This window comes from Capra hircus, chromosome 29 (genome assembly GCF_001704415.2).
Source record: "Capra hircus breed San Clemente chromosome 29, ASM170441v1, whole genome shotgun sequence".
Classification (NCBI taxonomy): Eukaryota; Metazoa; Chordata; class Mammalia; order Artiodactyla; family Bovidae; genus Capra; species Capra hircus.
The window spans coordinates 28564279-28635414 of NC_030836.1; the positions used below are offsets into that span (position 1 = coordinate 28564279).

A 71136-nucleotide genomic window follows, 5' to 3' on the forward strand; every position below is an offset into this window, starting at 1 on the left:
CTGTTCCTAGGTCTTTTCCATAGTGAGAGAACAAACGTGTATACACACACACACAAGCACACACTTCCATCTGCAATTCATTCTAGTACTACCTCTTTCTGTATTTATAAGTCCTTCAACATTAAGAATCTACAGTAATGAGGAGACATCATCTTCAATACATTATTTTGTCAGTCTCCACTGCACAAAGCCAGACTCCCACTGCTGCCACCTTACCCTACTTGGGCTGCCACACTCCGCTTCTGACCACTGCCATTGCTAGCCCTGTGCAGACACCCTCTTCACCTCTCAGTCTCTGAATCCTTTTCTGGGGCTTTCCTCATAGCTCAGTCAGTAAAGGATCTGCCTGCAATGCAGGGGACCCAGGTTTGATTCCTGGGTTGAGAAGATTCCCTGGAAAAAGAAATGGACACCCACTCCAGTGTTCTTGCCTGGAGAACTCCATGGACCGAGAAACCTTGCAGGCTACAGTCCATGAGGTTGCAAGAGTTGGACGCAACTTAGTGACTAGACCACCATCACCACCACTCATTCACTTGAACTCTAATACTCTTCACTAGGCTGCCACTGATCTCTACATAAGTCGCCCTTCTCACGTGGTGTGGACTCTAACAACCAACACTAGACCCAGTCTACTCAGTCACCAACTACCCTTGCTCACATACTTGCACTACTACTCTGCTCTGCGTGGACGCCATCCGCACCGAAGTCAGACTCTGGCAATCTATACCAAGATGCGCGGATGTTACCCTCACCCAGTTTGGGCTTCCAGTACCCTATGCTGGGCCTAATCTCCTTCATGGAGACTTACCTTAATAAGCCCAAGTGGCTTTTAGACCAAATTCTCAGAAAAGAAGCGATTCAATCCTTTTTGATTTATGATTTTTCAGAATTTCTATCATTTCTTTCACCTTAGTTCACTTTTCTATCATTTCCCTCATTTCTTTCAGTTAGTTTACTTTGAAATGTCGCATTGAGTTTCCGTTTTGGGGCTGTGTTTTTCTGGTATTGTTTTCTATATGCATGGGATTTGTTTCATTTTTTTTCTAATATATACATGGGGTTCATTTGCAGTCCTTTTATGTCAAGTATATTTTTGTATTTTTTCCATAGGGAGAATTTTAAGTTGGAGATTGCAAAGGACCAGGTGACATTTCGTAGGTTCATCTTTTTTTCTCAACTGAACTATAGTTGATTTACAATGTTTTGGGTGTACAGAAAAATGATTCAGTCATATATCTATATATATTACATATATAATATATAAATCCTTTTTCAGATTCTTTTCCATTATAAGTTATTATAAGATATTGAATATGTTCCCCTGCCACATACAGCAGCTTCTTGTTGTTTATTTATTTTATATATAGCAGCATATATCTATTAATCCCAAATTAATCTCTCCCCATCCTTTCCCCATTGGTAACCATAAGTTTGTTTTCTATACCTGTGAGTCTATTGCTGTTTTGTAAATAAATTCATTTGTACCATTTTTTTACTTTTACATATAAGTTATGTCATATATTTGTCTTTCTCTGACTTAATTTCACATAGTATGAAAATCTCTAGATCCATCCATGAGAGTGCAAATGGCAATATTTCATTTTATATGGCAGAGTAATACTCCAGTGTGTATCTATGTGTTTGTGTGTGTGTGTGTGTGTGTGTGTGTGTATCAATTTATCCACTCATCTGTTGGTGGACATTAAGGTTGCTTCCATGTCTTGGCCACTATAGTGTTGCTATGAACTAGCTTCATCTCTTGAATGCACTGAAAGCAAAGCAAACTTTGTTTTTGTCTTTATAAAGCAATCTCTATAATAATATCCAAGATTTGCTATCTCTTGTTTCCTCCCCTTCCAATATTTGAACTTTTGTCGATTTCTTAATCTTTTCCCCCTGCTCAATTTCATTTCTACTGACAGTTCCTTTCTTCCTCAGAAGGAATTTTTTCAGAAAGAATGTGAGTGGCAGAATTCTATATTTCTCAGATCTTTGAAGGCTTACACTACTCTAGTAGACTCTGATTTTTTAGATGGGAATTTTCTTTTTACTATCCTACTTGTTGTGGAGATTTATAAACCACATTCTAGCCTCCAAGATGTCCCAAATGGAAGCCATAATCCTGCCTAGACTGTCCTAAGCAAAGTTTTGCAATCAACCCAGTAACTCCACAGTAAACACCTCAGCCTCCTGACTCACAGCCTCTTCCCAGCTCCAGCTAGCTCATAGCATCCTTCCTTGTGGCCATTAGTTTGCCTAAGAGCCAGTGGGCAGGTTTCCCTGCCCCAGTGAATCCCTGACAGAACAAATAAATACCCACGTGGTTGAAAGATTGAGTACAAATCATTTTTTGTTTTTCCAGTTTTTCTTTGTCCCCATTAGCAATACCTTACCAGCATAAATCAAGAAATCCACACATATTTGTGTATCAAATACTCATGAGGCATATTTTGAAATTCAGCAGTTGTTTTAGAGCCCAGTCCATGAAAACATGAGGTCAGATTGGAAGCCTCCATCATATAATGTCTCTTAACAGTGTCTATTGAGGTTTTAGACCCAGGTTCCTGGATTCCAATACAATTATGGCTTGTATAAAGTTTGCAAACAAAAGTTGTGAGATATGACTTTCTGACAATTTTCAATAATGAACACCTTTCTTTTGGAAATCTATGATTTGACACACATTTATATGAAAGAAACCCTGTTTCTCCTAATATTACCAAACCCTTCAGCTTGAAAGTTCCATACAATTGGTTTGTCTTATTTGATCCCTTTTGCCAGCTGAGGTTCACCGCCCACCAAGGCACCATTGGCTGGAACAAAACACTGGGCCGGAATCTAGAGTAGCTGCACTTGCTCAGGGACGGGCCTCCCTCCCTGCTCCCTCTACTTCCCATTTGTTTCTGTAAAATGTAAGGAGTGAAGCGGCACCACAACTGGACCCAGAAAATCAGGGGGTGATGGGGGCCGTAACATGGGGCAGTGTGGGAGTCAGATCTCATGGAAACCCGAGACAGGAAGCAGACAGGACAGACTCGGGGAGCCTGGACCTGGAGTCTCCCGGATGCGGATGCGATGAGGAAGCTCGAGGGGCGTCGCCACGGCGCTCCCTGGAATCCTTGCTTCCGCCTTGCTGTCGCCCTGGCGCCAGTCTCCAGCTTGTCACCCAGCGTGTGCCTGCTGCCCTCCCTGCGCCAGCTACTGTCCTCTCACTGCACCTCGACTTTAATGTGCAGCTGCCTCTTGGACCATTCTAGAAACTAATCACACATCACAGTGAGTCCTCCGTGAATCATTTCATATTTGGAACCTGCTGCTACTCTCTCCATTCTACATAAACCAATTAAACGACCCTGAATGGAAAGCTCTACCACATTTTCTACTTTGCAAGATGTTAAAGTAGAATATTCATGCTAATATGATACAGTTTGAGGGAAATTCCAGCATAAATTGAAAGTATTTAGTTTGTATAATAAAATATTTGTATAATAAAATATTAAAAATATATTCTTCTATTTATGAAAATAGAATATGGAAGAACTAATAACCAATCATAAGCCCAATTATCAAGAGGAATATTACAAAGCATGACATATTTTACATATATATACATACACGTGTATAATTATACACCTAAAAAATAGTAGTGTCTATAGATTCTAGCACACAAAAAAGTTAATATGGTAAAAAAGAATTTTTTTTAACCAAAAGTGAGTAAGTAATAACTTGGGAATTATTTTCATTTCACAGCTAATTATCTTCTAATAAAAACTGTGGTGAAGATCTGAAACCTTTATCTCTCTTTGACATCTTCTGTTGCAGGACTGTACCAGTAGATGAAAGACATTCAGTTTTCTATCTATGAGCACACTGGATGTAAGAAAATATTTAAATATTTTTGAGGACTAGGTGGTCGAGTACTGCTCACATGCCAGGAGACAGGGTAGCTGACCACCACTCAGCCAAGTGCCCATCCTGATATACTTGGCTTTGAACACGAAAATAAGATAACATGATTAGAAACAAACAAAAATCCTGATTCTCGAGTGCAGTATACTGACTATTCCTTTCACGGAAGTTGGTGTTTTCTAATTTCACAGTCACTTTCACGAGCCCCTGTTGAATACCAGCCATTTCTGGCTGCCACCAAATACCTCTTCTACTCTCTTCCCAAATATTCCCACAATCTCTTGTGATTTCTTGTCACTATTTTAATACCCTCTGCTTTCTCCTGACTTTCTCTCAGACCATTAGAAAAATACTCTGCTCCCTTTACCAAAACTTTAGAACTCTGAATTTAGCATCAGACCTAAGAGCAAGTAAAGCTTGCCTGGAGATATCAGGTAGTTAATAGGTGAGAACCATCCAGAAGGCAGAGTTGGCTTTGGGGGGGCCTATGGCTTTGCACTTTGCTGTTAATGGAAGCAATATCAGAAGAAAGAGCATCCATAGTAGATCTACTGGAATACAGTAGCGGGGTCTGGATTCTGAGAAAATGTGAGATGATGTGGCCAGGGGGTAAGGAAAAGGAAAAAATAACTAGGAGATGGTTTTTTAAAATCATAATTATTTTATTTGTTGTTTTATGAATATGACACTACTACCATGGAATGTTCAGATTTTTTTCCACAGTATTACATTTGTCTTCAGTGCAGCAAAATGTTTCTCTATATAAGTCATGAAATACCAAGAATGATCCCTCTTCACAAGCCCTACAAGACAGCACTGAGTATCTGTAGTGATATCTATCTAAAGAGAATGGAAAAGTAAATGTGATCACCTTGCTTGATCTCACCATCTTCCTAGCAATGACATCTCCCAGAACCTCAAAAATCTCCTAACACAGGAAACTTGCCCCAAAGCTATATCTGCATTTCATCTATGTCTCTCTAAACAGGACCAGGCAAAAGATATCTGTCTCCCAGACAGCCTCCATCCCAGGTGTGTGTACGGAGAATCCCACTTTCCCACTCAGCAATGGTCCCAGTCTCCCTCCACGTGTTGAGTCCAGGGATCACGGCCACCACTGATAGTATCTTTTGTCTCTTTCTAACCCCACTTACCTGCAATACGATCATAATAGTAAAAGTTGTCTGTGACACAAGCTCTCTTCAGGCCAGCCACTTTAAATTTCCAGCAAGTTTTCATCCCTTGGAAGCAACTGAATCCATCGTGGAAATCACATCGAAAGCACAACTGAATATCTAAAGGAAGAGAGGAAGACTTTGATGCAGAATTCTAGGGACAGGGATTCTGTTCAGAAGCCCACCCCCACCTGGAAACCTTTACACTTGAGTGGTGTAACACACAGGAGGGATGAGGACACCCTCCCAGCTTCTGTCAGGGGGCCGTCACTCCCCTCAGGAAGTTAAAAACCTCCCCCTCCCACCCAAGGCTGGGGGCTTAAAGAAGACACTAGAACAGTCAGTGGGGAAAGGGGAGTGTAGCCAGGGAGGGTAGAGAGATACTATGAAAAGAACTCAAACATGTCCCTCCCTTCACGGCGTTATTTATCCGAGAACCGGAAATGAACTGCACCGTACATTTTTTCGTACTCAGGACTCTGTCTCCTGCGAAGAGAAGAAGAAAAATTCTCCTTGAACCACTTCACACCAGTCAAGTCACCAAGTCCCTCTCCTCCTGCCCATACAGTCTCTGCCCACCCATTTGCCCACCAAGTACCGCCCTCCAGGCTTACTCTCATTCATGAAGAGCACCGTGAACACACTCATCAGAAGCAACCGGAACATCCGGGGACCCATTCCTGCAGAGGTCCCAGTAGGAGGCCCCAGCCTCTTTTATCCCCACCACCTGCCCTCAGGCATCCCACTAGAATCGCAAAGTCATAAATTTCAGGTCAGTCTACTTGAATCCTCTCTCTCCAGTGTTCCCAGGAGACAGTACATCCTGTCTATTTCCACCTACTTAGAACTCAGGCCAAGCAGATGTCCTGTTTCATTTGATTAGATCCATCATAAAATACTAATCAATGCTGGTATCCAATCTCTCTCCCTAGTACCTCTTCACATGATGGTATTTCTGCCTGTTGGTCTACACAACAGGTGTATATCCACACCCACATGATGTCCACTCAGCTACAACAAAGCTGGGGCCACTGAGCATCTGGGAGTGAGTTTCTCAGGTCCCTGAAGGTACCACAATCCTCCCGGACGCTCACCTCAGCCGATTCCCCAGATACGGTCTGGTGCCCGGTGGAGCATCCCTCTCTGAGATGGATGGGACAGCCCAGGAAAACAGGCGACGAGGTGAAAGTGATCCTCACTTTCCTCCAGCTTTATTCATTAAAATTTTGAGTGGGGACAAAGACCAAGAATGATTACAATTGAGAGACAAACGCTAGAGAGATACTATGAAACAGTGATGGGGAGAAAGAGGAAGAAATGCTTCGATCACTCGCTCGAAAGGGATGTGGTGGGATTAGAAAGTGGGAGCTAAGGATACGCATGTGTACATGCGCATACCCCAAACTCCCTGACCACAGTTCCCAGCCCCCTTTCCTGTTGGGCATCTTCTCCAGAGTACTTAACCCACTCTGTCCTTCTCTAGCCTCTCCTTCCTTATGGCTATTGTGTCTCTCTCGCCTCACAAGAGCAGAAGTTGCACAAACACAAGGGTTTCGTGTGCTGCGCTGCTTTCTTCTCAGCAGCTGGAATGATGCCTTGCACAGATCAGATAGGCAGAGACGCCCGATGAGAAACTGGATGGGACGATGAGTGTGGTTCACCTGAGAGGCACAGGGAATGGGGCCTCTGCGGTGACAGCCTGATTTCAAGTTCCTGGCCTTCACCTTGCGGTTAGGAGTCACAACACAGAAGACAGGCGGTGGTGATGGCAGGTCGCCCTTTTGGGGGAGGGAGGGAGTGTGGGGGCTGATTACCTGAACAGGCTCGTCCCCAGAGCCACACACACAATCTACCCAGGTGAGATCCCTCATGTAATCTTCATCCCGAGAGGACCCCAGGCACACCTGGGATGGGAGCCCAAGAGTGTTGCCTGTCTGCTGTGTGACCTCAGTTACTGAACGTCTCTGTGCCCTGTGACTGCATAGGTGAGACAGGACCTCTCAGAGCTATATCTGATACCTTTGTTCGGACTTAATAGACTCACTCCTGGGTAATGGCAAAGGGGAGGGGCCAAACACAAAGACGTCTCGAACAGTCTTTGGGCATGAGACCCACTTCATCTTTTGAATTCTCTGAACAACTTCGTAGGTTGGGAATAATTGACCCACTTCATCCTTTGAATTCTCTGAACAACTTCGTAGGTTGGGAATAATTGACTCCAGCTCACTGCTGACCCAGGAGCACTGAGAGCGGCAGCATCTCCCTCCAGATGTCACAAGGCGCACACCTGTCTGATTTAGTGGGCTGTTATCCATCCATTCCACTGTGCTGTCTCCTTTTCTCTAGAATCCGGAGAACGGCTCCCAGGGCTCGAGGTCTAGAGGGACCTGCACCCTGAATCATCACATGGCAGGGAGAGATGGGGAGAATGGCTAAGGAAGACACCGTCTCATAAAAATACAAAATCTCTCTCTTGCTCACAGAGAAAACACTATTCATGGGCAAACTTCCACTGAAACTCGGGCTCCCAGAAGCCTGGCTGGGATTTAAGACTTACCGGCCATTGTCAAGGAAGTAATTCACATAGGGACCACCTTTGCATGTCTTGCATTTGGAACATGTGAGACCCATGCAGAAATTCATGGCCAGAACTCCTTGGGAGTTTACACGTTTCTTGCTGTACTTCACTTCCCCTCTTAGACATGAGGCCCAGCATGGCAGGAGATTTTCTAACTTTGTGGGAGAACCGTTTCAAAAGGTTGCTGCTGCTGCTGCTGCTGCTAAGTCACTTCAGTCGTGCCCGACTCTGTGTGACCCCATAGATGGCAGCCCACCAGGCTCCCCCATCCCTGGGATTCTCCAGGCAAGAACACTGGAGTGGGTTGCCATTTCCTTCTCCAATGCATGAAAGTGAAAAGTGAACGTGAAGTCACTCAGTTGTGAATGACTCTTAGCAACCCTATGGACTGCGGCCCACCAGGCTCCTCCGTCCATGGGATTTTCCAGGCAAGAGTGCTGGAGTGGGGTGCCATTGCCTTTATTTTGTTATAAAGCTGTACAGCGGAAATGTGGTAGCCCTACCACTGTGCAACATGACTCTATGGGATTCACTATTTCTATTTCCCCAGGCAAAAGTGAACTGAACGTGCTCCCCGATGCCAAGGCATAGGACATAACAGAGCTAAGAGTTTCGGCAGATGTTGGCATTTGGGAACTTCAGGAGCCATACAGTCCCACCAGCTGGAGTAGTATTGAGGCGTCAGTCAGCACAGAGTACCCTGAGAGGTCACCAGTCCAAAGACAGCCATGGTCTGCCACTGAGTTCTGGCTTGTCAAGGAGAAGCGCCCAACGGTGGGGCTGGTGAGAGGAAACACATGCTAAAGGTTAGCTCTTAGTAGGTGGGTGCATGTCTTGTGTGTTGGAGTGGGTGGGAAGATCAAGAACAGGTTCTTTCAGAACAGTCTTTGAAGTCAGGGACTCAGGTTCAGCACAGACTGGTTTCTCTCAGATGAGTGAGCTCCAAGGAAATTAACTAAGCTGTCATTCACCGAAACAGGGTGGCATCAGGAGTGCTACTCCTCAGAATACTCAAAGACTGCAGAAATACCCAAAAGATTTTTTATTTCTAAAAGGCACTCAGCTCAAGTGTCCTGGGAATCATTCCCTTGTATCTTTTCCCCCACCTCCAGACTTCCTTTCTCATCAGGATTTTCGGGGAGTCCCCAAGAGCCTTTCTAGATGCCAAACTCCTAGCTACAAGTAGCTTTTCTCCAGGAGGAGGCAGAAGGGAGTTGGTTCAGGATCATTAGAAAAGACTCTATTCCCAGACCTAGTGCAAAGTCAGGCACAATTTCCCGAGTCCTGAATGCTGAGTTGACTCTCCTCTTCCCTATTTGCCTTCCCAAAGACCTGACCTGGAGTTCATTCATTTCCCCCTACCTTGGGAAAAATTAAAACCCCAACTCTTCAACACTATCCGCAATCCGTGACTGAAAGACAGCCACAAAGTTAGAGAATGATCACAGAGCCACAACTCTTCAATGCTGTGACTACAGCATCTGTAACTGTACCCTGTGAAGTGCTCACTCTCTCAGGCCTCACTTTGTGATACTATTGCAATCTTTGTCTCTTTGCCTATATTTTCTTGAACTTTCTTTCTTCATAGCGCCCTTTATCTCTCATTAATAACGTGCTTCTTCCCACTGAAGCTAGGATGCCACAAGGGTGAGGTTAATGCCGACTTTTTTTCTCCTTTGTTTACCTGGCAGGCAAGGGGAAGGACCACAAATTGTTCCTGTCATTACACACAACAGGTTATATCTTAGGTCATACAGGTAATTTAAGATTCAAACTGTGTACTTTTTAGACAGCCAAATTCTATAAATGTAAAGCAATTGTCTTGGAAGGTTTTGGTTGCATAAGAAAGGTGGGATGGTCTGAAAACCACTGTGCTATAAGTCACAATTTTTTATGTACCCAGAGGAACAGCTCCCATATCTGCTTTTTGATTTGTAATGTGAGAATAACGAAACATCTTGCTGCCTCCTTCCCTCAAAGAGAATAGTGAACAACAGTCAGCCTTAAAGTATGGTTCAAAAACAGCAGTTTCAGAATTTCAGCCAAGTCTTTGTGCAACCGTTGGTTGGCAATCAGGCACCAAAGAGTCTATTGCTTATAAAAACGGGATCCAACATGTGGTTGCCAAGAGGGAGGGAGTATGGGGGAGGGAAGGATTGGGAGTCTGGGATTAGCAGATGCAAACCAGTATATGCAGAATGGATAAACAGCAAGGACCTACCATATAGCACAGGGGACTGCATTCAATGTTCTGTAAGAAACCATGATGGAAAAGAATATGAAAAGGAATATACATGTATAGCTGAATCACTTGGTTACACAACAGAAATTAACACAACATTGTAAATCAACTATCCTTCAAAAAAATAAATGAAAAAAAACTGGATCTATACCCCATATGTCTCTATATCTGAGGCCACTGTCCATGGTTTAGGAGAATAAATGAAGTAGGTCCTTTTATCGTTCTGCCTAATAAGGTGAAACAATGTTCCTAGGGTTGGCATAAATTTTTGCAGATTACATTTAGGAGAGTATTTCTCTTACTGATTATGAGCTAAACCGACTGTGTTGTCTCTGAGAATCAATTTTTCAGAGAATGATAAGCTTCTGTATATGTGTGGCTGTGTTCACATGTGTGAGCCTGGGTGTGTGTGTGTGTGTGTGTGTGTGTAAGTATGCAGGTGCGTGAATACCATTATTTTCCTGCTGAATGGCGAGCAAGATCAAGGAGGACATACACACCTTATGCTGATAAGTGATCTTAAGCAGGAGGGAACTTGGCCCAGCAATACCAACCAGGACTGTTTTATGGATCCCAAGATTCAAAACCCTTTTGAATGGGCATGCCAGTGATGACGACCTTTGGACCACAGAGCATTCCTCCTGTTCTCCTCTAGGCTACCAAGGATCTTTTGCTTAAATACAACCCCAATGCCTGTCTGAACAATGCCCTTTGGGTGAGAGAATCTGACTTATTGTACATCAGAATATATACTAGGGGGCAGGAAGTGGGTCTGTTCCTGAGGGTAGGACTTAGGGCATGTGAGGGTACCTTTTCAAAAGGATGGAGGGGATTTACACTACAGAGGATTTAAGAGGGCAGAGAGACAACCATAGCCAGGAGCTGGATTTTGTCCACCTGTGATGAGTTTTCTTTGGTTTTGGGGTTTATGTCCCTCAAACCATGAGAATAGGTATATTTTGTGTATAGTTTAAAATTTTTGCTTCTCTTGTTAAACCACACATTTTCAAGCATCATAACAGTCTACAATTGCAAACATTCCTACAACCTTTTATTGCGGTATTACTAGGAGTAAACAGTGGGCAGGAGAAGCGTGGCTTCCCCTCTTTTGTCCTTCTGCAGAACCCCAAACCGTGACAAGCGGCGTCTCAGCAGTTGGGCATTGTGCTTCAGACTATCTGGCTTCAGATTCCAGACGTGCCTCCCACTAATGACATAATCATGCACAATTTAACTTCTCTGTGCTTTCCTTTCCTTATTAATTAAAAAAAAAAGGCCAATTTTAGTGTTTATATCTACTATTAATTAAGTTAACCTTTAACTAACCTTTTACTAACCTCATAGGTATTTTGTGACAATGAAATGTGATAACATATGTAAATGGTTTAGAAGAGTGTTTACTACAAGAAAATGTCCATTAGATGCTTATGACTATGATTAGTATATTGGGTGGAAACCAAAGAATTCTAAAACATGCCTAAGATCAAATTCAACAAAGGTTCTCATGGAGCTAAAACTAACATGGATCATCATCTACATGTAACTAGTACAGAAGTGAACATGGCCATACACATCCCCTTTATTCCCAAATGAACTTGCAAGAGAAGTCCTTTAAAGGAGGCTTTATAAGAACAGACACACAGCCTGGAGAAAGTGGTTTGAATTGCTCTTGGATCAACCACTGAAGTGTGGAAGGCAGTCAGCCCTTAGGCAGAGAGGCAGCCAAGAGTGAGAGACAGCCTTCAGAGATCTGAATTAGACACTGTTAGGCCTTCAAAGTAGTGATGACAACCTGTTCATAGCCCTGGACCAAGTATTTGGCCTTACAGATAGTAGCAGAAATTAGCATGTTCAATTTCTGACCGCATATCAGAGAGAGAGAAAAACTCCCTGCCAAGGTATTGGGGTTAAAGAAATGATTTGAGAGGCAGAGGGAAGGGAGCAACATAACACAGGATTAGAAAAAGCAATGATTTTCACAGTAAAATACTACGTAAATTTAGATTTCTGAAGAAGAGCTGTCTCACTGTTAATTAAAGAGGAAGAAGAGAGAAAAGACATTCCGTCAGCCTAAAAGAGAATATGTAAAGTTTAGAGCTGACATTCTAGGTTGAAGCTTAGCCTTCTTATTAGAGACTAAGGTAGATAGATACAGGCTGGCAACCAGGGTCCTGCACACAGATCCCATGGCTTCCGAGACTGGGAGAAAGTATAAAAAATAACAGACTTTATTTTACTTTTTACTTTTGGCGTTTGCAGTAGCCAACTTTATTATCCAGGGATGAAATGGGATTTGTTTCACAACTAAAACAAAGGTGACATTATTCAAAGATAGACATTCAAACTCAGATTATGTAGAAGACAACAGCCTTCAAAGCCAGATAACTGTTTGTGGGAAAAAAATGGAAAGGGATTAGCCAACTCTCTTTAGCTCTTTCTCAAGTCAATAATTAAAACTGAGGTACTCAGAGAAAACTTCATGGTTGAGAGTGAATGTGCCCAAAGACTATAATGCCTAGGTCTACTGTATCATAAAAAGACGTGTATGATTTAGGGGAAGGAAAAAAATCAGTGTACTCTACTTTTCCAGCTCCAGGAGAAAGCTGGGAGGGTTGGCAGAAAGAACAAGAAAGCAAACATCTCATTTATCCCTGGTGGGCTCTAGAAGTGGAATCTGACAGGTTGGCAGAGGAAAACCTTGCCCTATTTCCTATCTGGGCCATTGGGAGGGAGTTCCCCTTACATAATTGTCCTCTACTGATCTGGGCAGAGGCTTCTCACAGTGACCTTGGGGGAAAAGCACAGACAGCACAAGGGGACCCAAGGAGAGCTTTTCTAAACCACCCTTCCTCGTGTACGGAGTGGACACTGAGTTGAAAGCCAGTGGGCCTGCCTTGGGGTTTGCTGTGGGACACAAAGATGTTCTAAAGACAGACTTGTGGGGAGGGCGGGAGTGGGCATTGGCAATGGGTTGGGGGAGAAACGAGCCAATGGGCTCAATGAAGGTCTCAGTCAGTCAGCAGAGGCTAAGAGGCCATTTTCCCTTTCCATTCAGCAAAGGAAAAATGGCCTATGTTTCCTGGGAGTACTGCCTGAGGCATAAATTAAAAATGGACCATGAGTTCACCAGGTACAGAGTATGGGCACCAGAAAAATGCAGTGTGACTGTACATGGGGAATTAGCATGAGACAAATCTGTGGGTTCCCTGACAATTAAAGTCAAGTCCCAGGGACTGTTTTTTCTGAGTTGAGTGATTGGAGACACAAATTAATACTATCCATGTATTCTGCTACCAAACGTGTTTTGTTTGGCCTTCATGGCACAGTACTGCACCACTAAATACCAGAGGAAGTCACACAAATATCCAGATCCGTGGATACTTTAAAATCCACATTATAAAAGATTTTGTGTATTTTGAATCAATGAAGTATTTGTCAGTGCTGAACCTGAAATACTGCATGGCTACCATAAGCCCGAGTTCCACAGCTGCTGCCTTTTCGGTCAAGGGTTGTCCAGTTTCTTACAGCCTCTATTGCTCTCTATTTTCTCTAGATGTAACCAATTTAACCTAATTCGTAACACCTGGTTGGCAGTTTTACAATCAACATGCAAATACTAGTTAGGATTCTACTGTTTGCAACTTTCAGTAATAGGAATCAAAGTAGCTTAAATAAAAAGGGGAATTTCTTCTAAGGATACTCTGGTGTCTCATGGCATACAAGGAAAGACACAGGAACAAATTTTAATATAAACACACCAAATACCCCCATCTTTTCTGCCCCTTCCATGAATATACGTTTTTCTTTTCTCTGGCCAGAGAGAGAAAAGAGGAGCTCTCTCCGGCCATTATTAAGAGCTTCAAATTTACATCTCCTCTGCCCTAGGAAGGAGCCAGCCCACTTTGGAACCCAGTCCCTTTCTGAATTCTTTGGAAAGGACACTGAACAATGCAGCCTTAGGGAATCGCCCACTGTGCGTATCTGCTGCGCCACAGTGCCTCTAACCCTTTCCTCCTCCTCCCCACCTCCAGGCACAGGAGGTTCCCATCCACAGACTCTGCTGTCAGGCAGGACAGGTGCTATGTCTGGCCATGGCTGTCCATGATGAACCACTGAATAGAAAACCCTGGCAGGATGATGGTCTTTTTGCACAAATATTGTTCCCAGAATACTGCAAGATCATACTAGTTCAGGAAAAGTATGGAATCTTCGTCTAGTCTCCCTCCCTGGAGGAAAGATAAAGAACTGTGCTGAGCCACTACAGAAAACAGTATGGAAGTTCCTCAAAAAACGAAAAATAGAACTGCCATATGATCCCGCAATCACATTCCTCAACATATACCTGGACAAAACTGTCATTCAGAAAGAGACATGAACCTCGGCATTCATAGCAGCACTATTCACAGTAGCCAAGACACAGAAGCAACCTAAATGTCCATTGATAGGGGGATGGACAAAGAAGTTGCGGTATATACACACACGCGCACACACACACACACAAATGGGTAAAGAAGAGGTGGTATATACATGCAGTGCATGGAGTACTCCTCAGCCATAAAAAAAAGAATGAAATAATGCAACATGGATGGACTGAGAGATGATCATACTAAGTGAAGAAAGTCAGAAAGACAAATACCATGTGATATCACTCATATGCGGAATCTAAAATATGACACAAATGAACATATCTATAAAACAGAAACAGACTCATAGACATAGAGAAGAGACTTGTAGTTGCCAAGAGGGAGGGAGGCTGGGGAGAAAAGAACTGGGAGTTTGGGATTAGCACATACAAACTATTATATATAGAATGGATAAATAACAAGGTCCTACTGCATAACACAGGGAACTATATTCAAAATCCTGTGATAAACCATAATGAAAAAGAACATATATATATATATACATATAATGGAATCACTTTGCTGTAGAACAGAAATTAACACACTATAAATCAACTATATTTCAATAAAATAAATTTTAAAAAAAAGAACTGCCCTGATTTTGAAAGAGCAGTGCCCTTCAGAACACAAGTCAGAATTAGACAAATCAAAACCAAAAGAAAATGAAGCTATAATGGCACAAGAAATTCTTAGAAGATTAGGAAGAAAAGCAAGTAAACAGCAAATAAAGAAAACAGTCTGATTCAGTCTGACTCTGCTCAAAGAAATATTTTATGCTTGAAGACAGGTCTCTTGGGACCAGTAAAAACCATTACAGAAATTAATCATGCAGCATTTTTATTTCCAAGCCAAATTATATTTCTTATTTTTTAATATTTTAACTTCATTTAATTTTCTAGTTATAAAATAATAGATGGCTGTTATAATTTTAAACAATTTTAGGAATGTAAAAAGAAGTTGATGTTTTTGCCTATTCCCCTCACACATAAAATCCACTCTCAAATCACATACTTTCAAGGTAAGCAGTTTACAGTGCGATTACAACCGAATGGAATTAAATTCCTCAGTAAGAAAGCTAACAACTGGAACAGAAAGCCTCCTCCACTAGCGGAGTGGAGAGACCCTAAAGCAGTCCTGATCCCACGGAAACACTTTCTCTCCCAGGTAACACCCCCTGCTGGCCAGCGTTGTGATTGCCACAGGATTAGGCTGCTCTTCTTGAGGGTCCATTTCAAGGAGAAGCAGAGGCGTTGTCTCAAGGCTTTCTTTCCTTCAGCAAATATTCACTGATCCCACCTCTAGATACGAGGAGCTGTCCTAGGAGCTGAGCAGACAACGATAAATATCATAGCCAGTGGTTCCTATTCTCATGAAATGTACATGCAAGTAATCAGCTAAAAGAATGAAGGTTGATACGTGTTATTAACAATCTGAAGAGGGTCCTGGGTGTAAAACACAAAATGATTAGGTAGTCAGGGAGGAGCTCTGGAGATTGTGCCATTGAGAGAAAGAAGAAGGAATATTTGTTCAGTGGATGGGAAGGATATGCAAAGATCCAAAGTCAAGTTAAAAGGGTATGTTTTATTCAAGGAAATCAAGGAAGAAGAGGGCTGCAGATTAATGAGATGAGAAACAAGGGACAGTGACTTCCTTTAACTGCTGTGGGGAGAACAGTTTAGAGAAGAAGTGAAAACACCGATCAGGAGGTGCATGGAGTACAGTGTTTAGTATTAGTTTTAATAGTAAAGACAGAAAAATGGAAGCATCTGAGATACATTTTGAGTGAAAATGTACTGACCTACTAGGAGGGAGAGAGGAATGAATATCAAAGATGCCCAAGTACTTGGTATATGCTACTGGTATATGCTACTGGTATATGCTACTGGTATATGCTACTTGGTATATGCTACTGGGTAGAAGTATCACGACTCACTGAGGACTCCTTGAAGCGTGGTGTGAAAAGGGGAGATGGTTCAACTTACACATATTACATCTGAGAGTTAAGTGAGCCATTCACGCAAAAATGGCAAAAAGGCAGTAATTATGTGACTATGCAGCTCAGGAGGTAAGACTGAGAAGTAACATTAAAGCAGGGGGAGGGATGCATGTGGAAGATATGATGGTTTTCTCTGTCAATCTGACTAGGCTAAGGGGTGTCCAGCTAGCTGATAAAATGTTATTTCTGGGTGCATTTGTGAGGATGTTTTCAGAAAAGATTAGCATTTGAGTCAGTAGACTGGGTAAAGAAGATCACTTTCACCAATGAGGGTGGGCATCATCTAATCCACTGAACAGAACAGAAATGTGGAAGAAAGGCAAATATGCTCTCTGCTTGAGCCAGGACAGGCACCCAGAATCCTGGTTCTCAGGGCTTTGGACTCAGACTTAATTATACCAGACTTTCCTGGTCCTCCAGCTTGCAGACAGTTGACTGTGGGACCTCTGGGTGTCCATAATCACGTTAACCAATTCAATCAGCCATTCAATCAGTCAATCAATCCTATTGAATCTGTATCTTTAATACAGATTTTGGTACTGAGAATGGTTCTGCTTAGTTGCTCAGTCGTGTACCACTCTTTGTGATCCCATGGACTGCAGTCTGCCAGGTTCCTCTGTCTCTGGAGATTCTCCAGGCAAGAATACTAGAGTGGGTTGTCATGCCCTCCTCAAGGGGATATTTCCAATCCAGGAATCAAACCCAGGTCTCCCACACTGCAGGCAGATTCTTTACCAGCTGAGCTACCAGGAAAGCCCGAGAATGGTTCTAGAGGAACAGAGTTTTAAAGATGAGTTTTCTGAATCAGTTCTGGGGTTTTCTGAATTGGCTCTCTAATTTGATTTAAAGATACTAATGACTATTTCTAGTAGTATAGAGAGCAATGACAGACCACACCAAGATCTGGATATAGAGATAAGCAATGTATCTCCACTGAATACTTCTAATCAGCCACTTACAAGAAACAAGAATCAGATGACTATATCTTTATACTTAGTTACTCCCCATCTCAGACAATGTGGTAAAAGGATGACTTCGGGGATTTGAAATTTCCAGCTCAAGGACCACATAAATGACTGGAAGCTTCTACATGTGTCCATGCAGACCTTTAGCTCCTCCTGGAGCTAAGGGCTGAAATTGCTGAAAACCAAACACAGAACCTCATACTGTGTATCTACAATTAGAAAAGAATAGGACACTATAAGTTAGAATGATAAATGTAGGGATACAGAGCCTCTAAATTCTGAAGAGTCTCCTTTGCTGGTGGAAGATTCTTCCCATCCCCATAATAATTTAATTTGACTATACTTAATTTCATTATACACATAGCTTTGATAGTTGTGGTAAATAATACCAAATATGAGACATGTATGCATATACTACCCTCAAAGAGCTGAATCTTCTTGGGAGGATAAGAAATACATACTTGGAAAAGTAATAAGAATAAAAAGCAAGGTATGAGTATCAGGGCTTAGGATATAAATAAGAATGATTGGGAATACTATACTTGAGTTGGCCCTGTAAGTAGATTTAAAATGAAAGGATTTTAGAACTGAAAGCAATTAACATAATATCTAATGTAACTCCATTTAATAACTGAGAAAACAAACAAAGAGAAACTTGTCCAAATTATGATAGCAACTTACTGCGAACAGAACTCTGGTCTCCTGATTCCTGACTCTTTGCTCTTTCCTTTGCAACCACTGCCTTTGTGACTGCTACAAAAAAAAAAAATAAAGGAGAGAAAGACAGGTGAGCAGAGAAGGCCCTGTATAAGCACTAGGAGAAATGTACATCCTTGTCATACATATGTATGGATGATGGTATCATGCATATCATCAGCATCCTTCACTGCGGATATGTGAATGTTCAGTGAGTAGACTGGTGAAGGGCTCCTATTATGAAGTATCAAAAAGTAAGACTGGAATGGAATGAGCACCTTGGGATGAAAAGATAAGATTAAACTAAATAGAATATTAACAGTCTCAGTCTAGGTATTTTAGATGTTAAATAAGAAATAAAGGTAAGTGCTATATGAATTTCAAAAAGGGTCAGATTCCAAAGGCTGAAAGTAATCAGGGCTGGCTTAGTGGAAGGGATAAATTGGAGATGAACATTCAAGAGGTATAGGATTTGAGAGAAGAGGATAATTTGGATAAGGTAAGGAAATCCTAGGACCTGGGAAATGAGGCTAAAAAGGCATGATGGCTCAAGATGGTGCAGAGTCCCAGGAAGGCTGAATTTACTCTGACAGAGACCACTGCAGGTGCTTAAGCAGAATAACTTGATTAACGTTTTAGAAAGACTCATATGGCAATGACGTATAGGATGGACTGAGCCAAGAGAATAAAAGGGAAGGCAAAGAGCTATTTTTCTAATAAGAATAACAAAGAATTTTATAGACTAAAGAATACTATACAATATTTATAATACCATGAGCTATTATTCCCATCAGTTCATGGGAAATAAATGGGGAAACCATGGAAACAGTGTCAGACTTTGTTTTGGGGGGCTCCAAAATCACTGCAGATGGTAACTGCAGCCATGAAATTAAAAGATGCTTACTCCTTGGAAGGAAAGTTATGACCAACCTAGACAGCATATTCAAAAGCAGAGACATTACTTTGCCAACAAAGGTCCGTCTAGTGAAGGCTATGGTTTTTCCAGTGATCGTGTATGGATATGATAGTTGGACTACAAAGAAAGATGAATGCCGAAGAATTGATGCTTTTGAACTGTGGTGTTGGAGAAGACTCTTGAGAGTCCCTTGGACTGCAAGGAGATCCAACCAGTCCATTCTGAAGGAGATCAGCCCTGGGATTTCTTTGGAAGGAATGATGCTAAAGCTGAAACTCCAGTACTTTGGCCACCTCATGCAAAGAGTTGACTCATTGGAAAAGACTCTGATGCTGGGAGGGACTGGGGGCAGCAGGAGAAGGGGATGAGAGAGGATGAGATGGCTGGATGGCATCACTGACTTGATGGACGTGAGTCTGAGTGAACTCCGGGAGTTGGTGATGGACAGGGAGGCCTGGCGTGCTGCAATCCATGGGGTGGCAAAGAGTCGGACACGACTGAGCGACTGAACTGAACTGAACTGAGCTATTATTTCATAGACACTATGCTAGCTTTTCTCATTTAATGCTCACAAAAACGATATGAAGGAAGTTGAATTATCATCTCCATTTTTAAAATGAGAAAACAGAACCTACATAACCTGCCCAGGTCATAAATCCAGGGAGTGGAGGAGTCAGAATTAGAGCCCAGATAACATGACCCCACAGCCTACAGTCTTGGCTTCTATGCCATATCCTTCAGTATTACTAAATGTGTCTGTATTACTGAATGTGTATTATTAAATTCTATTAAAGAATCCAAGAACAAAATAATTAGGGCTGAACTAGTGATTAGTAGGAAAAAGGAAATGTAAGGGAGAGATGAGACTTTACAAGGGAACAAAATGACAGAACTTAGTATGTATGAGATACATGGGGATGAGAAAGAATGAAAAATGATCATCCCTTCAGGAGAGAAAACACAGGGAAATGATAATACCATTCATCCTTGGAAATCACACAGGTGAATCCAGAGGGGGAAGATGAGTAGTATTTCAGATATGTTGCATTTGGAAAGATGAAGATATCCATGTAGAAATCAGAGTATGCAGATAAGATACATTTTAGAAACTCAGGAGAGAGGAAGGATTGAAATTATAGATTTTTGAAATTATCTCACATAAAATAAATAGAGGAAGCAACAAAACTAAGCTCTTTAAGGGGGGGGAGGGGGAAAGAACTACTCTTTAGGGACCAGCAAAGTTGAAAGGCAGGAAAGCGGCAGGAGCAGAAGCAGGATAGGGCAGAGTTCAACAGATGAGACTTTCAAGAAGAGAGCAGCTGCCTTCTAATTCACTCTATATTCTCTCCTGGAAGATCTCATTCTCACTTATTCCTTACACTATTATCCACACACATGCAAGTAAGAAGTAAGAGAGGGCTACAGCTGAAGGAGTTTGAATATGTCAACAAAGGGCTGAGGTAAGCAAAGATATCACAAAGGAGTGATTAACTTAAGCATGAGTATATAACTAGTTGAAAGCAATATTTGAATGTACAAAGACACAGATGAGTTAATTAAACCAGTTAGGTTGAATCAGGGAAAGCATCTGGAAAAGGGCTGCATTACTACCAAAAGGTAAGGAAGCTATGTTAATCTATATCACTCAGAGGCAATCAGCAAAATTCAGATTAAGGGAAACACCACAGGACCAACAACCGGGCTCCTTCAAACGAAATGCAAGGGAGAAATATGGAGGTGAAACCTGTAGAATAAGAGAAGCTTGAAAGACCTATCAACCAATCACAACGTGTGAACTGGATAGGATCCTAGGTTAAACAAGCACAGTAAAGGAAAAAAAAAACTATGTGACAAGTAAATAAGAAAATACATTAAATATTTAAATGTGATAAGATTGTGGTTATACTTTTTAAAAGTCCTTTATGTTTTTAGAATCATATTGATATATTTATAGATTTTTGATGCTTGATATTTGCTTCAGATAAATACAGGAGTTATGTGGATAGTGATATAGAAGTAGAGATTGCTATTCAGTCTCTCAGTTGTGTCCAACTCTTTGTGAACCTATGGACTGCAGCACGCCAGACTTCCCTGTCCTTCATCATTTCCGGGAGCTTGCTCAAACTCATGTCCATTGAGTCGTGAGGCCATTCAACCATCTCATCCTCAGTCATCCCCTTCTCTTCCTGCCTTCAATCTTTCTCAGCATCAGGGTCTTCGCTAATGAGTTGGCTCTTCGCATCAGGTAGCCAAAGTACTGGAGCTTCAGCTTCAGCATCAGTTCTTCCAATGAATATTCAGAACTGATTTCCTTTAGGATTGACTGGTTTGATCTCTTTGCAGTCCAATGGACTCTCAAGAGTCTTCTCCAACACCACAGTTCAAAAGCATCAATTCTTCAATGCTCGGCCTTCTTTATGGTCCAACTCTAACATCCATACGTAAAGAGATTGGCCAGAAGTTAATTGCTGGAGCTGGGCATTGAGTTCATGTAGCTTCATTTTTTCCATATGTTTGAAATTTTCCTCACTACATTTTTTTTGAAGATGCAGTTTGCTTTGCAAGAATAGGATTTTCTTCCATTTACTGTAGTTTAGATCACCATGGTTAAGTTTTCTTGACCTGGGTTATGGATTTCAAGGAATCATGGGGATTATCAAATCAGATCTAGACAAAGCTAGAAAATGAAGTGGTCCATCAAAAAACAAGAACTTAGAACACAAGGTTCCACCTGAAATATGACAGGAGATAGACGCTTCAAGTTATTAAAGGGTTTCAAAGCTAAAATTCTAACAGAAAGGACAAGAAATTAATAAGGGATGTGTGTAAGGAGTTTGTTGAATGAGCAAAGCAATAGTTGAGAAAAATGATTCTGTCCACTCTTCTAAGACAAAGTAGAGATTTAATGTCAATGAAAAAGACATGCAGGGATGAGATGACCAAACCGCAACATGGGATATGTGTTCATGAGAAAAGAATGTGCACTAAAGGCTTGTTAAGACACTGGAGATCTAGGGGTAGGGTCATTCAAACCTTTGCAAAACGACTTCTGTCATCTTCTCTGTTTATTCCTTTTTCCTCAACAAATCCAAAGTGCACAGGCCCTAGGAAAAAGGTGGTTAAGAGTAAGGGATAACTGAAGTTTGGAGGAAAAGGTTAAAGATCATTTTCTCCCTCTCACTCAATCCTGAATTTAACAAATCGTGTTAATTAAATGTCACCTTCCTATTTGCATGAGGTGGGGTATAGAACACTCAGGACGGGAAAGGACAAGTTGCTTTATATAGGTTGCAGGGAGATGACTAGGACCTTGAGCTGTGAAGACCTCAACCCTTTTTCTCTTCTAGGCCTCACCCTCAAGAATTCCCAAAGCCCTAGAATATTTTTTCCCAGGTATGTAAACGAAACAGCACTTAAGGGTTAAGATTATGGGAAGGGAGTGGAAGGGAGCATTTAAGTAAGCTTCTTCTAGCAAGGAAGTCGGAGTGGTGGAATCAGTCTGAGAGTCACGTTGGCAAGCGCTGGAGACACACAATGGGTCAAATCGGAGAGCCTAGGAAGCTAGGGAAAGGACTGCACTTTATACGGGTCTTTATACAGAAACTGCGCTCATCAGACTCCAGGGAGACTGCTGCGGAGCCGCGTGGGGTGGGGAGGAGGGGGCGGTGGAAGAGGCGGAATCGGGGGAGAGGGCTCCAAAAGAAGGAAGAGATTGATTTCCCGGAGGTAGACGGAACGTTTAGAATGCCCCTCCCCAAATCCAGCTATCTCGCTGTTACGTAACCTCGAGAGTTAACCGAGCCTCAGAAGCCCGCCCTTCCCCTTCGAGCCACCTCCAGGCGACGCCGCGTTGCTTCCGGGTTACGTGCTCGAGCTTGGCGGCGTGCGGACCTCGCCGAATCCAAGCCGCAAGTCCCAGGGCTCCTCCCGCCCACGGGGAGGGCCAAGAGAAAATATGCACCAATCGGGATGTAGACTTGGAAGACGTTCACTCTCTGGGCCAATAAGAAGGTGGTGGGCGGGGCTTAGGGGGCCGTTCGCTCTAAGGGTTTAAACCTGGGCGGCCGGGCGGTTAACGGCAGCTTGGACGCGTTTGTGGTCCGTACGCCTGCGCGAGCTGCGAGACGCTAACTGAAACTTGCGGTGGTGCGATATCTGCGCCGCAGGACTCGGTGCGGCCGACGGACGTCGGCTGGGCGGGTAAGCGGGTAAAGGAGGAGAGAGGTGGTACACGGGCCTCCCGCCCGCCCACGGCTATAGAGATGGGGCCCTGAGTAGCGAGGAATTGGAGTCTCCCTCCCGTGGTTGCCGGTCCCCCGGGCGCTCGGTGCAGAGCCCAGGTGTGGGGCCTCCGGAGGCACGTGTGAGCCGCGCTGTGCGTGCCCCCGGCGCGCCCGAACCCCAAGGTCACGTTATGCTCCCACTGCCGGTCCACTGCCCGTCGGCGGCTGCAGCGGCGAGGAGCCCAGTGGTCCGTCCACTCATCTCTGCGAGGTGACCGGGCTTCGGGGCGGCGGGACCCGTGCCCGCGGAGGAGTCTGCTTCCCCGGAGGCTGGCCGTGAGCATGCGAGACGATGACCACGCCCCGGTCCAGCTGGTGCAGACTCTGTTGTCATTGTGAAGGGAGAAATCTCTTCTCCCCTTCTAGTTGGTTTCACCTGTCAAATTCTGTATGTTACAGTGCGAGAAACTCTTTGCCTAGTGAGTTAGGATAGCGTGTAGAATTGAAGAACCCTATAGTCGTGCCCCAGAATGAAACAAAAAAACTTTTTTTTCCTGGTTATAAAAGTTATACAGTCTCATTATTTTTAGAAATCCCAGTACTGTTAAATACCTACTAAAAAAGGAAGAAAATACTCGAGATTCTATCAGCCACAGATAAAAAATCAGTGTTCATATTTGGGTTTATTTCAGATACTTACATGACTGTAAAATGTATTTATTTTGAATATAACAAAGCATTTTCATTTAAAAAGCAGATCATGCCTCAGTCCCTAGTAGTTTAGGAATAAGATATTTGATCCATATCGAATGTAGACATGCATTATCATTTTCAATGGGGGCATATTTCTTGCTGTGGCTTTCAGTTCAGTTCAGTCGCTCAGTCGTGTCCGACTCTGCGACCCCATGAATCTCAGCACGCCAGGCCTCCCTGTCCATCACCAACTCCCGGAGTTCACTCAGACTCACCTCCATCGAGTCAGTGATGCCATCCAGCCATCTCATCCTCTGTCGCCCCCTTCTCCTCCTGCCCCCAATCCCTCCCAGCATCAGAGTCTTTTCCAATGAGTCAACTCTTCGCATGAGGTGGCCAAAGTACTGGAGTTTCAGCGTTAGCATCATTCTCTCCAAAGAAATCCCAGGGCTGATCTCCTTGCAGTCCAAGGGACTCTCAAGAGTCTTCTCCAACACCTCTACTATGCCATATTATTTAACCTGTCCCCTAATGGATGGACATTTGTTTTTCTAATTTCTTCATCAGAAAATAGTATGGTAGTGGTTACTTGCACACATATATGTTTGCATCTTGTCCAGTTTATCTCCTTAGAATAATTTCTTGGAAATGGATTGTGGCTTAGAAATAATGGTACAGTTTAAATTCCGATTCAGGGTGGGAGGGAGGCTAAACAGGGAGGGGATACACACTTATGGCTGATTCCAATACAGCATGGCAGAAACCAATACAGCATTGTAAAACAATTAAAAATAAATTCTGATTCATGATGCCAGAGCGCCCTCTATAAAAACTGTTGGTTCCCCCTGCCCTCTCAACAGTACAGAGTGTTAAGAGTAGATATTTCTCCACACTCTGCCCTGCATTAAAAAATTTTACCAATCTAAAAGGATAGCTTGATGTTTTTATTTGCATTATTAATGATATGGAACTTTTATGTTTATTAGTCATGACTTCTTTGATAAATCATCTGTCTTTTGTCTATTCTGCTGGTGTTTGTACCTTTTAATAGCTTTCTAAGAGGAATGCGAATTAGTGATTTTGAACCTGTTACAGAATTTCCACTAGTCTGTTGTTTCTTTGGATTATGGTTATCTTTTTTTAGGGTATTTTGTTTTCTTTTGTTCTAATATTGCTGCACTTGAAGCTACTTGCAACCCTTCCAAGAAGTAAAGGAATTTGTTCTAGCTCAGCAAAGTTTAGAATCTTAACTAGTGACCCAGCCCTTCTTCCAATTTAAAACCCTTGAAATCCTTTCATTTGTAACTAACTCAACTGAACACTTAATTGCTTCAAATTTTGACAAGATACTGCTGGGTATTTTGGTACAGATAATATCTGTATTTATCTACAAAATATAAGCTGTTCTAGCTTCTGTGTGAAAGTTTCCCTATAGGTAAAGAGAAAGGATTATCAGTTCTTTATATTAAAAAAGAAAGAGAAAAACTGACAGCTACTTACAGATCTTGCTAAATTATATATATTATTATTTGCAAACACCTATCTTCATACACTCAAGAAAAAGTGTGCAATAATTTAACTGCAAAGAAAACATGCTAATCATAGTGTAGTACACATGCCATTAAAAAAAAAAGAATCAGTTTGGGCTTTAGTGTTGGAAATCCATCCAGCCGCGTCCTGTTCTATTTCTGTCCCTACTTTCCTGTTCTGTGTTTATCTCTTCAGTAGGTAGTTTTGTATTGCATGAACACTGAAATGGATGGTATAATAGTTCTTGCAAAGCACCATTTTATTTATATATGTAACATATACTTACATGATATGTATATAAAATCTTGTTTAAACTTCACAACCTATTGAAATAATTGTTTTCCAGAGTAAAAGCTAAGCCCTACTTTACTTCTCACATTCATTTAGTCCTTACCATGGGTCAGACTTTGGAGTTTGTACATTGTATTATACAATACAGATAATTCTGCAAAGTTACATTTGGGGACTTCTGATTTGCTTCATCTGTGATGATTGTCCTGAGTTTTTCTATGGCAACTACCAAAAATAATGTCACTAAATCCTTATTCTTCTAGATTTGATAATACATCTTGTTAACTTTGAAAGGATTTCACTTAAGATCAAAGACCCTGATCCTCTCTTGCTTCTACTATACTCTCCCGTTAAGCTGCTGCTGCTGCTGTCATTTCAGTCGTGTCCGACTGTGTGACCCCATAGACGGCAGCCCACCAGGCTCCCCCGTCCCTGGGATTCTCCAGGCAAGAACACTGGAGTGGGTTGCCATTTCCTTCTCCAATGCAGGAAGGTGAAAAGTGAAAGTGAAGTCGCTCAGTCGTGCCCGACCCTCAGCGACCCCATGCACTGCAGCCTTCCCGGCTCCTCCGTCCATGGGATTTTCCAGGCAAGAGTACTGGAGTGGGGCGCCATTGCCTTCTCCGATAGACTCTCCTAAGCATGGCTTTTTAGTTAGTTGCTTTTTGTGTCCTGTATCATTTTTTAGAGTTGATTTTTTTTTTTTTTTTTTGGTTCCCTAAACTCTGTTCTTTTCCTAGGTTTTTTTTTTTTACTTGAAAACTAACGCCAGTGAAAGTACATTGAAATAAGGTAGAAAGTTGAAAAAAATAAAATGCTTTGGTTTGTTCTTATATGTTTAAGTGGGAATATCTTGCTACACTCTATGATTACGCTAAAAACAGAAGGATCTTTACCTCAAAATTAAAGGAGAAAGACCATTTGTGGCTCACATAGCACTATTAATAGATTGATAAGCTTCGTAAAAGATGCTGTGTTTTATCTACTTAGATCATTTTCACTAAGCCAGTTTATCAAATATATAACTAAGTTTTGTGTTTTTAAGTTTTGACACTTGGGCAAAGCTCTTTATGAGAACTCAGATGAGTAGTATCATTTGCTTTTAAAAAGAACCACACAACAGATCAGATACTTGTGGGTTCTGGTTTTAATGACTTTGAACACAAGGCACAGGTTTCCAGGTATATGTCAATGTATGTCCATTTAAAAATTTCTTCTTGTTTCTCCCACCTCTAGTTCTTCTGTACAGAAATGAAGGAATGTTTAAACTTTTTCTTGTTCGAGAGACTTCTTTAGCCTAATGGTGTTTTGTTGCCTCCTAGATCTTGGTGAGTTTTCTGTGGTTTAAGTGACGCTTTTAAGTTCTGTATCAACACAAATTCTCTTTGTTGGTTTCTCAAAAACAGAATTTTCTTCCTCTAGTGTGTCACTACAGTCCCTTTTGGCTTTTGTTTCTTCCTCATGGAGCAAATGTGGGTGTTCAATGCGTCCCCTGCGTACAAAATGCTGGATCCGGGATTCTAATCCTTGGCATTTAGGACGATCCATTAGTGGCTTATAAGTGCGCATTTTCACTCCTTCTACAAAGGCACTGGTCTGCTTTGTGACAGAGGGCTTAACATTTCTCCACTCGATCATCCCATCCATCTTTGGTCCTGTAATATATACAGTCAAGCATTACAATGGGTACTTTACCACAGCAGAGTCACGTCCAAGCTCTGCGTGAACCTCCCTCCCCCACAAGCCTGTATAACTTTGGGTCCCATCATACCTGTTCCACAGGGTAGCGCGACAGAGTCCAGTCCTTGTAGCATACTATACAGCATCTGCGTTTTCACAGCATGATTAGCCCACAGTTGCTGAAGGTGGGTAACATTGAATTCCTGAACTTCCCGGTCATAGATCCACTTAATATTTTCAAACTTACAGTCATACAAGACTAAAGGAAATTCCACAGCCATACTAGAGAAGAAATAGTATGAGAATACACAGCAGCCATCCAACAGTTCTTAAAAAACAGGATTAGCTGGGTTAGGAGGGGGAAAATTTTGTCAATATTGAGTATCTAATAGTTGAGAAAATATGACACCATCCCTCATGTTGAATTAAAGAAAAACGCAGCAAACCATGGATCACTTAGTTAGGCTTGATCTACATTAAATTTCAATTGTAACGAGTCACCCAGAAGTGAGTTGACTTGGCCCCACCATAATGCTGTAAAACTATTTAAGGAGCCTGGTCCAGACCCCTGTTACTTACTAAAGGGATAGAACAATGACAAAAGAAAATTAAAAGATAATCACTGTTACATGTTTACAACATTCTACAAGTTAGAGTAAAAGCCTCATGAAGGGAGAATCAGAAATTTAGTTTTTTAGACAATGGTGGGGAGAGGAAGAATATTTTAAAATATATTCTAATATATCTACAGGCAATAGCTGGTTTTTTTTGGGGAGGGGCAACCTGGGTTTGTGTTTTTAACTTACCTATATTGAGGCTTCTGGGGATTTTTCTCTATGTTCAGCAGCTCATCAATAACCTCTGGCTTCTCCATTCCTTGGCCAATCAGAAAAAGAATAGCCATCATACAGCGGACTTGATGATAAAGGAATGCCTGGCCAGTCACTTCAAACTGGCATAACTGAAAGGGTTCTTGCCATCCCTCCTCGGCCAGGTTCTGGCCCACTCGCTGTACTTGAGCAGACAAGATAGTCCTCTGAAAATTAGTCACCCCATTGGCTACATCCATTTTACATAAGTTCCTAAAATCATGTGTGCCAACATACTTCTGGGCTGCATAGTTCATGGTTACAATGTCTAAGTTAGCACAAGGGAAGAAATAGCGGTAGGTCCGCTCCAGACAGCTGAACCTAGCACTGAAGCTAGTTTCTACGGGCGCCCAGGCCAGCACACGGATGTCCGGAGGGAGTACCCGATTGAGAATGTGGGTATAACGGATCTCTGTAGCCACATCATTGACTTCATCTTTTAAATTAAAATCCTCAGAATCCCTGCCCTTTGGAAAGTGAGAACGTAGGTCAAGAGAAATCACCTGTGGAATTAAGAGAAAGATATTTAGAGATGCAAATGATCTGAATCCTCAGTATGTACACCTAGAATACATTACTGTCGCTTGCTTTGCAGAACAGTACAATGGCCTTACCTGTCCAAAGGCACTGACTCCTTTGTCTGTTCGCCCACACCGGTGATAGTTGGATGTCTGCCTGTTTTCTACCAGTCGAGTCTTGATTAGAGCCTCAAACAGTTTCTCTTCAATTGTATTGCTTGTGTTTTCCTGACTGGCAAAACCCTGATATCCCCAGCCCAGATAGGCGATCTTTAGAGCTACATGTCTTTGACCATGAGCACTGAAATCAAAGGCACGCTTAGCTTTTCCCCCAGCTCCTGAAGAATTCTCTCTGATGTTTGTGACCTTGTTATTGGCCTGTTCTTTTTTCAGTCGTTTTACCTCCTGCTCCAGTTCCTGTACTCTTTGTAGGAGTTTCTCAGTCTGGGTTCTATCTGCGTCATTTTCAGCCATGATACGACAACTTCAGGAATAAATACAGAGATCCACCCTATCTGCAAAGAGAGTAAAGAGAGAAAATTTTAGTGCTAATTGCCTTGGTGATGTCGGTATCATTCCATTATGTTCAAACAGTATCTAAGATTTAATTTGAGGCCTAAAGGATATATAGATGTTTGATTCTGCCCAGGGATATAAGCATTAGCTTCATTATTATGGGTCAATCATCTAGATATTATTCTTTTCCATCATGTCTGGCCAATTCACAGTGGAAAAGGAAGGTAGCATCAAAAACAAAAAAAATCCAGCTAGCATTGTTAAAGATTTAAGTAGTGAGAATTTAGGGGAAATGTAGATTTCATTTCTCTATTCTTCATGAGCTGAGATGGTGCAGGACTGATGCTATTGATATTTTTCCCCTAAAACATTTCCTTTTGACTTCTCATTATATTTGTGCTATCTTCCAATCATAAAATCTTTTTATATGGAGTATTTATGTCTACTCCAAGTTTCTGTTGCTTTCTAATATTGCAGATAAAATTAGTGCTTGTGGTTGGTGGTGTGTTCTGTCATCTAAAACAGTTCTGTCTTAAAGGTGGTGCAATAGAAGCTGGCCCAGTGGAAGAAACTTGTCAGTGATTGTACTTCATATTGGAAGTAGAATCTGGAATCAAGATTTTACCCCTTTAAGCAGCTCTGATGGCACAAAGAAGGTAATTAAGCATTAAGATCTTTTTAAGTCAAATTTAATGCATGTTCTGATAAGAGATTTCTGTACCTCTAGTAGTTAAAATTGTCATGCTGGAAAATAAAGTCAATCTGGATAATTTAGCTATCAGTGTTGAAATTCTTGACGTATTGCAATAACCTGAGGACAACTGTACTACATCTGTAAACTGGGACAGTACTAGACAGTCTTTGACTGATGGTTACTTTAAGTCTAGGCAACTCAATTTAGTTTCTATATCTATGATAGATTACAAATATAAATGTAAAAAATGAAACTATAAAAGTATTAGGGGAAAACATGACATAACCTTCTTATAATCTTGAAGTAGGAAAGGCATAAGTGAGGCACTGCAGAAACCCAAAAAACGCAACCACCTAAGAATATGTTTCTAACAGCAAAAAGTCAGAAGTTAAATAACAAACTAGGAAGAAAAATGTAATGATGGTATGTATTTCATATATAATCAGCTTTACTATAAAGATCAATTAAAAAACCCAACAACCTGAGAGGTAAACGGAAACATGCATATTTCATACAGAGGGGAAAAAAACCTTATAAATGTATGAAAAGATGCTAAAATTTACTCAATGTAAATAAATGCCAGTATACAGGAGGACTGTTTTCTGTATCAAACTGACTGCAAAGAGGAGAGTGTTTGATAGGATACCACCTGGAAGAGAGGAGAGGAACAAGAAACAAGCTTTGGAATACACACACACTCAGTACTTCTTTAGAGGGAATCAGCCAACAGCTATCAAAACTGAGTGCACACATGCCTTTGACCCACCTATTACATTTCTAGAAATTGAATGTACACATATCTTAAACAAGTATGTAAAACTTACAAGATATTTGTTATAAGACTCATTTTTAAGAACAAAAATAAAATCACTAAAGTAAATCACTCAGGAACAGGTTGAATAAATTATGGTGCGTCCATACCTTGGAATTCCATGTACCTTTAAACAATGAAGTCAGTCTGTTACTTCTGACACTGACAAAGCTGGACCACTAAGACTGTCGATTCGAAACCTTTATGGTATAAAAATGTGCATGTCAATATGGAAAATTATTGGAGAAATGATAAGCTGCCTTTGACAGTGAAACTTTCTTTGGGTTGGGGGGTGGGGAGTCCTTGCTTTAAACTACATGTATTAGTTTTTCAGCTTAAGAAAAGTATCAGAGATACAGGAAATAGTGGGCAGTAGATACCTATTCTAGATCCAGTCAGGAAACTGGCATTGGGTGTTTGGTTTGGGTACTTAAAGTACTTAAGCATAAGGAATGTATGCATGTGATGGTCTTTTAGATTAAATCACTCTCGCAGTTAAAAGCATGGACTCTCAACCCAGACCACCTGAGTTAGAATTCCAGCTCAACCACTTATTAGCACTGTAACCTTGGGCTATTTAATCTGTCCATGCCTTAGGGCTACTCATCTGTGAAAAGGAGCCTTTGACTGTGTGGATCACAATAAACTGTGGAAAATTCTGAAAAAGATGGGAATACCAGACTACTTGACCTGCCTCTTGAGAAATCTGTATGCAGGTCAGGAAACAACAGTTAGAACTGGACATGGAACAACAGACTGGTTCCAAATAGGAAAAGGAGTACGTCAAGGCTGTATATTGTCACCCAGCTTATTTAACTTATATGCAGAGTACATCATGAGAAACGCTGGGCTGGAAGAAGCACAAGCTGGAATCAGGATTGCCAGGAGAAATATCAATAACCTCAGATATGCAGATGACACCACCCTTATGGCAGAAACCAAAGAAGAACTAAAGAGCCTCTTGGTGAAAGTGAAAGAGGAGAGTGAAAAAGTTGGCTTAAAGCTCAACATTCAGAAAACGAAGGTCATGGCATCTGGTCCCATCAGTTCATGGGAAATAGATGGAGAAATCATGGAAACAGTGTCAGACTTTGTTTTTTGGGGCTCCCAAATCACTGCAGATGGTGACTGCAGCCATGAAATTAAAAGACGCTTACTCCTTGGAAGGAAAGTTATGACCAACCTAGATAGTATATTCAAAAGCAGAGATATTACTTTGCCAACAAAGGTCCATCTAGTCAAGGCTATGGTTTTTCCAGTGGTCATGTATGGATGTGAGAGTTGGTCTGTAAAGAAAGCTGAACGCCAAAGAATTGATGCTTTTGAACTGTGGTGTTGGAGAAGACTCTTGAGAGTCCCTTGGACTGCAGGGAGATCCAACCAGTCCATTCTGAAGATCAGCTCTGGGATTTCTTTGGAAGCAATGATGCTAAAGCTGAAACTCCAGTACTTTGACCACCTCACGTGAAGAGTTGACTCATTGGAAAAGACTGATGCTGGGAGGGACTGGGGGAGGAGGAGAAGGGGATGACAGAGGATGACATGGCTGGATGGCATCACCAACTCAATGGACGTAGGTTTGGGTGAACTCTGGGAGTTGGTGATGGACAGGGAGGCCTGGCGTGCTGCGGTTCATGGGGTCACAAAGAGTTGGACATGACTGAGCAACTGAACTGAAGAGTACTTACCCACAGCTGTGAGGACTAACATGAATTAATAAATGTAAAGCACAAAAGGCTTCCCTGGTGGCTCAGAGGTTAAAGCGTCTGCCTCCAATGTGAGAGACCCAGGTTCATTCCCTGGATTGGGAAGATCCCCTGGAGAAGGAAATGGTAACTCACTCCAGTATTCTTGCCCGGAGAATCCCAAGGACAGAGAAATAGTGCTGGGTACATAAAGTGTCCCTCTTAAGTACAAGTTAGATAATGTACATGAAGCATTATGCCCCATATCATTAATCTCTTGAGCTTTTGTTATGCCAGAACCCACCTATCCTAAGAGCTACTAAAGGTGGCAAGACTTCCAGGCAGTTAAATTGGGAATGATTAAGAAGAGCCTGGAAATGAAAGTGGGTAATAAACCCTGAGTTAAGTTAAGTTAATACCTGCAAAATCACTGCAGATGGTGACTGCAGTGAAGAAATTAAAAGACACCTGCTCCTTGGAAGAAAAGCTACGACCAACCTAGACAGCATATTAAAAAGCAGAGACATTACTTTGACAACAAAGGTCTGTCTAGTCAAAGCTGTGGTTTTTCCAGTAGTTATATATGGATGTGAGAGTTGGACTCTAAAGAAAGCTGAGCACCGAAGAATTGATGCTTTTGAACTGTGGTGGTGGAAAAGACTCTTGAGAGTCCACTGGACTGCAAGATCAAACTAGTTAATCCTAAAGGGAACCGGTCCTTAATATTCATTGGAAGGATTGATGCTGAAGCTGAAACTCCAATACTTTGGCCACCTGATGGGAAGAACTGACTCATTGGAAAAGACCCTGATGCTGGGAAAGATTGAAGGCAGGAGGAGAAGGGAAAACAGAGGATGAGATGGTTGGAGGCATCACTGACTCCATGGACCTGAGTGAGCAAGCTCCAGGAATTGGTAATGGATAGGGAAGCCTGGCGTGCTACTGTCCGTGGGGTCGCAGAGTCAGACACAACTGAGCGACTGAACTGAACTGAGTTAATGCCCCTCCAAAGTGCTCCCTTACTGCCTGTACTAATCTGTATTTGGCCATATACTTAACTGTTGTACTTATGACTGTTCTGTTTCACTGCTATAAAATAGTACATAGGAAGGGAACGGTTTTTGAGGTGGGAGTTTATTGTCAGGAAACTAATTGGTGATTTTCTCTTACAGAAGGTCCTTCAGTGTAGGGGAAGCAGTGGAGGCACTTGTGGGACCTGATGGACAAAAATGGGCTGATATGGATCCAGAAGAACGAATGTTAGTAGCCGCTAAAGCTTTCCCTCACATCTGTGCAGGCCACGGTGAGGGAGATGTCAGAAGAGAAGCCCAGTCCCTCCTGTATGATCCCTACAGTAAAGCCTCAGTAACCTCAGGAAAGCAACCTGCTTTTCCTGCACAACTGCATTACCCACATACAGAAAGCAATGCCCCTTCAGAAGCAGTCTCAGAGAACTCCCAAAGACTCCGAAAGCCAGTTATGAAGAGAAAGGTGCTGCGTCGAAAGCCAGGTGGGGAAGTATTAGTGACGGATGAGTCAATGATCAGTGAATCAGAGTCTGGTACAGAAAGTGACATGGATGTCTGGGACTTAAGACAAAGGCTGATGAATATGCACTTCCAGGAAGACAGGGAATCTCCAGTTGATATTTCACAAAAATTTAGTCTACCACATGAATACCAAGGAATTTCTCAAGATCAGCTCATTTGCTATCTACGAAGAGAAGAAATGGGCCCTCCAGCTTATGAACAAGACCTGATTGTTGCCAGCCGGCCCAAGTCCTTTATCCTCCCAAGGCTGGACCAGTTGAGCCGAAACCGGGGCAAGGTAGACCGGGTAGCCCGCTATTTTGAATATAAACGAGACTGGGACTCCATGCGGTTACCTGGTGAAGATCATAGGAAGGAATTACGCTGGGGTATCCGAGAGCAGATGCTTTGTCGTGCAGAAGCCCAGTCCAAGCCTCAGCATATATATGTTCCAAACAATTACCTAGTGCCAACTGAGAAGAAACGATCTGCCCTTCGCTGGGGTGTTCGTTGTGACCTTGCAAATGGTGTGATGCCCAAGAAACTTACTTCCTTCCCTCTTTCTCCTTCTTAAGTCTTTTTTTTTTTTAAACTTGTCTCTGTTTTCACAGGATTGTTTGCATAACCTGGTTCTTAGTACCTCTCCTTTATTTAAATAGAAACAACTAACTCAAAATACCATGGAACATAGAGTAAGGACTTCACCCATCACTGGTCTTTTCTAGGTATATGTCACATTGGTATCTACCACTTAACTTCCAAATGACCATCAAATCTAGCAACTGCAAGAGGAATCATGCCAGAAAAACAGACCTAGGCTTTCTGTTTTGTCTTAGTGAGCAAAGCCAGCACTTGTTTCATGAACTTGTTACCTTTGGCCAATGTGAGTTGCTGTTTTTATCAGTGTGTTTTTAAAGTTGCTGAGCAGTAAGCTTACCTATTAAACAGTTTTGGAAATTTGTGAACTTGACTTTATTTTCTCTTAAATATTTTCCAAAGGCAATCTCAAACCTAGGTTATGATTCTGCTTCCAGTTATACTCTCCATCATACTCTCCGCACCTAAATGAGAGCCAAAGGGAATGAACAAAAACCTGCCCTTTATACACAATCCTACATGAAGGAACAGCAAGATAACCTTTGTTACTAAAGGAATACAGTAATTCCACTAGCCATGTTAAATGTTTTTTAATAGATGCTTAATAATAGCACGATACCACATGCAAGGTTCTAACCCAAGTTTTGTTTCAGAATTATTTCAATGATATGTTGCCCTCCGTTTACTTCTGGAATGCCATACTTTTCATAATTTGCCTCTGAGATTTTCTTAGAAATCATGTCTGTCATTTGAAGGCTATTGCCACATTGCAACAGAACTTCAAACTACTAGCAGCTGGAGCCAGATGCAGACAATAACCAAAATGAATCTGGCCTGTTAGGGTCAAATCACTAACTGAGCTCATCTGAACTTATATCTGTTTGTTCTTGATTTCTGGTCCAATAATACCTAAAACCTGGAGGCTGTCAGATTTAGCATTTAAGCCAGAAGAGTGACAGAAGAAATAGCTTGCTTGTTCAAGGGAAAAACAGCCATGTAACAAAAATCTTCCCCAGTGGCCCAGATGGTAAGGCATCTGCCCGCAATGCGGGAGACCCAGGTTCGATCCCTGGGTTGGGAAGATCTCCTGGAGAAGGAAATGGAACCCCACTCCAGTACTCTTGCCTGGAGAATCCCACGGACAGAGAAGCCTGGTAGGTTACACCCCATGGGGTTGCAAAAAGTCGGACACGACTGAGCGACTTCACTTTCACTTGACCATTACTATCTGCTAAAATATATTTTCTCTGTAATATTTAAGTTACATCATTCATTCATTCACCCAGTTCCATTGTTAAGCATTCATCAGGGAGAAAAATAATCAGTGGCTCAAAGATACATATAACATTCACTGCAAATAAGCAAAAACTGCCAACTGTCCAACAATAGTGAAGTAATTAGAAGTTAGTCATTGGAAATATATGGGAAGCTAATAGAAAAATGAAAACTAGATCAAACAAATAGGCTGCATGCACTGTCTTGCTGCACACACAAAGCACAAGGAAAGATCAACACACCTAACTCCAGGTAGTGGGATTCAAGGTAGTTTGTACCTCTTTTAAAAGTTAACAGCCACATGGTATTTTTTTACATACAAATCAGTTAAAAAAAAAACTCCCAATGGTTTGCTTCTTCATATATTTCTCAAAGCCCAATATTACCTACCTTATTAAACCAATTAACTAGTCCAAAGGTATTAAACCGGTAATAAGACATTTTTGGCAAAACAGAATTGACTCAGTATAGTTTTCCCCAGAACACCACTTCCGCTCCTCAGGGTGAAGTGCAGTGGTTCTCAAGCAGCCGTGTAATATCAAGAAGTGAAGTAAAAGTCGTTCAGTCGTGTTTGACTGCGACCCCATGGACTATACTGTCCATGGAATTCTCCAGCCCAGAATACTGGAGTGGGTAGCCTTTCTTCTCCAGGGGATCGTCCCAACCCAGGAATCGAACCCAGGTCTCCCGCATTGTGGGCGGATTCTTTATAGCTGAACCACAAGGGAAGCCCAGGAAAGGGGTCACCAAATTATCAAACCAATTTTCAAATTTTGGGGGAAAATACTGCCACACCTCCACACTCCACATACTACCGGAATCTCCATTTCTATTTGGTTTCATGAGCAAACGAATTCTGAGGCAGAAAAGACTACACTCCGCAGTCCCAGGGCCCTCAACAAATCGAAGTAAGCAAGCTTCTAACTGCTGCACGTTTCTGACGACTGCTCCAAGAAGCATCAGACACAAAAACACAGGGTCTTTAGTGAGGTTCCACTTCCATACTCAAAAGAGTGCTTTCTTGAAAAGATCAAGGTACAGAAAAAGGAGCATAGGGGAATGAGAGAAACGTCCATCTGTTTGCCCATCTGTTCGTTCCTCTTTGTAGAACCCAGAAAATACTTCACCCCCAAAAACCCGCACACTTACCTTCCGGTTGTCGGCCACGCAGCTTTCCGCGAGACAGGAAGCTGTCACTTTGCGTCTTCTACGTGCTCCTCCGGGACCTCATGGGAAATGTAGTCCACCTTTATGGGAAATGTAGTTCTAAGAGCCGGGAGTGCAGGTTTAACACTGAAATCTGCCTAATATTTTGTAGTCCGGCCGCCATCTGTGCACCTCCAACAAGGCATGATCTGGGGCCTGCGCGAGGACAAGAATAAAAGATAGGATAATTTCTAGTCCGCTAAAATAATAGAACGTTAAATTTAAAGAATTTGACCCGATTTTGGAAAAGGCAATAGCACCCCACTCCAGTACTCTTGCCTGGAAAATCTCATGGAAGGAGCAGCCTGGTGGGCTGCAGTCCATGGGGTTGCTAAGAGTCGGACACGACTGAGCGACTTCACTTTCACTTTTCACTTTCCTGCATTGGAGAAAGAAATGGCAACCACTCCAGTGTTCTTGCCTGGAGAATCTCAGGGACGGGGGAGCCTGGTGGGCTGCCATCTATGGGGTCACACAGAGTCGGACACGGCTGAAGTGACTTAGCAGCAGTAGCAGACCCGATTTTACTCGTAGTTAAATTAGTAGAAAGCTATCATTGAACGTCAAAACCATTTACAATTAGACTCCACACGAAGGGCTGAAAAGGAATGTGATCGTCTCATAACAAATGACCGAGATGTCTGAGTAACCAAACAAGGATGGGGAGTCTTGCTTCAGCACCACGGAGAGGTCATAACTAGGCTTTTGCGCGTTTTTCTAGAGATGCTGATTGAAATCTCAAGATTCCGGTTAGAAAATTTGAAGAAAAAAATACTCTGCTTCTTTTGTCCAGATTTAGCAGCCATTGGCGCAAAGAATCTATCCCTGATTGTGCAGGTGAAGGTGGGAGGTGAAGGCTGTACCAAAGGGGAAACAGTTTTCTCCGCGTTGTTTCAGCACGAGACACGTATCAGAACTAAGATGAAAACAAGCCGGTATTTGGAAACATGACAGGTATCGAGTAACAGGGACAGTAGTTAGAATTTGAGTAACTTTACTTCCTTTCTGCATCTTTCCCATTTGTCCAGTGAGCCTCACTCCGTCTGACTCCACTTTCCTATGCCATTCACTACTAGCCTTTCTGACATCTTGCAACGTAGCAGCAGCCATTTCGGGGGAAGGCGAACATGCGAGTTTGAAGCGGGGTGCGGGGGTCCTGCGCCACAACCTGGAGAATAGTCCGGGGAGAGGGTGGTGGGGGAGAAGAGGTAGGACTCTCGAATCAGTGCGGAGATTCCTGCCGCTTAGTCTCCCACGCCGCTGCTGGCTCAACAGAGGTCCGCCTAACATTCTAACATTCGCCAAAGAAGAGCCCGTGCCGGGTTTCTAACGCCTAGAGCGGACCTGCGGCTGGGCGGAGGACCGCTACCCCCTCGCCCTCCTCCCCGGACCACGCCCTCCGCCCCTGACTCCGCCCACTTCCCCGGAGCTAGAGCGCCTGCGCGCGGCGGGTGGTGGCTCTCCGCACCCCCCACCCCCACCCCCCGCCCGGCCGGAGGAAAGCCCATTGGCCGCCGTGTGGGGCCGCGTGCTGCCTCGCGCCTGTGACTGTCGCACGTGCTGGGGCCGGAAGCAGCCGTCGCAGCGATGGCGTCGTTACTTTGGGGAGGCGACGCGGGGGCCGCGGAGAGCGAGCGGCTGAACGGCCACGTAACCGCCACCGAGCCGGGGAGGGCCAGCGGGTGGGAGCTAGAACAGCACTCCCTGAGGGAGATGTGCTGGGGAGGGGAAGGGGGAGCCCCGGTAGCGTTTGGAGTGGGGTGTCAGGTGAGATGTGGCAAGGATTTGGAAGCGGGCCATCGGAAGGGAGACTCCGAGAGAAACAAGACCTTGGGTTGGAAAGGGCAAAATGAAGACACTTGCGCCGGGAGGGAACGCAGCTGGTGGCCCCAAGTAGACCCCCGACTTTTCTATTCTCCCAATTTGACCACAAGGCCTCGGCTAGCCTTCATCTTCGTCTTAACTACCAACACGCTTTCCTGTCCACTTTCCTTTGCTTGTCCTGTGACCCCCAAGAACCGTCCCATTTAGACCAGAGGCTTAAAAGAGGAATTTCACATGCAGGAGCAGCGGAAAGTCCCCTTCCAATTTTAGGGTACTTCATACAGGAGACCAGTTCCTCAGAGGAATCCATTTATACATAAGTTGCAAAAGAAACAGTATTGGGAGGGGGAATCTTCCCTTTCTTCCTTCCAGTCTGTTAGGGGGCAGCACTGGGCTGCTTGATGGTTTGCTTCCTAATACTGATTGAATTTTGTTATCTTTCAATAGTTTTCAAACCTCATCCACTCCCAGAAGAACCTTCTGGGTATCAAGAGTGCTACCATCCCAAACGTAGGTGAGTGCTGTTAAAGGAGACTGGGCTCAGTTCCTTGAAAAAGTGTTGTTTTCCTCATATCCCAACTTTAGCTCCCTTAACACTCAGGGCCCTCCACCACCTTCCCAGTCTTTTTACCCTCTTCTCTACTGCTTGACTCTTTTGTGCACACTGTAGAGTCAGCAAGAGAAACTGGGATAATATGCTAGATGTTTCTGCTTGACATTTATCTTTACAGTTTTTTTTTCCCCCCTCATATCCTTTTAGATGGTTCTGTTAATAGGATTGAAGACGATGATGAAGATGACGTAGGTAGGAAATAAATCCATTTGTGGGTATTTACTCGCATTCTGTTTCATGTAATCATGACTTCACAATGTGAATGAATAATATCTTAAGTGGAAAAGAACCATCTTTGCTTCTGTTTTCTTTATGAATAGTGAATGTCAGAAAAAACTAATTTGGGAGTGGGGATTACCTCTTCAGAGGAAAATTAAAATAGAATATGTAGGAATGGGTTAAGAATTTTCAGCTGGCAAGGACAAAGTTGGTCTGGTGGCAATGGATGTAGGCTTGCTTGAGGATAGAGTCTGGTGTAGGGCAGAGTCTAAGAAACAAGAATTCTCAGTGCTGTGTCATCCTTTCTAGAACCTTCTTTTAGAAGAAAAATGACAGCAGGAGCAGTTGCTTGATATACAGTCACTGAATGGAAGGAAGCAACTTGTTAGATGTCATTCGGGAGGCTTGACTTTTCCCCTGCAACATCCCCTTTTTTATCCTTGCTTTTCTAGTGGATTTGGCAGCTAATTCACTCTTAAACAAGTTAATCCGGCAGTCCTTAGTAGAATCCAGTCACCGGGTTGAAGTCTTACAAAAGGATCCCAGCTCTCCACTCTACTCAGTGAAAACATTTGAAGAGCTGCGGCTGTGAGTATTTGTGCCTTAAGTGTGGGAAAATGCCAGAAAGTGTAGCACAGAACAAACTAATCTGCTAATAATAAATCCATCAGATTCTCCTTCATGTTCTAATAATAATCAGCATTCAACTGAGATGTGGACGTTTTGCCTGGAGATAAAATACAGCTTAAAGAGGAACATGAGGCTATCTGAGTTGTACAATGACTTGAGAACCTTTCTGAAAGTGAAATTTTTAACCTTGCTGGACTATGGGGGATAGCTAAGCCAGACACAGCCACATTGCTACTCTCCATACCAGAATACAGGGCTTCCCTGGTGGCTCAGTGGTAAAGAATCTCCCTGTCAATGCAGGAGACACAGGTTTAATCCCTGGGCTGGGAAGATCCCCTGGAGAAGAAAGTTGCAACCCACTCCAGTTTTCTTGCGTGGGAAATCCCATGGACAGAGGAGGGCTGCAGTCCAGTTCATGGGGCGGCAAAAGAGTTGAACATGGCTTAGCGACTAAACAGCAATAACAATACCAGAATACAGATAACAGGAAATTTGGTGGCCCAAATATCCCTTGAGATAAGTTACAAACTTTTACCTCTTTACTTTTGTCTCAAATGGTATGTAAATAACTTTCTTAAATTGGTTTGTATTTCCTAGGGATTTATCAGTTGGCATTAAGGAAATGTATTTTAACAGGGAGAGTTACTGATGTGGAGAAACCCAAAGTCCTGATGCCCTCTTTCTAAATGGGGAGATGCTTACCTATGATGAAAAGTTGGCTGCCAGTAATCTAGCAGTTCATCTACCAATTAAACACATCCAGACTGTGCATGTCACTGTAGTGGAAGTATTCCAGCCTACTTCACTTTATTCTCTTCTGAACACCTGTCTTGAGACTCCCCCTCCCGCCCCCTGCCCAGGAAAAAGGCATTTAAAATACCAGCTTAGAAGAATGAGCTATTGTTGCATCTTCTTCTCCTAGATAGAACTGATATAAGAATCACCTAAATGAAATTTTGTCTTCTCTGAAAATTGCAATTAAAACATAGAAGTTTGTCATTGATTAAAAAGAAATAAATGATAAATATCATTTAGTTTTCTGCTTGTGTGGAAAACAAAACTCTCCTGGAAAATTGTACTTCTCTCAGATGAGTTTTCCCTTTTTTTTTTTTTTTTTCTCTTCGTTCAAGAGAGAGTTCACCTTTAGGCCCTTACTACTATGCTTGGTCTAAGCTAATAACATAACTTATTGCTTTAGTGCTCCAGATGTACAGGCATGATTGTATATGTTTGAGAGTTGAGATTTGGATATGTTATTAATACTTTTCATACTCTGTTGCAAAGTGGCCTAATATAGAAATGCACTTTTCATGTTTGTATTTCTGAGGCTACTGATGCATCATAGCCTTCAAGTATTTGATTTCTTTTTTTGGCAGCAAGGAAGAGTTACTAAAAGGGATCTATGCAATGGGATTTAATAGACCATCCAAAATTCAAGAGATGGCTCTTCCAATGATGCTGGCACATCCGTGAGTTTCCAGGGAAATAGTGTTGCAACTTGGTTATTTTTGGTCTCAAATTCAGTTGATGGCCAGCGTCTCCTCTTTCCTACAGACCCCAGAACCTCATAGCCCAGAGCCAGTCTGGAACAGGAAAGACAGCTGCTTTTGTCTTGGCAATGCTCAGCAGAGTTAATGCCTTGAAATTGTTTCCACAGGTAAGGAAAGGCTGAGAGAGATAGGAATGCTTGCAGCGCCAGTGGTATTTTAGTAATGGGCAGTAGTGCTGCCATGATGTGGTGACATTTAGAACAGACGTTCTTTCTTAAAATCAGAGGGTTATAGGCAGCAGTATAGGGTAGTGACTGAGAGCACAGTCTTCATAGTTTGACTGGTTCCAATACCAGCCTCTCTACTTACCAGCGGAAAACCTTAGGAGAGTTAGTAAATCTTTTGGAGTACATTTTCTTGTTAATAAAAATAACATCTATAAAGGTGTGGATCACAGTTGTCCAGTTTGCCCTTGAACCCTGACACCAAGCACGGTGCTTGCCCTGTAGAAACCGCTCCTTAAACATTGAATGAATGGGTATCTGCCTCAGGAGTGTCATGCAGATTGAGTGAAATAATACACATTTTTAGCACTATGCTCAACATAAAGTGAGCATTCAGGAGTGATGGCTATAAGGCTGTAGCTCACCCAGTCCCTTTTACTTAACGCGGAAGGAAACAGCCTTGGAGAGGGAGAGGTTGCCTGTGAGGTGACAGTTGTCACACAGTGGCTGAGCAGGGGCTGGAACTGGAGCACAGAAGACGCAGGTTCAATCCCTGAGTCGAGAAGATCCCCTGGAGAAAGAAACGCAGTCCACGCCAGGATTTTTGGCTGGGAAGTCCCATGGACAGAGGAGCCTGGTGGGCTCCAGTCCATGAGGCCAAAAAGAATCATTACCTGACTGAGCACGCCCAGCATGACTGAGCAGACACGAGTGTGGTTGCTTGACAATGTTGTGTTCGTTTCTGCTGTGCAGCAAAGTGAATCAGCCACACAGATACATATATCCCCTCTCTTTTGGATTCCTTCCCATTTAGGTCACCACAGAGCACTGAGTTCCCTGAGCTATATAGTGGCTTCTCATTAGTTATCTATTTTATACATAATATCACTATACCTCCACAAATTTTAATTGTATTTCAGAATTGCATAATGGCTCTTATGAAGCTTTTTCCTTCCTCCTTATCTCTCTGTCAGTGCCTCTGCTTGGCTCCTACTTATGAACTGGCTCTGCAAACTGGCCGTGTGGTCGAACGGATGGGGAAATTCTGTGTGGATGTTCAAGTGATGTATGCCATTCGAGGAAATCAAAGTATGTACCAGCGAGCCAGTCCTGGCTGATATATGTATATTTAAATGAACTATTTTATTTACTTATTTTTAGCCAACTTTTAGGAGAAGGCAATGGCACCCCACTCCAGTACTCTTGCCTGGAAAATCCCATGGATGGAGGAGCCTGGTAGACTGTAGTCCGTGGGGTTGCTAAGAGTGAGATACGACTGAGCGACTTGACTTTCACTTTTCACTTTCATGCATTGGAGAAGGAAATGGCAACCCACTCCAGTGTTCTTGCCTGGAGAGTCCCAGGGACGGGGGATCCTGGTGGGCTGCCGTCTATGGGGTCGCACAGAGTCGGACACGACTGAAGCGACTTAGCAGCAGCAGCAGCCAACTTTTAAATTTCATCTTTTCTTTTGGCTGAGCCCCGTGACATGTGGGATCTTAGTTCTCTGACAAGGGATCACACCTGCGCTGCCTGCGTTGAAGTCTTAATGACTGGACTGCCAGGGAAGTTTCCCTGGCTCATATTTTAGATCCTGACTCCACCAATAATCATGGTATATTAATACCTTCTCTGCTTTCTCGCCTCTAAAATGAGGACATAATGGCACCTGTATCATAGAGTTGTTAACTGGAATTTAATGAAATGATAGAGATGAAGCACTGTGTACACCTCCAGCGTGTAATAAAGATCCAGTGCATGTTAGCTTATCACTCCCACAGCTGGAACAACAGCTCTGCTTTTGCCTGTTCTCTTCTGTGAGGCTCAGTTGTTTTGTACAGAACAGGTTTTATTGTTTCACTTCTTCATGAAAGTGCTACATGCATATAGCTTAAAAAAAGTCTTTAAAACCCAGAAAATTTAAAGGTAAAAGTATAAGTTGTTCTTTCTCATCTTTCAAAAACCTATTTCCAAAGACGACTATGGTTTTGTTATCAAATCTGTGGGGGTTTTTGTTTTTGAGTGTTGACAAAAAATGGGAGCATTTTTTTTGTGCTGTTCAAAAACTTACGCATCTTAAACATCTTTTCATGTCAGTGTGTATAGCCCCACGTCCTCCTTTTGATCAGCTGTATAATATTCCATCATTTTTTCATGGGACCTCTTGATGGACATTGTGGTGGTTTTCCGTTTGGGGAAGGTCTGAAGGCCTTTTACCACTGTGCCACTTTCCTGTAGGATGGTGGAGATGTTGCAGGCCGGCTTCTTAAATGACTGTGAGGCAGAATCAGTTACTCAGGACTCTTAACCATTACTGTAAACCAAGAAACTCAGGGACTTCTCCTAAAACTCTGTAAAATCAAAAACCACAATGACCCTTAGGGTTTGCCCTTGGGAAACCAATAGGAAATGTGTTGCGTGACTCAGAATTCCAGACGGTTAGAGTGGTTTCCAGCTAAAGAAGACCTTCCAACCCTTTTCTCCATAGTTCCCAGAGGCACGGATGTCACCAAACAGATTGTAATTGGCACTCCTGGGACTGTCCTGGATTGGTGTTTCAAGCGAAAATTAATTGATTTGACTAAGATTCGTGTGTTTGTCCTGGATGAAGCTGATGTGATGATCGACACGCAGGGATTTGCAGACCAAAGCATTCGTATTCAAAGGTAACCTTCACGTCCATCCTTTTCTTCCTGGATCTTCTATCCAGATAAGGGATTTCATTTGTCCAGTGCTCTTCATTGTCTTTACTGCTTTTTCCTCACTTCCTTCTCCTTTAAAGCAGATTGGGTTTTCATCATTTTTAGCAGCTCAGTGAGCCTTCGACCTCCTGTAGTTTCCCACTTCATCTTGTAACTTTGCTTTACTCTTGTGTTGCAGGCTCATAGTGGGTCTGCACCAAATTTTGCCAATAATCTTATATTTGAGCAAAATTCTAAAGAGAATTTATTAAAACCCCATAGCGCTATTGTAAAGACACAGTAACCTGGGGTCAGCAACCTAGTGGTCTAGTCCTGACCTTGCCTGTAAGTTGTTAAGTAAATCTTGCCATTTTGCTAGGCCTCTCTCCCAGGATCACCATGGGGGCATAAAATTTCAGATTATCAGGCCTAACCTGAACCTTATGGAATCATAATTTCTGGGAGTGGGCCTCTCTGTATCACTTATTTTTAAAGTATTTGTGGTGGTGGTGGTTTAGTCGCTGAGTCGTGTCCAACTCTTGCGACCCCGTGGACTGTAGCCCGCCAGGCTCCTCTGTCCATGAGATTTTCCTGGCAAGAATACTGGAATGGGTTGCCATTTCCTTCTCCAGGGGATCTTCCCAACCCAGGAATTGAACCTGGGTCTCCTGCATTGCAGGCAGATTCTTTCCCAACTGAGCTACAAGGGACTGTGTTAAATTCAAATAGGATATTGAAAGACTTATAATGAAAACCAGTAATCGCCTGCCCCCAAACCCTAGAGAACACTGTCCGTTTTGGCATCAACTGTCAAATCTTTAACAAGCTCGCATTGCTGCTTCTCATTGTATATTATCTCTTCCAGGGTGGCTCAGTGGTAAGAATCTGCTAGTATAAGAGACGTAGGTCGAACCCTGGGTTGGGGAGATCCCCTGGAGAAGGAAATGGCAACCCACTCCAGTATTCTTGCCTGGGAAATGCTTTGGACAGAGCAGCCTGGCGGGCTACAGTCCATGGAGTTGCAAAGAGTTGGACATGACTGAGCAACTAAACAACAGCTGGCTTCCCGTTAGAGAAAGTGGGAATTTAGTCCTCTCCCACCCCCAGTCTCACTGTCCTGTCCCCTCCATGGCCTCGGTGGTTGTATCATAAGAGTTTGGTTACATTAATGGTCAGTATTAATATTATTATCACAACACAAGTATTGTTCCCTGTGGAACCTTGAATTATTATAATTATGTGGGTTGTTTATTTTGACTGCACTGGGTCTTTGTTGAATTTCATGGACTTTCTCTAGTTGCACTACCTCAGCCCCAGAGCTTGCAGGCTCAGTAGTTGTGGCTTGTGGGTTTGTGGGATCTTAGTTCCCTGGCCAGGGATCGATCCCTTGTCCCTCACATTGTAAGGCAGATTCTTAACCAGTGGACCACAAGGGAGTCTCTAATTATGTTTTTTTGTGTGTAACTTTTCCCCCTAAAGTCACCTGTTTTCCTTTTTTGGCACTGTTGTTATGTAGGAGCCTTCCGTTTTTCCCCTGCCTGTTTCATCAGAGGTGTCATATGTCAGTGATATCTCTAGATAGTCAAATGCATCTTAAAGTGCCAGTGGTTTCTTTTTTCCAGGAGGTCGCCCGCACACACCATCTCTGGTTTTAGCTGGGCTGGTTGCACTCCTGCAGCCATGGTCATGTCAGTTTCCCCTGTCCTCATTCCCAGTTTTGAATCTCCTGTCCTGTGCTTCCTTTTTCTTGGTTTACTGAATATGCTGGAACGTACAGTCCAGTGACTTCCTGCAAAAGGAAGTGTAGGAAGTCCATTTTCTAGCCCCTGCCTGTCTGAAAATGTTTTTATCGTGCCTGTAAATTTGATCTCTGAGTTGATTTTGCCTGGATGTGGAATCTTGTCCTAGAAACCTTTCTCCCTATAAATTCAGAACCAGTGTTGAAAACAGAAAAATGGTGGTGGTTTTTTTGTTTGTTTGGTTGGTTTTTCTACTGTAGTTAATACTCTGTTTCTGGTGTTGCTACTGGAAAGTTTAATGTCATCCTTATCCCCAGACTTTTGTCTGTGACATTCTTTCTTCTCTAGAAGATTTTGGAATCTTTATCCACAGTATAATGAGACTTCTCAGCTTGGTTCAGTTTTTTTTTCTTCATTGTACTACATAAATGGCACATGCTTTTCATTTCCAGAATTTGTGTTGACCAGATCTGGGGAAATTTCTTACGTTACTTCTTTCCCTACAGTGACCAACTTTTTAGGAAGCCAACAGCAGGGAAATACACACACAGGGAAATTCACAGCAGGGAAATACACACGCACACGCACATATATATATCATGTATATATAATAATATAATACAGAAGAACTAATCATGCACATGTGTTATTACTTTAACATAAAAGTATGTAAAATATGTGTTTATTTGAAATTATATATTATTATGTACTTTTCTATTTAAACAAAACTGTCGAACTAAACTGTGGCAATAAGTAGTAATTCTTAGAAGTAGTTAAATATGCGTGAGAAAAATACAATAATGTTTGATCACTGATACAGCAATTTAATCTTTTAAAACATGATTGGATGTTAAATTTTGGAGGCTGTGCTGTTTGTATATATATTTTTTGACCGCACCACACAGCTTGTGGGAGTTTAGTTCCCTGACCGAGAATCGATCCTGGCCCTTGGTGGTGAGAGCACAGAGTCCTACCCCCTGGACCGCCAGGGGAGTCCCTACTGTGTATTCTTACAGTACAGAATTACGGAGCTTTTTATGAAGAGACTGTAAATCCATTAGAGCTAGTTACACATACTACCTGTATCTAATGACAGAGATAGTCATGACGCTTTGCTTTGTGTCTCACAGTGCTACAGGATGTTTCTCTTCTCCAGTGTCCTTGAGACTCCTTGCAGCCTTCTCTCCTTGTATGTGGCAGTAAAACAGAATATAATCAAATGTAAAATTCATTTTGACTTGTAGCTCTGCCATCAGTAAGCCCACACTGATTCTTTCTTTAAAAAAATTTTTTGGAGTGTAGTACACATGCACAGTTAATTTACGACGTTGTGTTACTTTCTGCTGAATAGCATAGTGAATCGGGTATACATATGGCCACTCTCTTTTAGAATCTTTTTCAGTATATGTCATTACAGAGTTTTGAGTAGGGTTCCCTGTGCTATACAGTGGGTCCTTATTAGTTATCTATTCTAGTTATCACGTGTGTGTGTGTGTGTGTGTGTGTATATGTATATGAGAAGCCCACAGTCCAGTGAGATATCCTCTGAACAAAAGTGTCCAAGCGTAGAATACTTGGAGCTAGCAACAGTGGTTTTGAGACCTGTAAGAATTTCCAGCTCCCTCGGGATGTCCTTCCCCTGCATCCACACACTTGTTTTAGTAGACCAAGTGTTTGTCATTCAGATCCTTTGCATCCATAAATCCATCATCTGGGTTATCCGTACCTAAAATATCCGTCATTTTCGAACACCCCAAAGTCTGTTAGATCTCATCATAAGTGAAACCTCTCCTTCTCAGGGAAAAAAGGTTATAAACCACAGAGGTGACTAAAACTTGTGAAATTAAAAGATGGATTCCTTACAAATTTAGTAAAGAAATGAGAAAGTCCTCAACTTGGCTGGACTTTGGAAGCAGTTTTATTTCTAAAAAAGGAAAAATTAGTCATTTTTTTGCTGCGAGTTTTTTTTTTTCCTTTTGAACTGTTTATTTCGTTTTGCAGTATAGCCAGTGAACAATATTGTGATAGTTTCAGGTGAACAGCCAAGGGACTCAGTTCAGTTCAGTTGCTCAGTCGTGTCCAACTCTTTGTGACCCCAACAGACTGCACATGCCAGGCTTCGTGTCTATCACCAACTCCCAGAGCTTACTCAGACTCATGTCCATAGAGTCGGTGATGCCATCCAACCATCTCATCCTCTGTCATCCCCTTCTCCTGCCTTCAGTCTTTCCCAGCATCAGAGTCTTTTCCAGTGAGTCAGTTCTTCGCATCGGGTGGCCACAGTATGAACTGGTTGGATCTTCTTGCAGTCCAGCGGACTCTCAAAAGTCTTCTCCAATACCACAGTTCAAAAACATCAATTCTTCAGCGCTCAGCTCTTTTTATGGTCCAACTCTCACATCCATACATGACTCCTGGAAAAATGATAGCTTTGACTAGACAGACCTTTGTTGGCAAAGTAATGTTTCTGCTTTTTAATATATATGTATTCATTCTTCTCCAAACCTCCCTCCCATCCAGGCTGCCGCGTAGCATTGAGCAGAGTTCCACGTGCTGTGCAGTAGGTCCTTGTTAGTTCCCCATTTTAAATATCTGCTGTGAGTTTTTGTTGCAGCCTTTACAGAGCACCAGACAACTCAGGCACAGTCAGTATGCAGCATCTTCATTGGTCCTCAGACCGTTTTGGAGATAGTGTGTGTTAATTCTGTTTTACTATCATCTCTCTCTCATCCTTAATTTATTTCTAAATTAGAGATGGACATTGTTTTTGTCTCAAGCTTTGAAAATAGACTAACATTTTCAGTCCTTTCACTGGCCAGCTACAATGCCTGGCATCTTGTAGACACATGTCCAAGGGAACACTCTGCTTCCATTTCTTCACAGAAAGAAATCTTACAAGGCTTCTGCAAGTTTGACCTAACAAAGGGCCCCAAAACTTGGGTAGTAAACAGCTCAGTATCACAGGGAAGCGAATCGTATGCCTTTTTAGTAGTGTTGTGTACAAAGATGCAGACACTTAGCTGGTAAGAGCTGCTTGTGCTCTTTGGTAAGGAGTTCACAGGTTGAATGGAATCTGCCAGAATTTATATTTGCTCTGTCTGCTGCTCCTGCTGGCGTTGAACAGAGGCTGGTTTGTGTTTGGAAACAATGTCTAGCAGCCTTTTGTTCTATGTTTTCTGTGTTGTATAAAAGCTTTATAGAAGTCAAGATGTTTTTAAGACTCCAGTTTTTAGTTTTTCCTTCGTTTGAAATACATTAAGCCACAGCACTGTCCAATAGAAATACAATGCAAGCCACATGTGTAATTTACAATTTTCTAGTAGCCACATTAAAAAAAGAAATAGGTGAAATTCATGCTATGAAAAAAATCATTTTATTTCATTTGATATCAAAATGAATGTCTTAACAAGTAACCAATATTTTATCAGTATAAAAATTATTAATACAATAGTCTGCATTTTTTTGCATACTAAGTCTTTAAAATCCTGTGTTCTACAGAACAACCCATGTTTCTTTCCCTTGGATAATTTGTATCAATTTACTTTTTGGAAGGAAATGGCCCCAGCCTTGGGGTACCAGTCCTGGGGCCGTCTTTTTCAGATGAAAGATTGTAGTAGAACAGATGGCCAGTGCAGAGTCTCCTCCAGTCTCTTCACAGCCCCGACCCGCTGCCAGTCCCTCCTCTGAACTCTCTGGTCTCACAGGTCTTAGGCCTCCCAGGGTTCTCACACCCACTGCCTTTGCATCAGCGTTCCCTCTGTAGCACACGTATCTTAGCTTCCTTCACGCACCTTCTCCGCTATCATGCTTTTCCATCTTGCAAAACTACATGGAAATGTCTCTTCCACCCGTTTCTCTTCTTGGATTCCTCACGTTTTGTGAGTTCATATCTTCATCCCTTTATAATCACATAAGTGCGAGGTGGGACACTGAGAAGGTAACAGGTAGTCAGTTTCCCACAGTCAACCCGAAATCGGTCCAGTTGTGTGAGAAGCTCCTGGGGATTCAGGTCCCAGGCTTGATATAATGTTTGGGAATCACTGAGCTGTATGAACTCTCCTGTTCCCTGTTAGCACTAAGGACTTTTCCTCTTAAGACCTCTGTTGTCTTCTCAAAGGCAGTGATTTCTCTCTGGTCTCTTCTGTTTTTTTGAAAACTAACTTTTTAATTGTCGTTTAACATATGTACAGAGAAATATCCAAATCCTAAGTGTACACTGGATGAATTACCTCAGAGAGGCTGTGCTTATGGGACAGTGGATCTGATCATGACCGAGATCTTTCTCAGCTGTGCTCCAGAAAGTGCCCTGCAGCCCTCTCTTCTCCTCAGACTTAGCTCTGTCCTAACTGCAGACTCTGTGGGCTCATCTTACCTATTTTTGAACTGGGGTATCAATTGTCCTGTGTTCAGTGTGGGTTTAGTTTGCATTTTCCATGCAGCAGCATCTTCCCCTTCTGCACCCTGTTATTTATATCCGGGTCTTCCCATTCCACATAGACTTCACATGACTGTTCTTTCCCACTCAGTAGATAGAACACCTGAAGCTGAGTGATGAGCCTCTGTGCCCCTCATCTGCATGGAGCTCGTGTGAGATGATTGCCATAAACAGCTCCTGGACTGACACCCTAGGCTCCATAAGCCGTCTCTCCTAAGGAGAAGACTGGCTTGAAAACCCCCAAGCCCTCCAGATCTCTCAGCTGACCTTCACTCTGGAGCCCTATGTTCAGTTTACGCGTTTCCCCAAACCCTGGGTAGGAAGGAGGGGCTGACACGTGGCACTCTGCAGCAGGTGTAGTTTTTGTGTCCACAGTGCCTTTCACGGTGACCCTGGAGTGGGAGCAGGGGCGTAGGGGGCAGCTGATGGCCATGGGCATCCAGTGCTGGAAGCTGCCCCCTGGAGTGGGACAGGCCTGGCAGTTGGGTGATGCCCTTTTCCCTTTTCTCTCCCAGAGCTTTACCCTCCGAGTGCCAGATGCTCTTGTTTTCAGCGACCTTTGAAGACTCTGTGTGGCAGTTTGCCGAGCGAATCATTCCTGACCCCAATGTTATCAAGTTACGAAAAGAGGAGCTGACCCTGAACAACATCCGACAGTACTACGTGTTGTGCGGAAACAGGAAAGACAAGTACCAGGCTCTCTGCAACATTTACGGCGGCATCACCATAGGCCAGGCCATCATCTTCTGCCAGGTAACTCCACTGGGACTCGCCTTCCTCGTGCCCAGACTTCTGTGCAGATAGGGGCAGGGGACAGTCAGATGAGTGAGAGCCAGGGAGCCGGGCCCTGTGTCCCACACTGTTTTTTCGTGATGTCGGTCAATTTTCAGAGCAACTTTGAGTAGAGATTACTTGTATTTTATGGTTGACACTGAAGTGATGAAATAGGACTTCAATATGGCATGAAACAGGGCATCCTCCTTTTATGTCGATTTAAACTTTTTTTTTCTTTTTTGGCTATGCCATGCAACTTGGTCAGTTCCCTGACCAGGGATTGAACCTGGGCCATGGCAGTGAAAGCCCAGAATCCTACCCACTGGAATTAGGATTAAGGCCTCCAGGAAACTCCCCAGGCATTCTTCTTTTAGAGGGACTGCTTCTAACATGTCCCCATTCAAGTTGATGTTACTGTGGCTGTTTTCACAGATACCCGTTATCAGGTTAAGAATGTTCTCTTCGTTTCCAAACTTACTATGAGCAAGGCAGCCGCTCAGTGACTTCGCTGTTGGTAGCCCCTTATTTTTATTTTCTTGTTTACTGTTTCTCTCTGACATTGTTCGTGTCCCTATTCTGGGTTGTATTTTTTCACCACTGCGTGAACACTGTCAGCTCCGTGAGAGCAAAGTCTGTTCTACATACCTCCATGCCCACATCCTGGAAGAGCCCCGCCCAGCAGTGGATGGGCTTGGAAACACACCTGCAGAGTAGAGGAAAGTGCAGCCCTGCCACAGACTAGCCATGTAACCCTGGGCAGATCACTTAATGGTTTTACGCTTTAGGTTAATTTTTCAGTTTTTTCAAATGAGCTTAGACACCTACTTCATCAGATCATTATGGGAGTGGATGAGCGTGATATAAGTAAAGGTTTTTGCAGGGTGCCTGGCACACACAAAAACTTACTCATCATCGTTGTTGTTCAGTCACTAAGTCGCATCTGAGTCTTTGCAGACTCATGGACTATAGCCTGCCAGGCTCCTTTATCCATGAAATTTCTCAGGCAAGAATAGTGGAATGGATTGCCATTTCTTTCTCCAGGGGTCTTTCTGACCAAGGGATCAAACCCACATCTCCTGCTGTCTTGCATTGACAGGCGGATCCTTTACATTGAGCCCATCATCGTTAGGTTACCTCATTTTGTCATCCGACCACCGCAAGAGGTGGACGGAGCGTCTTATTCTCTGTTTCAGGGCTGAGAAGCAGAGCTCTGACAGGTTGAGAGGATGTGCCCCTGAGAGGCCCGGGGACAGGAGAACTCCCTGCCACATTCACAGGTCTCTCTAGGCCTGAAAGGAAGGGGGAGCAAAACCCCTGTGCAACCCCCATACCTCCAGCTCCCATGCCCTGCAGACAAGAGTGCTGCACACACAGTGAGGCTCCTTCAGCTTGGGTATGATGCTGGGCTTTGATTTTCCTGCTGCTGCTGCTGCTGCTGCTAAGTCACTTCAGTCGTGTCCGACTCTGTGCGACCCCAGAGACACTCCTGTCCCTGGGATTCTCCAGGCAAAAACACTGGAGTGGGTTGCCATTTCCTTCTCCAGTGTGTGAAAGTGAAAAGTGAAAGTGAAGTCGCTCAGTCGTGTCTGACTCCTAGCGACCCCATGGACTGCAGCCTACCAGGCTCCTCCGTCCATGGGATTCTCCAGGCAAGAGTACTGGAGTGGGGTGCCATCGCCTTCTCTGTGATTTTCCTGCAGACTCGTCGAAATGCCAAATGGTTGACTGTGGAGATGATGCAGGATGGCCACCAGGTGTCTCTGCTGAGCGGAGAGCTGACTGTGGATCAGCGAGCTTCCATCATCCAGCGGTTTCGGGACGGGAAGGAGAAAGTCCTTATAACCACCAATGTCTGTGCTCGAGGTGTGTGTGTGTGTATTAAAGAGGTTATCATTTACATGTGATAAAATTCACTCTTTTTAAGGATGTGGTTCAGTGAGTTTTGACAAACATATGTAGTCATGTACCCATCACGGTAATCAAAATGCAGAACAATTCCATCTCCCCGCAAAATTTCTCTGTGCTCATTTGCAGTCAGTCTCTGAAACTAATGGCCCCTGACCACTACTGAACCAGATCTCTGCCTCTGTATTTTTGTCTCTTCCAGAATGCCATGTAAGTTAAATCATGCAGTTAGTAACCTCAGTGTCTGATTGATTCCTCTTGACATCATACTTTGGAATTCATCAGTGTTGTAACATGTATCAACAGGTCATCCCTTTTTATTGCTGAGTGGTAGTCTATTGAATGGGTGTACCACAATTAGTACATCCATTCACCCGTTGATGAACATTTGGATTGCTTACAGCTCAGGGCTACTTTGACTGAAGCTGTAATAAACATTCATGTATAGGGCTCATGCAGACATACATTTTCTTTTCTCTTAGGTAAATACCTAGGAGTAGGATTTTTCAGTCATAGGGTCAATGTATGCTTTAGAGACAACTGCAGAACTCTTTTCCAGAGTAGCCGTGCCATTTTGCATTTCTACCAGCAGTACAGGCGGGTTCTAGTTGTTCTCCATCCCTGTCAGTAATTGGTATTGACACTTTTTCATCTTAACTTTTCCAGCAGATGTATGTGGTATCTTGTGTTTTTTACTTGTGTTCCCTAATGACTAATGATGTTGGTCATCTCTAAGGTGTTTTTAATTTTAAAACTATTGACAGCTGGGAAAAAATCTCTTTTTCAAGCAAAGGGTCTTCCTACTTTCCTCACTTTCCCATTGTATCCTTGCCTATACCACATACTCAAACTCTGTTTCCTAGTTTATTACTGGTTCACCCAACAGAACTGAGGACCTGCCATGAGGGCTGAGCCTGGCATTTTGGAGGAGTAGCCTGAAAAAGGGCCTTCCCCTCAGGAGCACACCACCTCCTGACCCTCTAGACCGGCGCTGTCCAATAGAAATGCTTGCACTGAGAGAAATCTCCTATTCTCTGCTGTCCAAGCCATAGACAGTGGCTTTTGAGCACTGGGAGTGTGGCTAGTGTGGCTGAGGAACTGGATTTTTAATGTGAATTAATTTAAATAGCCTCGTGAGGCTCATGGTTACCATTACTATACAGCACGTCTGCAGAACCCCAGAGATAGCCCCAGAGTCAAAGCACAGCACAGGGAGGATAAGGATCACGGGCCAGACAGCTTGTTAGTGTTGGATGTGGAGGCCCCAGGCGAGCCCAGAAGTCTTCCTGGAAACAGTAGGAGTGAGAGGTGTGGATGGAAGGGGAGAACCCTTGGAAGTCTTGAGTTGTTTGTACTTGATCCTGTACGGTTTGGGCAGCTGGCTTCTAAACACAAGTGCTCTGGACATCGCTGTGGCAACCGTGGTGAGGATTAGAGGAGTAGGACATGAGGGACTGGGGAGCCAGCCCAGAAATTATCATAACAATTGAGGCCATGGATAAAATGGATGCGAACAGTGGCTGTGGAATGGGGCGGAGCTGGGGCCCTGATGGGGAAGAGAAGCTGCAGGGGACTCAGCACAGCTGGAGCAGAGAGGAGGGGCTCTTTGGCTCCGTGAGAGCCGCCACCCCCCCCCCCGACACACACACACACACGCTTACACACACACACGCTCACACACACACATGCTCACACACACACACGCTCCGTGAGAGCCGCCACCCCGACACACACACACACACACACACACACACACACTTTGTACATAGTTAGACTTCTGTAGAGTTCAATTCTACTGACACTCTTACCTAGCATTGTAGACATACATACTTACAAACAAATATATGTCAAAGCAAGCTTGATTCTAGACTGTGTCTGTGAAATGAGAATTCCCTCAGCAAATGTGGTTCTTGGATAGCTGGGTCCTGAGGTGGAAGCTGCAGGGCCCTGTGGTGTCCTTCCTCTTCCAGGGATTGATGTGAAGCAGGTCACGATCGTCGTGAACTTTGACCTCCCTGTGAACCAAGCAGAGGAACCGGACTACGAGACCTACCTCCACCGCATTGGGCGCACGGGCCGCTTCGGGAAAAAAGGGCTTGCCTTCAACATGATCGAGGTGGATAAGCTGCCTCTACTGATGAAGATCCAGGACCACTTCAGTGAGTGGCACCCTTCACAGTCAGAGTTGTGGACCTGCCCACATTGACAGTGGCCGTGTGTCATGGGCCTCGAGCTTGGGGTTCATGATACAATAGGGTGGGGTCAGGAACCAGACAGTAGTAGGTATCCACTTCCCAGTGTCAGAGCTCCTAACCTGAGACGGGGGTAGAGAAAGACCCAAAAACCAAGTGGAATTCATATGAGCTCAGATTTCTACTTTATTGCTCATTCTGGGATCTGAAGCAGATTTCGCATCCATAAAGAACCACCGTAACTAATGAGATCCTGTAAGATTATATTGTGTCCCCAGCTTCCTTTTTTTGTCTACATTTTCCTCTACCCTGTTGTCCCAGTGACCAACTTGGGCAGTTCTAAATCCTGAGTCTTGCTGCTTTCCTCCAGCCCTCCTTCCCCTCATCAAAACAAGACAGGCTCTGATAACCTGCTGGGAAGATGGCTGGGGAGCAGGGGAAGAGGAACCCTTGCAGGACTCCAAACGTTATCTTTCACCTTTAGGACAGTGGTGCTTATCCTCTGTGGGAAATAAAGTATACTGTCCCTGGGGGAGTACACATAGGCTCAGAGGTGGAATTTGAAATATAATTTTAAAAGGTTTGCTTACTAACTGTGGACCCTTTAGGGAAGTTGGTTAAGCACTCCTGTGTTAGGATAACAGAGCAGGGATGTGTGTGGAGAAAGACCCATTAAGATTGCCTTTGCTGTGCTGATCAATGCTCCCTGTTGCCAGCCAACAACGTCCCCCCCCATGCATGTACACACCCACTTCACTCCCCATGAACTCAGCCAGGCCCCTTCGCAGGCTCCCCTCACTACACTTTGGCCTTTTTTTTGTCCCACGGTATATAGACATGTATGTTCTCTTGTCTGGTGCATTTGATGCTGTTGTGGTTGGTGTGAGTTGGTTATTTGGACACCTGCCCGTCCTCACCTAATCTAGAGAATGTTCCTATCTTGAGGATTCCCATATGAGGTGTCATTGTCTTCAGAAATGTAGTTGGATGGAATGAAATTTCATTTGGGCCCTGGGATAAGACTGTTCCATTCTCTTTTGCTCTTTTAGACAGCAGTATTAAGCAACTCGACCCTGAAGACATGGATGAAATTGAAAAGATTGAATATTGAAGAAATAACTTTATCATTTAGATGTATTTTGGTTTATGTGAGAATGTAGGTTTTGAAGGTAATTTTTTATGTTGAGCCTTTTTCAACATGAAGCTGTTACGTATGGCAGAATAAATGTCATGGTAGCCTTAGTTTTAAGATCTGAGGTTTTTTTGAGCCAAATTGATGTGAAGCAGTTGATTCTTTTGAATAAAAAGGTGAGATAATTTCTTACTCCCAGTGTCTTCACAGACAAACATCTTTGCAGGGCTACTGGGATGTTGTGGGATTTAGTTCACATAAAGCACCTGAGGTGGTCCTGCTGCCTGCGAACAGCTCAGGGTGCCACGAGATGGCAGTAGAACGTCACTGGTTTGGAATTTGAGTGGTTGACAAGTGCTGCGCCTCCCACCCCAGGGTCTCGACCCCACCCCCACCCCCTACCTGCACACACCCCACGCACAGACACACACTCCTCCCTGTGAGTGCAGGGTAAAATCTTTACAAAGTAAAACAGTTGGAAAGAGAGAACATATTGCTTCTTTTTTAACGTTTCAACTGACATAGAGAATTTCAAAATATTTTTCTATTTTAGTTCTTAATGTCTTCAAATAAGAGAAGATTTACTCCATGCTCAGTTATTTTATAGTCTATGAAAATGTGGTTTTATTATAGGCATTTCTTTAAGACAGGCAGTGGGGATTGGGGGAACCCACTTGCCTCATTAAAGAGGTGACGTTTCAGGGAGCTGTCAGGTTTGATTTTCAGAATCTCACGGTGGATGTGAGAATCCTAGACATTTTCCTACAAGTCCCGATGACAAGCTTCTCATTCCTTACATTTACTTCTAGAAAAAGGAAACAGTGGGCTTGAGTAAGCAGGGTGGCGGCGGGGAGTCAGTACTCTCCCAGAAAGCCAGAGCAGGCTTTGCAATACGCGCCTGTCGCACCAGGCGGCCACCAGTGCCCTTGGGGAGTGCGCCTGTCATCCCAGGTTGGAAGGTGGTTCCCGGCCTCTCTCTCCTGGTATTCCACGTGCATGTCACCTGCCAATGTTTTATTCCCATGGGCAGGGCTCAGACAGATTAAATTTATCCAACATCCTCATCCTCCAACAGGTATTTATTGTGCATCGTGTAGGCTACACACCAAGGAGGAGAGATGAGTAAGATGTGCCAGTCATTTCTAAATTCAGAGCCTCACGGCTGAGACTCCGAATTAGCCAGCTTTGTTTTAATAATGGTGTTTGCTTAAATAAGGGGCGCAGAGGAGGGACCCCCAGCACCGTGGGGGCCAGCTTCCCAGAGGAGAAGACACTGCATTTCCTTTCATCGAGAGGACATGGGTTGCAGGATGCCTCCTGTCAGGTACTTAGTACCACCTTGCTGTCACCTAACAGGTCCAGATTCAGTTCATCACCAGAATTACCTGGAGAACTTGGGAGAAAAATACAGATTTCTTCCCCATACTGTGCACAGAAGTCCAGACTCTCTTAGGGTAGAGCCCAGAAACACAGTTACCTGTCATAGCGGAGAACAGGTAAAGCCACAGGTCCTTTGGACCACTGTGTTAGGGAGGAGATGCCAAGGCAAAGACAAGTCCCAGGACAGAGTCTGTAAAACGTGGAGCTTCTGCCTCTGAAGGTCCATGCATGTTCTCGTTTTACGTGTCTGCCTTCCTCTCTGGGCCAAATAAGCTTGTCCACTCAGTACCCAGCCCCCAGCGCCTAATACGCACTCTGAATTCTTGTTCTGTTGCGTAAATATTCTCTTGCCATTTCTTCATTCACTAACGTCGTTCCCTGATGTTTGCCATCTTAGTTTGAACCCCAGTCCTGTAGCACAAGATGAATAACCACAGGAAGTGTATCAGGATCACTAGACCTCTCTCACTATTTGAGAATTGAGTTGGACTTTGCATCACAGTCAGCTGAGCATTGCGGATCTCCTAAACAAGACTCTACCACTTCCTCTTCCGGACCCGATCTCTAATGGACTCTCCACCAGTTACCCCGGCAAGCGTCTTCCATTTGGCAGCTGTTCCCACGGCGTCTGCACATAGTGTGCACCCTTCTCCCCCCTCTTTGCCCCTCTCCGCACTTCCCTTTGTCTCGCTACCGAGGAGGAAGAAAGCCATCCCCGTCCTGTGTACATCTCAGCTGTCTGTCTGCACACTGGTTGTCCGGCTTGGCAAGTCAACATTCCCAAGGCTTGTCTCGGGGGAGCAGCACCCTGCTCAGAACTGCCAGCAGTCTCCGCGTCCTCGTGCCTGGCTGGGCCAGATCATCTCTCCATGGATGCCTGCCTGAGAGAAAGAGTCCATGGAGAAGCTGGGAATGGCCAGATGATTCCAGCGCATCTGGGAGCTGGGTTAATCAGCTGTGTATTACTTGGCACCAGATACTAAACCAGACCCATTCGGTTTATCTTGGCCAGCTTCAGACCGTGAGCATATTCAAATTCCCAATTACATACAGCAGGGTTATGATTTCCAGTGGGAGCTGTGAGTGAACACCTCGCCATGGGGGGCACAGGTCCTGGACGTTAGGTGCTGGATCAGAGGCAACCATGAATGACAGGAGAGGCGAATGCGCGGGTCCTGGGCTGGTAGGATGTCTGACAGCCCTTCCCAGGAGATGTGATGGCTTTTGCCCTTGAGAAAGTGTTGATGCTCCCAGCAGAGCTCGGGCCCCGGGAGAGCTCTGGCCACCTCCACACATGTCAATGGTGGAAAGTCTGGAGGGTTGCTGGGGAGATGAGTGGTATCTTTCCAGACAAGACCCTAGGAGAGGAGCCAGTGTCCAGCCTCAGTTCTGCTTTTGGTTCCCTGAGAGGCTCAGCCTCCTTCCCTTGGACTCAAGGCAGGGTGGGTTTGGGGGGGACGGGCAGGTTGACTAGAAGACCCGGATTTAGACAGCACAACTGCAGGCACGGATGCTGCAGTGGGGTCCAGGGCAAGGGGCTCCCCATGGGCATGCTCATCTTCACCCTCCGAGCTCAGGGCCCTTGCTGCTGCCAAACAGACAGCCCTGCAGGCTGGTCCAAAGGCCACAGTAGTTTCCCCCAAGAAACAACAGAAGAGTTGAGTCCTGTTAGCTCCTCCCCCTATTCCACCCTCCACCACATTCAGGGAGTCAGCTTGTATACTGAAGACCCTCATGACATGGTAACCCACAGACCAAGAAAAACCCCAGCCTTGCGCTATGCAGTGGGGAGCACCAGTTCTCAGCCTTGGGAGGAACTCCTGCAGAAGTCACCCCAGCATCTTTCTATGCTTTTTACTCATCGGCTGAGAGAAGACTTGGGGCTCCCCTCCGCTGACTCCTCCCCCGTGGTGCAGCTCCCTCCTCAGGCCCACATTCTCCTTTTTGCTCTCCTGGGCTCTCTAAGGAGGGATGGGGCAGCCGGACTGCTGTCAGAGACACTGCCCTCTTCCTCCATTTCCCTTCCTGCTTTGTGTCTTAGTGGGCTCGGGCTGCTGTGACAGAATGCCACATAGAGTGAACCAAGTCAGAAAGAGGAAGACAAATATCACATATTAACACATAAATAGGGAATCTAGAAAGATGATACGATCCTACGTGCGGGGCAGCAAAGGAGATAGAGACCTAAAGAACAGCCTTTGGAACTCAGTGGGAGGAGAGGGTGGGGTGATTTGAGAGACTAGCATTCAAACATATACATTACCAGATGGAAAATAGATGGCCAGCGGGAGTTTGAAGTAGGAGGTAGGGCGTCCAAAGCCAATGTTCTTTGACAACCTGGAGGGGTGGGGTGGGGAGGGAGATGGGGGTGTTCAGGAGGGAGGGGCCGTGTGTATATCTATGGTCGATTAATGTTGCTATATGACAAAAGCCATCACAATGTTGTAATTATCCTCCAATTAAAAAAATTGTTTAAACAAGCTATTAAAACAAAAAATACCACATAGACTGGGGGGCTTAAACAACAGAAAAGTATTTCCTTAAATTTCTGGAGGCCGGGATATTTGAGATCAAGGTCCGGCAGGGTCGGCTTCTGGTGAAGTGCAGACTGGTCTGGAGAGAAAGAGAGAAAGGGACATGGCTTCTACCTGGCATCTCTAATCCCACTGTCCCACCATGGGGGCCCCCTTCACTACCTAATTACCTCCCCAAAGCCTCACCTGCAAATACCATCACATGGTGAGGCAAGAGGCAGTTAAAGTTGCAACACGTGAATTTGGGGTGGAGGACAGTAGGCTCTCCCGGTGGCTCAGATGGTAAAGAATCTGCCTACCATTCAGGAGACCTGCGTTCAATCTCTAGGTCAGGAAGATCCTCTGGAGGAGGAAGTGGCTACCCACTCCAGTACTCTTGCTGGGAAAATTCCATGGTCAGAGGAGCCTGGTGGGCTACAGTCCATGGAGTCGCAAAAAGTCAGACACAACTGAGTGACTGACACACACCAGAAGCACCATTATGTCTTTTTAATGTGGTCTTCCACTCCTCCTTTGAACATGAAACTTTTGAACTCTTCTCACAAAATACAGGAAACACACGTGAAATGGGATGATTCCTGGTTAAGAGAAGCGCTCGTGTGTCCTGCAAACCCAAGGCAGAGTTCCACTGCCCATGTGGGGCTGCCAGCCCTCCCTCTCTGCTCGTCAGCCTTGTACTTCTGGTGCTGAGCTTAGACTCAACCAGAAGCGCTAAGATAATGCAAAAGATGAGCACAGAAAAGATGGCCTTCCCCGTCTGGTATTCAGAACAACTGAAGGAATTTTCTAAATGAGAGTCTTTATAGATCTAAAAGCCTTTCGTTTCAGGACCTCCCTGGCTGTCTGGTGGTTAAGACTCCACTGAGCTTCCATTGCAGGAGGCACAAGTTTGATCCCTGGTCGGGGAACTAAGATCCCACATGCTGCACAGCACGACCAAAACAAAGAAAGAAAAAAAAACCTTTAGTTTTTAGAGAGAAGCATAGGCAACTATCTGTTGCACTTTAGGGATTCATTTCTTTCTAATAACTTTTTTTTTTCTGTTCAATAGAATAGCCGTGGGTTTCTACATTCCCATTTCTACTATACATTTGACATGAATAGGGATCGTCTCTTATTTTGTGTTGGTTTTCCTTTTGTTAGGAAGGTGATGCAGTCTCCCTCAGTCCCTTAGTTTGTGATTTGTGACTTGAAATCTCAGTGGAAGGAAGTGATTGACAAGGGAGCCCCGCGTTGTGTGAAGGTTGGAGGTGTGTTTCTGCACAGCAGCCTTGGGTGTGTCTGAGAAGGCAGAGCCTAATCAGGCTGCTCTGCGAGGTGGTGAGCTCCCCATTTGAGGGAATATTCAGTCATTCAGAAGCATCCATTACACTTATTTGCAATGGAGACTGTAGTTCTGGTTCTTGAATTAGCTGGGAGTCAGAAATAAAATGATCTCTGAGACTCCACCCATGACCCCACACAGCAGACCTACACACACACACACACACACACACACACATACACACATACACACACACACACACAGAGGAGAGTATGTGCCATGGGAGCTTTGTACAGAGGAAGATTGTTTCCCACAAGCAAAAATAAAATGGAGTGGCTAACTTTTCCTTTTAAAATGTATTTAATTATTTGGCTGCACCAGGTCTTAGTTGTGGCACGCAAGATCTTTAGTTGCTCATATGGGATCTAGTTCCCCCACCAGGGGTTGAACCTGGGCCCCCTGGGCATCGGGAGCATGGAATCTTAGTCTCTGGACCACCAGGGAAGTCCCTGAAGTGAATAACTCTCACCTGCCTCAATTATCAGATGTGCCAACTTCCCTGTGTAACCATTATACCTATTTTCATCAGTTTATGCAGAATGTGAGGACTTCCCTGGTGGCTCAGAAGGTAAAGCATCTGTTTACAATGTGGGAGACCCAGGTTCAATCCCTGGGTTGGGAAGATCCCCTGGAGAAGGAAATGGCAATCGACTCCAGTACTATTGCCGGGAAACTCCCATGGACAGAGGAGCCTGGTAGGTTACAGTCCATGGGGTTGCAAAGAGTTGGACATGACTGAGCAACTTCACTTCACATGCAGAATATGGATGATTTTTATTTAATATTTACATTATAAAAGCAAACAGAGAAGGAAATGGCAACCCACTCCAGTATTCTTGCCTGGAGAATTCCATGGACAGAGGAGCCTGGCAGTCTGCAGTCCGTGGGGTCGCAAGAGTTGGACGCAACTGAGTGACTAACACAATAAAAGCAATAAAACAGCAAACAAAAGTGATGGGGATAATTATCAAAATTATTATAACACTTACTGTCTGGAAATGGTCCTTTTCATCTTAATATGACTGTGGTTGGTTGTAGTGCATAGATGGTATTGTGTCCTTTTATTTGAAACATTCATTGGAAGGACTGATGTTGAATATGAAACTCCAATACTTTGGCCACCTGATGCGAAGAGCTGCCTCATTAGGAAAGACCCTGATGCTGGGAAGATTGAGGGCAGGAGAAGAAGGGGATGACAGAGGATGAGATGGTTGGATGGCATCACCGACTCAATGGACATGTGTTTGGGTGAATTCCGGGAGTTGGTGACAGACAGGAAGACCTGGCGTAGTACTGCACTTCGTGGGGTCACAAAGAGTCAGATGCGACTGAGTGACTGAACTGAACTGATTTGAAACATTAAAGTGTTTTTTTCATGTTACTACATAGTCTTTGGAATTATTATAATAACACTGATTGATCAGATTATCCTATCAGGTAAATATAACACAATGCGTATTACTATCCTGGTTGAACATTTATGTGTTTGTCCAGTTTTTCAACATTATAAATAATGCCGGAAATTCCCTGGTGGTCCAGTGGTTAGGGTTCCACAGTTTCACTGACGAGACCTCAGGTTTGATCCCTGGTTGGGAAACTAACTCCCAGGTCAGTAGGTGCCCAATGTGCTACTGGAGATCAATGGAGAAATAACTCCAGAAAGAATGAAAGGATGGAGCCAAAGCAAAAACAACACCCAGTTGTGAATGGGACTGGTGATGGAAGCAAGGTCCGATGCTGTAAAGAGCAATATTGCATAGGAACCTAGAATGTCAGGTCCATGAATCAAGGCAAATTGGAAGTGGTCAAACAGGAGATGGCAAGAGTGAACGTCGACATTCTAGGAATCAGCGAATTAAAATGGACTGGAATGGGTGAATTGAACTCAGATGACCATTATATCTACTACTGCGGGTAGGAATCCCTCAGAAGAAATGGAGTAGCCATCATGGTCAACAAAAGAGTCTGAAATGCAGTACTTGGATGCAATCTCAAAAATGACAGAATAATCTCTGTTCGTTTCCAAGGCAAACCATTCAATATCACAGTTATCCAAGTCTATGCCCCAACCAGTAACGCTGAAGAAGCTGAAGTTGAACAGTTCTATGAAGACCTACAAGACCTTCTAGAACTAACACCCAAAAAAGATGTCCTTTTCATTATAGGGGACTGGAATGCAAAAGTAGGAAGTCAAGAAACACCTGGAGTAACAGGCAAATTTGGCCTTAGAGTACAGAATGAAGCAGGGCAGAGGCTAACAGAGTTTTGTCAAGAGAACGAACTGGTCATAGTGAACACCCTCTTCCAACAACACAAGAGAAGACGCTACACATGGACATCACCAGATGGTTGACCCCAAAATCAGATTGATTATATTCTTTGCAGCCAAAGATGGAGAAGCTCTATACAGTCAGCAAAAAACAAGACCAGGAGCTGACTGTGGCTCGGATCATGAACTTCTTATTGCCAAATTCAGACTGAAATTGAAGAAAGTGGAGAAAACCACTAGACCATTCAGGTATGAACTAAATCAAATCCCTTATGACTATACAGTGGAAGTGAGAAATAGATTTAAGGGACTAGATCTGATAGAAAAGAGTGCCTGATGAACTATGGACGGAGGTTCATGACATTGTACAGGAGACAGGAATTAAGACCATCCCCAAGAAAAAGAAATGCAAAAAAGTAAAATGGCTGTCTTAGGGGGCCTTACAAATAGCTGTGAAAAGAAGGGAAGCGAAAAGCAAAGGAGAAAAGGAAAGATATATCCATTAGAATGAAGAGTTCCAAAGACTAGCAAGGAGAGATAAGAAAGCCTTCGTCAGTGATCAGTGCAAAGAAATAGAGGAAAACATTAGAATGGAAAAGACTAGAGAGCTCTTCAAGAAAATTAGAGATACCAAGGGAACATTTCATGCAAAGATGGGCTCAATAAAGGACAGAAATGGTCTGGACCTAACAGAAGCAGAAGATATTAAGAAGAGGTGGCAAGAATACACAGAAGAACTGTACAAAAAAGATTTCACGACCCAGATAATCACAATGGTGTGATCATTCACCTAGAGCCAGACATCCTGGAATGTGAAGTCAAGTGGGCCTTAGAAAGCATCACTAGGAACAAAGCGAGAGGAGGTAATGGAATTCCAGTGGAGCTATTTCAAATCCTGAAAGATGATGCTGTGAAAGTGCTGCACTCAATATGCCAGCAAATTGGGAAAACTCAGCAGTGGCCACAGGACTGGAAAAAGTCAGGTTTCATTCCTATCCCAAAGAAAGGCAATGCCAAAGAGTGCTCAAGCTACCACACAACTGCACTCATCTCACATGCTAGTAAAGTAATGCTCAAAATTCTCCAAGCCAGGCTTCAGCAATATGTGAACCGTGAACTTCCTGATGTTCAAGCTGGTTTTAGAAAAGGCAGAGGAACCAGGGGTCAAATTACCAACATCCGCTGGATCATGGAAAAAGCAAGAGAGTTCCAGAAAAACATCTATTTCTGCTTTATTGACTATGCCAAAGCCTTTGACTGTGTGGATCACAATAAACTGTGGAAAATTCTGAAAGAGATGGGAATACCAGACCATCTGACCTGCCTCTTGAGAAATCTGTATGCAGGCCAGGAAGCAACAGTTAAAACTGGACATGGAACAACAGACTGGTTCCAAATAGGAAAAGGAGTACATCAAGGCTGTATATTGTCACCCTGCTTATTTAACTTCTATGCAGAGTACATCATGAGAAATGCTGGGCTGGAAGAAGCGCAAGCTGGAATCAAGATTGCCAGGAGAAATATCAATAACCTCAGATATGCAGATGACACCACCCTTATGGCAGAAAGTGAAGAGGAACTGAAAAGCCTGTTGATGAAAGTGAAAGAGGAGAGTGAAAAAGTTGGCTTAAAGCTCAACATTCAGAAAACTAAGATCATGGCATCTGGTCCTATCACTTCATGACAGATAGATGGGGAAACAGTGGAAACAGTGTCTGACTTTATTTTTTGGGGCTCCAAAATCACTGCAGATGGTGACTGCAGCCATGAAATTAAAAGACACTTACTCCTTGGAAGAAAAGTTATGATCAACCTAGACAGCATATTCAAAAGCAGAGACGTTACTTTGCCAACAAAAGTCTGTCTAGTCAAGGCTATGATTTTTCCAGTGGTCATGTATGGATGTGAGAGTTGGACTATAAAGAAAGCTGAGTGTGGAAGAATTGATGCTTTTGAACTGTGGTGTTGAAGAAGACTCTTGTGAGTCCCTTGGACTGCAAGGAGGTCAAACCAGTCCATCCTAAAGGAGATCAGTCCTGGGTATTCATTGGAAGGACTGATGTTGAAGCTGAAACTCCAGTACTTTGGCCACCTGATGGGAAGAGCTGACTCATTGGAAAAGACCCTGATGCTGGGAAAGATTGCCGGCAGGAGGAGACGGGGATGACAGAGGATGAGATGGTTGGATGGCATCATCGCCTCGATGGACATGGGTTTGGGTGGACTCCGGGAGTTGGTGATGGACACGGAGGCCTGGGGTGCTGTGGTTCATGGGGTCGCAAAGAGTTGGACGTGACTGAGCGACTGAACTGAACTGAACTGAACTGGGAAACTAAGATCCTGCAAGCCATGCAACAAGGCCAAAAAAAAAAAAAAAAAAAGCTGCAGGAAATCTTCTTGGCCATTATTGTGAATTATTTCTTAGAATTAGAGATGTTTATATTAGTCTCACTCATTTCACCTCACCTACCCATTTTCATTTCAATATCGGTAACTTTTTCTGGTTTACATTTCTTTTAATGCAAAGTTCCCTTAAAAAAATTTTTTTTTGGCATGCGGTTCACTGTTTAAAAAACATCTGTGATGTTCTTTGCCCATTTATCTTATGAGATCTTAATGTTGTCCTTTTTAAGTCTGTGAAATACCTGTGTGACTTGGTTTTTCCAAATAAAGAGGTTAACTTTTTACTGAACATATGCTTTTCAAGTTTACCCTTTTTTTTTTTTTTTTTTTTTGTACTATGGCTTTTACACACAAAACTGTCTCATTTTTGTAGTGAAATAATTCAATAGTTTTATGGATTTTGTCTGCTGGTTCTAGAATGTTGACCCTGCTCTAGGACTTGTTCCTCCTTTTGGCTATCTTAATTCTCATCTTTTAAAAAAAATATTACCAGTTTTATTCTTCAAGAGTAATTTTAGATCCATGTCCTCAACTTTCAAAAACCCTCTTAATTTTTATCTGTACCCACTTGGGAGTAATAATTTATTTACTCAGTACATACATTAGTTGGTGGAGAATTGATTTCTTTACAATATTGAATCGTGAGGTAGATCTTTCCTGTCTCAAAAAGGTCAGGAAGCACACCTGGAGCCAAGACACAAGGGGCTGTGAGCACCAAGGGTGGGGAAGTGAGGAATCTCTCTGAGTGTTCCCAGGTTGGGCTGGGCACGCCCACCTGCTGACTTGTCTGCCTGAGGGAGTCCAGGTGAGAGACACTGACACATCTGGAGGGGTCAGAAGACCTGGTTTCTAGTCCCATCCCCCAAGGTGCCCTCCAGCTCTGACATCCTTCTCATCTCTGCCTTGTGGGGGGTAAGACACGGTGGTGCAAGAGGGTACCCTCTTAACCCATCCTGCACCCAGACCAGTGCCTGCTGCTCACTCAGGCCCCATTCCTACAGGAAGAGCGGGGAAGGAAGGAATGGCATCATCCCAGTTTATAGAAGAGATTAGACCGTGCCTATGTGTTCGATAAAGGACAGAAATGGTGTGGACCTAACAGAAGCAGAAGATATTAAGAAGAGGTGGCAAGAATACACGGAAGAACTGTACAAAGAAGATCTTCACGACCCAGATAATCACAATGGTGTGATCACTCATCTATAGCCAGACATCCTGGAATGTGAAGTCAAGTGGGCCTTAGAAAGCATCACTAGGAACAAAGCTAGTGGAGGTGATGGAATTCCAGTGGAGCTGTTTCAAATCCTGAAAGATGGCGCTGTGAAAGTGCTGCACTCAATATGCCAGCAAATTGGGAAAACTCAGCAGTGGCCACAGGACTGGAAAAAGTCAGGTTTCATTCCAATCCCAAAGAAAGGCAATGCCAAAGAATGCTCAAACTACCGCACAATTTCACTCATCTCACACGCTAGTAAAGTAATGCTCAAAATTCTCCAAGCCAGGCTTCAGCAATACGTGAACCGTGAACCGTGAACTTCCTGATGTTCAAGCTGGTTTTAGAAAAGGCAGAGGAACCAGAGATCAAATTGCCAACATCCACTGGATCATGGAAAAAGCAAGAGAGTTCCAGAAAAACATCTACTTCTGCTTTATTGACTATGCCAAAGCCTTTGACTGTGTGGATCACAATAAACTGTGGAAAATTCTGAAAGAGATGGGAATACCAGACCATCTGACCTGCCTCTTGAGAAATCTGTATGCAGGTCAGGAAGCAACAGTTAAAACTGGACATGGAACAACAGACTGGTTCCAAATAGGAAAAGGAGTACATCAAGGCTGCATATTGTCACCCTGCTTATTTAACTTCTATGCAGAGTACATCATGAGAAATGCTGGGCTGGAAGAAACACAAGCTGGAATCATGATTGCCAGGAGAAATATCAATAACCTCAGATATGCAGATGACACCACCCTTATGGCAGAAAGTGAAGAGGAACTAAAGAGCCTCTTGATGAAAGTGAAAGAGGAGAGTGAAAAAGTTGGCTTAAAGTTCAACATTCAGAAAACGAAGATCATGGCATCTGGTCCCATCACTTCATGACAGATAGATGGGGAAACAGTGGAAACAGTGTCAGACTTTATTTTTGGGGCTCCAAAAATCACTGCAGATGGTGACTGCAGCCATGAAATTAAAAGATGCTTACTCCTTGGAAGAAAAGTTATGACCAACCTAGATAGCATATTCAAAAGCAGAGACATTACTTTGCTGACTAAGGTCTGTCTAGTCAAGGCTATGATTTTTCCTGTAGTCATGTATGGATATGAGAGTTGGACTGTGAAGAAGGCTGAGTGCCAAAGAATTGATGCTTTAGAACTGTGGTGTTGGAGAAGACTCTTGAGAGTCCCTTGGACTGCAAGGAGATCCAACCAGTCCATTTTGAAGGAGAGCAGCCCTGGGATTTCTTTGGAAGGAATGATGCTAAAGCTGAAACTCCAGTACTTTGGCCACCTCATGCGAAGAGTTGACTCATTGGAAAAGACTCTGATGCTGGGAGGGATTGGGGGCAGGAGGAGAAGGGGGCGACAGAGGATGAGATGGCTGGATGGCATCACTGACTCGATGGAGGTGAGTCTGAGTGAACTCCGGGAGTTGGTGATGGACAGGGACGCCTGGCGTGCTGCAATTCATGGGGTCGCAAAGAGTCGGACACGACTGAGCAACTGAACTGACCTGAATGTGTTCAGAGTCCCCTCTTCCAGCCATGAGTGTAAACAAAACCACCAAGGGATGTGTTAAGCTGGGGCCCTGAGATCCCAGGACTGGGTGGCTATGATGCCCTTCTTCTGCAGAGCACATCTGAGTAGTGAAATTCTAGAACACCGATCTAGGTGAGACTCCTTGGCTAAAAAAGGAGAGGTAGTGGACAGGAGGTTTGCCTGGAGTCTTAGTCACAATGATGCTTTAAAAGTTTGTGTGTAGACAAGAAATGTGGAAACAAAACAGTTGGATACATTATAGCAGGGGTCCCCAGGCTCCGGGATCTAATGCCTGATGATCTGAATTGGAGCTGATGTAATAATAATAGAAATAAAGAGCAAATAAATGTAATACACTGGAATCATCCTGAAACTATCCCCTCCACTGTGGAAAAACTGTCTTCTCATGAAACCAGTCCTTGATGCCAAAAAGGTTGAGGACCCCTGCATCACAGGGCTGGTGAGGTTGTGGGTGACTTTCAATTATGTGCTTGTTGCTTTCAGTGTTTGCAAAGAGTACAAACCCTAAGGACCTCTCTCGGTGCAGGAAAGCAAAAGCAGTGGTTGGTCACGTGGCGACTGGGGGTTGGCCAGGCCACATCACTCATTGTCCTTTCCCTGAGTGACTACACCCCTGGAGGTAAGATTGCTCTCTGGCTGGGGAGTTTTCAAAATGTTTTCCAACAGCCTGCCTGAGTTTGCTCTAGTTTAGAAACATCTGAGGCTGTACCCACAGCACTGAGGGTGAAACGTGACCAGCCGCCCACCTCTGGTGCAGACACAGCCTTGAAGGATGTAAGAAAACCCCTGCTTCCCCCTTTAGGGTTAACCCGCTCCCCAGCCAGATGACCAGCAACACCTTCCACCCTACTCCCCGCCCCCGAAAGCCCGCTCAGGAAAATCTCTGAGTTAAAAGTTTGCCTTTGTGACTGGAAGAATTTTTATTAGGCAAGAGCGTTGACAAGTTTGTCATTCCCAGAATCTGCTAACACCATCCCCTGACTCCCTTCGATTTTTAGTACTTTTTTCCTCCTCATTTCTAAAAGGGGGGAAAACTGTCTCGAACAGGCAGAGAGTTTTATCCAAGGTGTTTGGCAGTGACTCCGTGAGCCAGGAGAGATTTATGTCTCCTCCGTTCTCTGGCACTGCCTGGTGTGAGCTCACTTAAAACAACCGAATAAATGAGTTCACTTTATCCCGTCAAAATGGAGCCAAGGGCAGCATGGTACCCAGCTGGGGTCCTGGGGGACCCTGAGGCAACGTTCCTGTCTCAGTCGCCTGTGCTGAGCTCAGCTGTTTTTATGTCTGTCTGAGATCATTAAAACGAGGAGGGCAGAGAGCAGAAAGCCCCGTGGAATTGGGGGCAGAACGGGAACCCCACTTGGAGTCTAGAGGCCTCAGCCAAAAGCACGAACCCAGGGGGTTGGCTTAAAAGGCCGCCTCTCCCTAGTTGGGTTTGGTCTGAGTTCCTTGAAGTGCCCCACCCCCAACAGCCCTCCGCCCCCCAGTGTTGTTTCTTCTTGCAGATAGTCCCAAGAATATTGGGTTTCCTGTCTCATGAAGTCATGTTTTTTTCTTTCCTGCTGCCCTACTACCACTGACAGCAGGCTC

General features: G+C 43.7%; 3 protein-coding genes and 1 long non-coding RNA gene across 8 annotated transcripts; 2 read left to right on the plus strand and 2 right to left on the minus strand.

The window, feature by feature from the left end:
* On the minus strand, positions 15237-22007 carry LOC108634217. The gene is made up of 3 exons (XR_001917461.1): positions 21917-22007; positions 17953-18024; positions 15237-15634 (listed from the first exon to the last, which is right to left on the minus strand). It is a non-coding gene; the product is annotated as an uncharacterized LOC108634217 (long non-coding RNA).
* On the plus strand, positions 22925-34884 carry HYLS1 (HYLS1, centriolar and ciliogenesis associated). 3 transcript variants are annotated; one of them, XM_005699607.2, is made up of 3 exons: positions 22925-23083; positions 29742-29859; positions 33566-34884. In XM_005699607.2, the coding sequence occupies exons 2-3, from the start codon at positions 29846-29848 to the stop codon at positions 34494-34496; spliced, it is 945 nt and encodes a 314-aa protein (XP_005699664.1). In that variant the 5' UTR covers positions 22925-23083; positions 29742-29845; the 3' UTR covers positions 34497-34884. The 3 variants fall into 3 exon arrangements, with proteins under 3 accessions (XP_005699664.1, XP_005699666.1, XP_013831299.1); XM_005699609.2 differs by having other exon boundaries at positions 33569-34884; XM_013975845.1 differs by lacking the exon at positions 22925-23083 and having other exon boundaries at positions 29209-29859.
* Positions 26745-36997, minus strand: PUS3 (pseudouridylate synthase 3). Of its 3 annotated transcripts, XM_005699604.3 has the most exons (6): positions 34279-34357; positions 30819-30908; positions 28784-29202; positions 28107-28672; positions 27392-27582; positions 26750-27275 (listed from the first exon to the last, which is right to left on the minus strand). In XM_005699604.3, the coding sequence occupies exons 3-6, from the start codon at positions 29159-29161 to the stop codon at positions 26965-26967; spliced, it is 1446 nt and encodes a 481-aa protein (XP_005699661.2). In that variant the 5' UTR covers positions 29162-29202; positions 30819-30908; positions 34279-34357; the 3' UTR covers positions 26750-26964. The 3 variants fall into 3 exon arrangements, with proteins under 3 accessions (XP_005699659.2, XP_005699661.2, XP_005699663.2); XM_005699602.3 differs by lacking the exons at positions 30819-30908; positions 34279-34357 and adding an exon at positions 36944-36997 and having other exon boundaries at positions 26745-27275; XM_005699606.3 differs by lacking the exons at positions 30819-30908; positions 34279-34357 and adding an exon at positions 34860-34945.
* Positions 38496-57050, plus strand: DDX25 (DEAD-box helicase 25). The gene is made up of 12 exons (XM_018043604.1): positions 38496-38650; positions 39272-39338; positions 39585-39629; positions 40109-40244; positions 41663-41755; positions 41841-41943; positions 42975-43089; positions 44489-44666; positions 51371-51608; positions 53330-53492; positions 55505-55693; positions 56776-57050. Exons 1-12 carry the CDS (start codon positions 38588-38590, stop codon positions 56835-56837), a joined length of 1452 nt encoding a protein of 483 aa, XP_017899093.1. The 5' UTR covers positions 38496-38587; the 3' UTR covers positions 56838-57050.

Coding starts and splice junctions, on each gene's coding strand:
- DDX25 (XM_018043604.1), top strand. CDS start 38,588: ATGGCGTCGTTACTTTGGGGAGGCGACGCGGGGGCCGCGGAGAGCGAG. Junction 39,339..39,584: donor TGCTACCATCCCAAACGTAG/GTGAGTGCTGTT, acceptor ATATCCTTTTAG/ATGGTTCTGTTAATAGGATT. Junction 44,667..51,370: donor CAAAGCATTCGTATTCAAAG/GTAACCTTCACG, acceptor TTTCTCTCCCAG/AGCTTTACCCTCCGAGTGCC.
- PUS3 (XM_005699602.3), bottom strand. CDS start 29,161: ATGGCTGAAAATGACGCAGATAGAACCCAGACTGAGAAACTCCTACAA. Junction 27,583..28,106: donor CCCCAGAAGCCTCAATATAG/GTAAGTTAAAAA, acceptor TTTCTTCTCTAG/TATGGCTGTGGAATTTCCTT. Junction 27,276..27,391: donor CGCGCTACCCTGTGGAACAG/GTATGATGGGAC, acceptor TATATATTACAG/GACCAAAGATGGATGGGATG.